The following is a 72,089-nucleotide window of genomic DNA, read 5'->3' on the forward strand; positions in this document are numbered from 1 at the left end:
GCAAAGCATTTCACACAATGAATTATGTGTAGTCACTGTTGTTATGGGGACAAGCATGGCAGCAATGTGAAGAATGATCAGTTAATCTGCTTTAATGCCACTGGTTAGTCTTTCTCTACAATGTACTGCTACATAGGCATGATGGGCTGAATGGCCTGTTCCTAGGCTGTAACCTTCTACAGTTCTCTGGGGTCCCCTAGATGGAGAGGGAGAAGATAAAGGCAATCAGAGGGCTGAATGGTACTAGCCCTTTGGTGATGGCTGGAAGGTAGGAGGTCTGGCAAAATGACGTGGGAGGCGTCGGATGGTGCAGCCAATATCTTTGCTCCACCATTCCACTTTGCCAGTGGTGGGAAAGCTGGCAGATGGCAGGCTGTCCGAAGCCCAATTGAGCCATTTATGTGTCCAATTAAGGGCCTCTTCCTGCCTCCACTGGCATTTTACCAGCAGTGGAGGGCCTGCTGCTGCGTAGGGAGCCCACCAGGTAAACCCTGGCGGCATCCCAGTGGTGTCAGGGATTGGGGGGGGCTCCTTTTTGGGAACTCTTTGGTCCACAGACAAACCCCCCTAATGGCAATGACAACCCCCACAGCAATGGCACTGCCTGCCCTCAGCAACCAACCCCTTCCCCTCACCGGGGCCTGCCTGACTGGCCATGACACACCAGACCCCAGTTACCTGACTTTGAGGGTGTGGGCCATTGATGCGCCCTCAACCTTCAGGTGCAGCCCCAACTGTGACCACCGCTCGCAGTGGCGCTGCTGAGCTGCCAGCTCTCTGATTGGGCAGGCAGCTCTTGGGGCCGGCTGCTGTCCTTGATAGGGAAGGCAGCTCCGGCAGCAAGCACTTAATTGGCTGCCACCGGCAAAATGTGGTCTTGGGTCCTGCTGCCCACCGAAGTGGGGTTCCCCACCCCCACCCCGTCCCACACAACATCCCGCTTTCAACCCCTGCAGCAGGACCCCTGCCACCTACTTAAAATCCAGCCCATAGATTCTCATAGCACAGTAGGTGGCCATTGAGCCCATTCTTCCTGTGCTGGAATAAATGGCAGAAAAGGGGATTATGCCCTTGAAGTGTAGTTCATTTTTGAAATGAATTGAAAATTGTGCTTTAAGAAAAGTCCAAATTGTTTCCTCAGGGAGAAATCTTTTGTCATCTGCACTTAAGCCTCCTTAATAGAATAAGGATCAATTTAAGTTGCTTCTTTTTACATAAAGAAAGACTTTTCGTCTCTGTTGCTCATTTCCTTTGATGAAGATACAGTTTCAAAGGCTGCAAGCCATGCATAACTGCTGACAGAAAATTTCTGATATGCAAAGGATAACAGGTCCAGCACTGCACAGACTTCCAGCCTACCTTGTATTTAAAAATAAACTGCTGACTATATCATCCTGTCAGCATTAAGCAAGATTCTAGTCACAGCATACAGAAAAATGAGCTAACTGGGCACAATAAACTTAAAAAGAAGCACTTGAATCTCCTTCTGTCTCTCAGAAATGTATCAATGTAATTGATTTTGAAGGTGCTGTGGCTGCAGTAGCTGTCCAGGTAAAGACAGAAGCCATTTAGTTCCCTGCAAGCACTTGCAAACTGTGAGGAACTGAATGGCCAGCGTCTGCGAGGCTGAGGGAAAAACATTTTCCCCACAATGTTTCAACAGCAAATTTACTTTTTTTTTGAATTTCAGGCCCACAACCATTCTGCATTTTCCAGTTCTCCCATCGTCTCTCCTTTTCCTTAATACCTGCCTTAGACGTTCACCATCCATTGGTTTCTCTGTTTTGTTTAAAGCTTCATTCCCTCGCCCGATTGAAGTGATTTTTTTAGTTTCCACCCAGCATTTGCTGGAGCAGTGAGTGACCTCATCCTTCAGCTCCAATTATCCTTGCACCATAACATACTGGAAGAATGAGGGTAATGGGGTGTTTGGGACCTACCTGAATAAGGAGAGCAAGGGAATGAAATTTAAGAGTAGAGAAAGAAATGGAGGGTATGTCGAAGCAGGAAATAAGATGAACGAGAGCCAAATTAGATACAGAAAGAGAAATAAAGGTGCATCTTTAACCCCCAGAAATGCTGGGCATGGGCCAGGTGGAATGTTAAAAATCTCAAAACCAACCCCAACCTGGTTCAAACCCACCAACCTCCATAGGGGCTGTGGCCCCACTGCCCAGGCTTATCTACAAACCACTCTCAGAATCCACTGACACCCACTTCCCCGCAATTGGCCCCCACCTTGAGCTGCGATGTCCTCTCAGAGCCATCTCCCACCGACCTGGACTTTCCGATCCCTCCTCTGAGCTCTGTGGCTGTGCCCAGTTCCTTCCGATCTCTCCCCACTGGCCTTTCTGATCTCCTCCCGACTGTTCCATTTACCCTGACCTTTCCAACCTCCCCACCCTGACCTTTCTGATCTCCCCAAAAATGTTAATCAGGTCCTGCATTAAATTCAGCAGGACCTGAGTAAAACCCATTTTCCAGATTTCGCAAACACTAAACAGCCCCCACCTCCTGCTCCCTCCTGGCCTCTCCATAAATATCGAGCTAAGGAGAGAGAAAGGAAATCTGGATCGTGACAGACCGAAGAAGAAGCAGTAAGAAAAATGAAACATTCAAAGGATTGAGATTCTACACTTTCAATTGTTCCCTTTCTGGACCTTCGAGGTTAAGTTTCATGTCTGGATTATTAATTACCCCTTTAACATGTTCCGTATGAAATAAAATAGCAGCTTTAAATGCCTCCCACAAAAATTTGTTTGTAGTTATTGCTTATATGCAATAACTCCTCGAAACTCACACTGAGCTCCAGTACTGCCGAGGTTAACAATGGAGTGGTGCATGTTGTCCAGCAATTTGTGACGGTTTGCAACTCAAGGCATTTTCTTTCCTCATCACAAACTGCTGTTATTTTTACGCTCGATAACTGTGTGTGCAGTAAACTCAGCATTATTTTCCCAACAATTTCTGGCCTGTCATCGAACAATGAGGCCTCCAATCCTTCCTCAGTGTGTAAAGAACGCAACAGCAATACCGGAAACGTGAACCATGAGGAGACACTGGAAACACCCAGCAGGTGAGACAATGTCCACGGAGAGACCAGACAGGTCAACAATGGTCTTCCAGAGCCCAGGAGACGAGGGGAGAAATAGATTGGAGGACCAACCTTCTCTGAGCCAGGTGGAAGTCACCATCCAGAGGTCCAGCATGCTTAAAATTGAGAGGAGATGGTCCTCTGAAAGTCCTGTCCCTCTCCTGAGTTGTCATGTGTGCCCTTGAGATCCTAGAGCAGGATCACGTCCCCACCGGTTCACTTTAAACCTTTCATGACCAGCGGGCATCACTGGACATGCTGCTTTACGTTAGCTGTCAGAAGAGAGTAACATTCTAAATTCTCCCACATTTTTAGTCTTTGGGGAGCCAGTTGTCAGAAATTGAACAGGTCATTGGGCCATATTTCAGTGCAGTGAGCCATCTTGCTCCATTAGTTCAACTTTTTCCTGCCTCCTTCAGCTACAAAAGCGTTTTGCACTGTAATTTGCTGGGAGTGCGTGCTGATAATGACACTGCAAAGGCAACGGGGCATCTGGGACCCCAGTGAACAACGGGACCAACAGTTTATCTCCTTAACCAATTAGATTTAAACATTCAGAAAGAAACAGAGGAACCACAGATAAGGATATGGGGTGAATGAGAATCAAATCAGGCACAGAAAGCAAAATAGAGAGGGAAGAAATATTGGATTGAGAAAGAGTGGAAAAAGGAAAGACAGAAAGAAAAGTAAGAAAACATTTAAGGAAAAATGAATTTGACCTTTTTAAAATCTCTACCAACAATTGATTGCATGCAAGAATGAGATTGAACAGTTTAAATTGCTCCCTTTCGGGGCCAGAGAAGTTGATTGGCATTGCACTAATAATTATTATGTAGTCAAAAAGGTACTTATAGAAACATAGAAAATAGGAGCAGGAGTAGGCCATTTGGCCCTTTGAGCCTGCTCCACCATTCATTATGATCATGGCTGATCATCCAAACTCAGTAACCTGTTCCTGCTTTCGCCCCATACCCTTTGATCCCTTTAGACCCAAGAGCTATATCTAATTCCTTCTTGAAAACATACAATGTTTTAGCCTCAACTGCTTTCTGTGGTAGTGAATTCCACAGGCTCACCACTCTCTGGGTGAAGAAATTTCTCCTCAACTCAGTCCTGAAATGTTTACCGTGTGTCTGTAGACTATAACCCCTGGCTCTGGACTCCCCCACCATTGGGAACATCCTTCCTGCATCTACCCTGTCAAGTCCTGTTAGAATTTTATAGGTTTCTATGAGATCCCCCCTTACTCTTCTGAGCTCCAGCGAATATAATCCTAACCGACTCAATCTCTCCTCATTCGTCAGTCCCGCCATCCCAGGAATCTGTCTGGTAAACCTTCGCTGCACTGCTTCCTCAGATAAAGAGACCAAAACTGCACACAATATTCCAGGTGTGGCCTCACCAAGGCCCTGTATAATTGCAGCAAGACATCCCTGCTCCTGTACTCGAATCCTCTCGCTATGAAGGCCAACATACCATTTGCCTTTTTTACCGCCTGTTGGACCTGCATGCTTACCTTCAGTGACTGGTGTACAAGAACACCCAGGTCTCGTTGCATATTCCCCTCTCTCAGAATATAGCCATTCAGATAGTAATCTGCCTTCCTGTTTTTGCCACCAAAGTGGATAGCCTCACATTTATCCACATTATACTACATCTGCCATGCATTTGCCCACTCACTCAACTTGTCCAAATCACCCTGAAGCCTCTCTGTATCCTCCTCACAACTCACCCTCCCACCCAGTTCTGTGTCATCTGCAAATTTGGAGATATTACATTTAGTTCCATCATCTAAATCATTAATATATATTGTGAATAGCTGGGGTCCTAGCACCAATCCTGCGGTACCACAATAGTCACTGCCTGCCATTCGGAAAAAGATCCATTTACCCCTACTCTTTGTTTCCTGTCTGCCAACCAATTTTCTATCCATCGCAATACACTATTCCCAATCCCATGCGCTTTAATTTTACATGCTAATCTCTTATGTGGGACTTTGTCAAAAGCCTTCTGAAAGTCCAAATAAACCACATCCACTGGCTCCCCCTCATCAACTTATGCTGTTGACTTCCAGCCCTAACTTTCTGCGGTGAGGTTAATGTGCCACTAATGTACAAATCCAGCAGGTTCTTAAAAGTAATGAGGCTAAGGGTGAGATGCCACTTGTGCAAAACAAACACTGGAGCAGGATAAATCAACCAGAAAGTTCTGGAGATTTGCAACACATGACGTATCTGTTGCAACCAGGTGAGAAAGGTGTCTAGGGGTCCCTTTCAGCCTTCACCTGGTCTTACTGTAACAGGGTTTAATCTTAAACACACACCGTGTTTTCAGCTCCCCCGTAGTGAATCCTTCTTCACTGCTTTCCAATTATAAGGCAAAGAAACCAGCACAAACAGGCTTACTTAGGTTTAAAGAAGAAAAGTTGAAATTTATTAAACTTAAACTCTAATTCGGTTAACGTCCACAGATACACGCCAAGCCTCACGCTAGCATGCATACACGCTACACACATGCAAATAAAGACAGAAAAGAGCAGAAGAAAAATAAAGTGGAAAGGTTTGAGGAAATATCTGAAGAGCTGTTGTTACAGTTCTTTGAGCTCACTGTAGAGTTCTTGATTGTAAATAGATCTTGCTTTTGGTTGGGGCCCAGTATTCTTCTTAAACCTTGTTTGCTGTAGGAGATTTTTCGCTCTTGGGGTTCATGTGTTTTCAGTGGATTCAGAGGCTTGTGAGAAAGAGATGGGAGCAGACAGGAGAGATCTTCTCAGTCCAGGAGCAAACAACTTTCTGCCCAAACTGTTCATTCAAATTCAAAAAATTCAGGTTGCCCAGCAGGTTAGTCATGTGACTAGCTGGTTTGACCATGTCCGTTTGTGTATTCGGCTATCTTAGCAGTCAACCTGGAATGTGAGCTCCCCCACCTTCAACATCTGGTGATCAAAAGTCCATTGTGGGTTGAATGTCAGGGAGAGACTGTTTTGTCCTTCCAAACACTGTCTGTTAATATGCAAATGTCTCTTTTCCAGCCAATGTCTGGCAATCCTTGTAAAAGGCCTTCTCTTCTTCCCAGCAACAAATTGAAATTTAATATCCATGTGGCAAAATTAATATGCCTCATTCTTGGCAGGTGGGGGCCTGCATGACTTATCTTTTAATCTCCTGAACTTGCTGGCTGACTTGTAGGCAGTCACCAGTAAATGCAGGGCTGGCATCTCTTTAAGCATGGTGCCATCACTTGCTGCGGCGTCATCTGACACTTCCTCCATTGCCTTGTATCCCACCTCTGTCGTCTCACAGGACAGCCCCAGCTAATTGGCAGGCTGACGGAAGATCGTGTGCGGCCGGCTGCTCCCTGCCCAAATGGAAGCTGTATCCGCTTTGGGTCCCAACGTTCAGATCTCCAGCCTAGCCACAAAATTCAGACCGAGGTCTCAACAAAGATTAGGGGGAAAAAAACAATTAATTAATCTTTTTTTTACTTTACTTTGTTCATTTTTTTTTTAAAACATGGTGAACTGGAAAAAAATTACACTGCTCAAAATTGCAAATGATCGGAAGTAGTTTTTTTAAAAAGGAATTCCTACCTCCACAGAATCCTTTAATCAAGTATGCTTGCTGCAGAAGACCTGGAGATGGTTTTCCACAACAGGAAATGACTGATTGCTGCAATTACAATTTCTTTCCTATTCGGCTGAACTTGGTGGATGTGTTTGGTTCTTTAACATGAATGAGCTCAACCATTACCTGACACAGCACCTTCTTGCAGCCAAAGGAATTGTCTGTAAACTGTACTCAATGAACTGGAAAAAAATAGCTGCAATCGTCTAAGTGAATGTGATTGTGCTGATGTCAAACATTTAGAATTGGTTCCTAAGGAAATGACAGGGCCATTTCTGTACCTAGGAACAGGAGGAGGTCATTTAGCCCACTGAGCCTGCTCCCCCCTTCCATTAGATGATGGCCGATCTGTATCTCAACTCCACCTTACCTGCCTTTGTTCCATAACCCATAAAATCCCTGCTTAACAAAAATCCATCAATCTCAGTTTTGAAATTTTCAATTGACCCTTAGCCTCAACAGCTTTTTGGGAGAGAGAATTTCACTAGGCTTCATGTGAAGAAATATTTCCTGACATCACCCCTGATGAATGGCCTAGTCTATAATTTTAAGGTTATGTCCCCTTGTTTCTGGACTCCCCCACCAGAAGAAATAGTTTCTCTCTATCAACTCCTTAAATCATCTTAAACACCTCAATTTGATCACTTCTTCATCTTCTATACTCAAGGGAACGCAAATCTAGTCTTTGTAAGAACAGGAAATAAGGATGTTTTACAAAGTTAACTGGAACTGCAGGTTGGATGATCTAAAAATTATAATTATATTGAGCAATGATACATAAAATGAAAAATTATTTTGTGCTCGTGTTTAATTAAACTACTCAACTGCAGACTAGTTTATGCCTTCCTTTATAAAGGGCAATGATTCAGGTTAGGGTTATAAACTATTCTACTTCCAATCAGAGCTTCAGGGTATCAGGACTTCTCACATCCCTTTTGATACTGTGAACAACACTACATCCCATCAGAAAATGCAGTATAATACATCAATAATTTACCTTTATATTGCAGCTTACGACCCAAGGCACTTCACAGGAGTTAATTGGACAAAAATTGACCGAGCTAAAGAAGGAGGTATTAGGATAGGAGGTAGGTTTTAAGGAGTGTATTTCGGAAGGAGAGAGGCAGAGCTTCGAGCCTAAATGGTAAAAGGCATGGCCACCAATGGTGGGGCGAAGGGAGAGGGGGATGCACAAGAGGCTAGAGTTGGAGGAGTGCGGAGATCTTGGAGGCTTGCAGAGCTGATGTAGATGACAGAGATAGGAAGGGGTGAGGATATGGAGGATTTGAAATCAAGAAAGAGGTATAGGTGGACCAGGAGCCAATGTAGACCAGCGAGCACAGGGCTGATGGGTGAATGGGCCTTGATGAATTAGGATATGGGTAGTAGAGTTTTGGATGAGCTCAAGTTTAGGAAGTGTGCAAGGTTGGCGGCTGGTCAGGAGAGCATCGGATTAGTCGCATCTAGAGGTATCAAAGGTATGGGAGTTTAGGAGCAGATTAGCAGAGAAGGGCAATGTTACAGAGGTGGAAATAGAAGGTCTTGGTAATGGAGAGGATATGTGGTTAGAAGGGCAATTAGGGATGGGCAATAAATGCTGGCCTTGCCAGCGACGCTCACATCCCAAGAATGAATAAAAAAAACTCAGCTCAAGATCGAATGGGATGCCAAAATTGCAAACATTCTGTTTCAGCCTCAGACATTAGCTGGAGAGGGATGTAGTCATTGGCTAGGGAACAGAATTTGTAGTGGGGACCGAAGACAATGGCTTTGGTCTTCCCAATATATAATTTGCAGAAAGTTCTGCTCGTCCAATAGTAGATGTCAGACAAGCAGCGTGACAAATAGCATACTGAATATTATATGTTGTTTTAAATCTTCATACAGTTATCCCTTTTTCAATTAATCATGGATTAAAATGAACACTAAAACAAGTTCTTAATAAGACAACAAGCTTTAACTTTTCATAATCTATTTCCTTCTCAAGATGAATGAATGTACCTTAATTTGCTTTTATAAGAATAAAAATCTCTATTACAAGATATTGCTGGGATTGGGAGAAATTCTTCTGATCTCTGATTTTGCTTGAGGTTTGTCCTCATGCCTATTTGTTCCCCAGTCATGGTTTAAGTTCAATAACTTTGCTTAGGTAATGGGGATGCTTTGTGACCCCTGCAGTCCACCTCTTCCATGGCAAACACCAACCCTTGTGTAACCAGCTTCCAACAAAGCACTGGAACCGCTGGATAGAACAGAAATTGCTTATTAGGATGCAGAAAGCCAGCAGCAGAGCAAAGTAACATGGACTGTTGGGATCAATCTCAGTTTCATCAAAGCTGCTGGCTGTGTACAGCGAGGAAAAAAGAAATTGACTCAAAAAGTTATGGAATGAAAGAAGTGACTCGCATCTATATTGTGCCCTTCACATTCTCAAAGTCCCAAAGTGCTTCACAGCCAATTACATACTTTGGAATGAAGGCAAATATGGCAATATGGCAACCAGTTTGCACACAGCACGGCTCCAGAAACAGATGAATGTGTTTTTAGTGATGTTGGTCGAGGGATAAATGTTGCCCAGGTCATCCATTCATTGCGTGATGATGTGGAGATGCTTGTTATTAAGACTTTCAGTGAAGTTTCATCAGAACTCAACCTATGATCCCACTTCTTGTCCTGTTTACTGGTTTGCAAAAGGTGGCATGAGTAGGGTTAGAATCTGGTTTGCAAGCCAAGAAATCTGGTGAGGTTTGTCCTTTCAGTAGGAATGAAAGGAATCAGGTTAATAAAACAGAACAAACAAAATGACAGCAATACGAATGCCCACAGGTTACTATCATTCAATCACTAGAATGTAGCTGATTGATGAAGAGTGGAATATTTATCCTTATAACTGATGGAAAGCTCATTAAGAATCCCAAAGGATAACATGCATTATTCTGTTTAGTTCTGTAGCTTTTAGGTAGATGCATAGCTTTATGGTAATTTGGTTCCATTTAGAAGCCAGTACATGCACATATACATTTAACGTTATTGTGTAACAAAAGCTCTTACCCACTCCCTGCAGTGCAGCAATGAATATACCATTAACACACACCTACATTGAGAATTTCTTCATGCAGGCTGCAAAACTGATTAAATATTTCTTTCGGAACGACCATTCCTCATTTTGTAAACTGTGCTCAGACGTCTCACCAGCTCGCTTGTATTTCTGTTGTTGCAGGAATCTCATTAGCCAGGGAGGTTGCAATGAAATGCCACACATCTGCCACTATTTGCAAAGTTTCAAATTACCAAACAATCCCTGAATGCTTTGATTGATAAGAATGTATTTCAGATCTCCCAAAGCTGGTTGTCAACATGCCAATCATTCGAGGGAAATATTTTCACAGCAATTAACACAGGAACAGTGCAGTTATCATTTTCAATTTGCTCATCTTCTCTTTTGTAGGAGCTGAGAAGTCTTCAGGTTTGAGTCTTGACAAGGTCATTGGGCTATTCAGACATGAGTGGATATCACAGCTTGGTGCATCTCCCCCCACAACCCCCACCCCCCCATCCCCCTCTCACACACACACACACTTTCCAGTAAAGGATCACTGCAATGGGATTTCAGGTGTGAGAATATTGGCCGATGATGATGGGGATAGTGCAGGAAGGTGGGGTTGAAGTAGAAGATCAGCCACAATCTTACTGAATAGCAGGGCAGGCTCGAGGAGTTGAATAGCCTACTCCTGCTTGTATTCCTGTTCTTGGCCGGAATTTCACATTAGATGGTAGGCCCTGCCCACCAGCCAAGAAGCCAGGGGTGAGCCTGTCTCTGCTGGGCCTGGGGACCTACACCAGGATTTTACGCTCCTCAAGCCCTTAATTGGCCTTGGACGGAACTTCCGCCCCTCTGAGACAGAAATTCCCACTTCCATGAGCTGCCGGCCAATCAGTGGGCTGGCAGCAACAAAAACAAGAAATGCTGGAATCACTCAGCAGGTCTGGCAGCATCTGTGGAAAGAGAAGCAGAGTTAACGTTTCGGGTCAGTGACCCTTCTTCGGAACTGGCAGCTCTCAGTCCCAGCAGCTCCACTGGGAGTGGTGGCCACTGCTGGGACTGCAAGCCAGCTTCAAAAGCAAGAGGCCCCGGAAACAAAGTAAGTGTCTGGGGCCTCACTGGGGACAATCGGCTGGGCCCCCTGGGCAAGAGGGGTCAGTTGTGGGCGGGGCAGGTGGAGTGTTGTGTAGTGGGGACATAGTAGTTTGTGGGAGATTGCTTTGTGCAAATTGGCATCCATGTTTCCTACATTAAAACAGCAACGAAATTTCAAAAAGCACTTAATTGGCTGTAAATGTTTCAGAATGTGCTGAGGTTGTGAAAGGCACTATGTAAATGAAAGTTCTTTGCTTGCCAAACACATCTTTTGTCAACACTGCAAACCATTAAGTAAATCCCTGTCAAAACAAGAACATTTTCATGGTGGAAGGAATTGGCGTTCTGCTGCAAAATTAATCACACTTCTTGGTTGCAGTTCAATGGTGCATCTGAGAGATTATTTGCAAAAAAACGATTGGGCTCCCTCTGGAATATGAAGAGGTGAAGGAGAAGCAAACATGAGATCATTTGAAAAACAATCAACTGGTGTATGCGTATTTATTGGGAAGTTCTTTATGTTTGAAAATACAAAATGATATATGGACCAAATTCTGTTGTGCTATTAGCATATAGATTGGTATGATGTTGCTATGTAATTTTAACACATGATTCACCCAGTGGTTAACTGCTTCATTACTACAGCAGACAAGGGGATTTGCTAATTTATTCTTTGCTAATGTTAGGGTTAGGGTTACCAACCCTCCAGGATTGCGCTGGAGTCTCCAAGAATTACAGACTCATCTCTCAAAACTACAGAAAGGTCATTGACCTGAAATGTTAACTCTGTTTTTCTCGTCACAGCTGCAGCCTGACCGATTGAGTATTTTCAGCATTTCCTATTTTCATTGACGGTAAAGTGTTTTGGGACATCCTGAGATCGTGAATAGGTGCGATATAAACGCAAGTCTTTCCTTCTTTGCTTCTTGTTTGCTTATTGGGGGGAGTTCAGGACGATATTCAGGAGGCAGAAAAATATAGTGTTGCTGGACATCAGGTTCAGTGTTGAACAGCAAGCTAATGTTGCATATCGCTTGGTTTAGTCTAACTGGATATGAAGGGAGGTTGATGAATTCCTTCGGTACAGGATCTGACTAGTATCGTAAATCCCAGTGAGTCTATTACATAGATTTTTTGCCTAGATAGAAGCCTATTACATAGATTACATGGAATTTTTCAGCACAGAGAAGGTCATTTGACCTCACAGGTGTTTATGCTCCACACAGACCTCCTCCCACCTTACTTGACACCACCCTGCTGACATATAGAATCTCACAGAAGAGAAGGAAGTCATTTGGCCATCATGCCTGTGCCAGCTCTTTGAAAGAGGAATCCAATTAGTCCCACTCCCCTTCTGTGTCCCATAGCTCTGCAATTTCCTCCCACATATTTATCCAATTCTCTTTTGAAAGTTATGATTGAATCTGTTTCCACCACCCTTCAGGCAATGCATTCCAGATCATCATGACTCACTGTGTAAAGAAAATTCTCCTTGTCTTGCCTCTGGCTCTTTGCAGTCTGAAGTTTGTGGATTCAAGCCCCACTTGAGTCTTGAGCCCATAATTGAGGCTGACACTCCCAGTGCAGTACTGAGGGAGTGCTGCATTATAAATTTGTTTCCTCTGGTTACTGACATTCTGGTCAGTGGAAGCAGTCCCAATATCATTATATTCCTTTCTCAATCACTCCTTCAATGATTCTAAATTAGCAGGCAGTTTGCATTCTCTCTATGAACTCATGACAGCAAAGAACACTATTTCCCCTCAGCGCATACTCACAAAATTAACAATGACTGAATTTTTACACTACCCATAGCTCCCATGCCAACCTCCCTCGGAATAAGTAAGAGTCCAATTTGGCAATATTTCCCTTTACCCTCTGCCCACTTAGCCATAGTTAAGCAAGGTTATTAATTCTAATAATTGGCCCTACTGCCTCACAACTGCCCCAGGAACTCCCAACACTACCAATCACCTGAGCCAATATAGCTTGGTGACTTTGACCTTTGTTAGTTTGTGACAGTACAGTCATGCACAGGGTGAAAATATTTAAAGCCACGTTCAAAAATCCATAAGCCTCACTGAGCAGGTGGTGTTTGATCGCCAATCTGTGCCATGGGGAGCTGAACTCAGCTGAGATGGCTGTTGACTTGTTACAGTTCACCTCACCAGCCTTGAGTTTGAGAAAATTGGCTTTGGTTCCCTTGGCTGATGTCAGTCAACTTCTGTGAACTCTGTTGTGATTTCCCCTAAGGTCAAATAGCCTGATGGCACACACTACCAAAAGTCACTTTACGTTACAGTTGCAACTTAAGTGATGTGCACAGTGTCTCCATATGGTTGCCAAGCCTCCAGGTTTGGCCCTGGAGTCTCCAAAAATTGAAGATTAATCTCCAGGACACTATAGCGAGAAACACCCAGGAGACAAATCATAGGGGCAATAATAAAGGAGCATTTTTTTTTCATTTTTTGCACACTTTTATTTATTAGTAATAAAAAAGATATAGCAAAGAAAGGCTCTTTGAGAAAGGTGGGTGGTTGGAGGCCAGAGGCCAGAGTTGATATCCCTTTGTCTCCAATCAGCAAAACATGGAGAATGGCTCCAGAGATTTAGATTTTACTGGCTGAATTCTTATGTAGCCATAATAGATGAGAACCCTGCACAAAGGTTGTCAGAGTATTTTCCCATGACATGATAAAGCAATGGAAAAATTTCATTTCATTTGGTTCATTTTTAGAATAGATTTTCTTTTTTATGTATAAATATTTATATCGCATCATGTGAGAGATTGTACTCCACTAAGCTGAACTGTAACAACTATAATTGTGACTAAACTAGTAATCTGGCAGCATGGATAATAATCCAGAGAAGGCAAGTTTGAAAATTTAAATTCAGCTAATAAATAATTTTGAAATAAAAAGCAGGTATCAGTAAAAAGTGATCATGAAAATCACGATCATGTTGGATTGTCATAAAATCCCAATTGGTTCATTCATGCCCTTTCGGGAAGGAACCTCCTGCTGTCCTTACCTGGTCCGACACCAGCATTGAAAATTGGCCCCACTGTGCGTATCATCTGATAAGAGAAAAACAATCAGATTCAATTGCAACTTGTAAGATCTTCTTCATTTTAACGCTTCACACAACCCTTCCAGAATCGAGGACAGAATTGCCATCTCACCATTATCATTTCTCTTTATCCTTAATCAGATCAGGATCTTTCTACTCCTTCATAAATATCTAACTCATCAAAATAGGAACATTAAAAGATCATGAGCAGTGCTATATAACTTTGTCTGCAAAAATATCTTAAATGAGAGCAGTTACATACAAGGGGGACTGATTCATAACAGATGAGACGGACATAAATCGCCAATCAGCTGTAGCTTTGAGCAATAGGTAGAAATCCTTCCATTTCTGGGCATCAGCTATTCACAATTATCCATTTAATAGTGGTTTAGAATTTCTTATTAGACTTGCATTAATAATAATTACATTTATGAGGGAGAAGCCTTTAATGCCCTGAAAATGTTTATGTTAATGAGGAATGAGCATAGTACATAATGGTAATGTGAAATATCTAATAATATGGATTGAGACATGTTATAATTGAAGTGTTTAAGATGATTACAGGATTTGGTAGGGAAGGTGGAGAGAAATTGATTCCTCTGGTGGTGAGAATCCAGAACAGGTTGGGGGGTGGTGTGGGCAGGGTGGGTGGTGGTGGGTTCAACTTTAAAATTTGAGACAAGCCATTCGGGGTGATGTCAGGAAGCACTTCTTCAGGGGGGCTGAATGACCTACTCATGTTCCTCTATGTGGTACGTATACTGATAACGGGGATGAGATATGATTGGTGTGTATATGTGGAAAATATGCTGATGAGGACCATATATAAAACATTTAATCCCTATTCATTCTTTTCCCTCTGAAAATACTTGTATGTATGTTCACTGCAGCTAAGTCCAGTCCAAACTGCATACGGGGGGCATGTTGCTGTTAACTTACCCACTTTACATGATAGATCGGTCACAGGGGTAGCGTTGGCATTCTTCAATTTCAGAGTCAGATTGCTGCCAAATTACTACTGAACAAAGTAATTAGTTCTACATTGCAAAGACAATAATTGTACAGACATTTACAGTGCAGCAGTGTTGGACAGCACAATCTTTCATCCCACACTACTTAGAAGGGATTCAATAACAACTTGCACTTGTACAATGCCTTTAACATAGTAAAATGACCCAAGGCACATGACCAAATTGGGTCAAAGAGGTGTGTTTTAAGGAGCAACTAAAGGAAAAGCAAGATATAGAGAGGCGGAGAGATTCAGGGTGGGCTCAGCCTGCTTGAATTGGGGATGAGCAAGAGACCATAATTGGAGGAATGCTGAGTTCTGTATGGCTGGAGGAGGTTACATGGACAGAGAGGGATGAGGCCATGGAGGGATTTGAAAGCAAGGATGAGAATTTTAAAATCAAGTGTTCCTGGACCAGGAGCCAATGTGGGTCAGCAAGCACAGGGGTGACGCATGAACAAGACTCGGTGTGAGTTAGCCGACAAGCAGCAGAGTTTTCAATGAGTTCAAGATTATGTAGAGTGGAAGATGAGAGGTCAGTCAACAGAGCATTGGCATAGTCGAGTCTGGAGATATCAAAAGCAGGAATGAGGGTTTCAACAGCAAATGGGCTGAAGCAGGGACTGAAAGAGGCAAAGTTATGGAAGTGAAAGTAGGTTGCCTTAATGATCGAAATGATAGAGGACTCAGAAGAATCCAAGTAATTGCACCTAAACAAGAGACAAATTACTTATCGAACACCTGCCTCTGCCCAAAATAGCTTCCAGTAGCTGTCAATGGTGATTTCCTAATTGACACTAAAATAGTGATGAAAATTGGTTAACGTGATTTGCTTGATTTAGCATGGCAGCTTAAAGGATGGTGACTGTATATCGAAGTAGAAATTGCTGAGGGCTTTGTGAGCTGAAACCATGTTTATCAGTACAATTATGTCAAAGGTCAACCTTAGTTTCTGCTTTTCAACTCTGGTTGGGCATATTCCAGGAGGTGTCATCACATGACCTCCCACCTGCGACCTCTCTGCCTCCACACTCCCACCATTGGTTATTCAACTTGTCCATCCTTCTGAGTTTCGCCTTCCCATGCCCATTGGAAAGTGAACATGCTCTTCTTTACCCGATAGGTTATTTGAATGAAGTCAAGAAATATCCAATTTCCTCATCTCCAATATTTTTTCTAAATAATAAGTGAAAGTGTACAAAGAAAAGGCTAAAAACACACAATCTTTTTCAATGGCCCAATGATTTATCTCCCTGGGGTTAACAGGCATCAGTGTCCTGCAGGTTGTCCTTTGATTCCTGTAGACTCCAGGGCACTCCTGGAGGGTTGGCAACATGACCTAGCACAAAAACATTAACATCAATACCAACAACTTGCTTCACAGAGCAGAATAGAAAATTGATGCAGAGCCAAGAAGGAGAGATTAGGAGGCATGACCAAAAGCTTGGCTAAGCTAGGCCCAACCACCTTCAGCTGCTTCATCAATGATCTTCCTTTAAGCATAAGATCAGAAGTGGGGATGTTTGCTGATGATTGCACTTTATTCAGCACCATTCGCGACTCCTCAGATACTGAAGCAGTCTGTATAGAAATGCAGCAAGACCTGGACGATATCCAGGCTTGGGCTGATAAGTGGCAAGTAACATTCATGCCACACAAGTTCCAGACAATGATCATCTCCAATAAGAGAGAATCTAACCATCTCCCCTTGACATTCAATGGCATTACCATCGCTGAATCTCCCACTATCAACATCCTGGGCATTGCCATTGACCAGAAACTGAACTGGAGTAGCCATAAAAATACTATGGCTACAAGAAGGTCAGAGGCTAGGAATCCTTTGGCGAGTAACTCAACTCCTGACTCCCCAAAGCCTATCCACCATCTTTAAGGCACAAGTCAGTAGTGTGATGGAATACTCTCCACTTGCCAGGATGGATTCAGCTCCAACAACACTCAAGTAACTCAACACCATCCAGGACAAAGCAGCCCGCTTGATTGGCACCCCATTCACAAACATTTACGCCCTCCACTACCAATGCACAGTGACAGCAGTGTGTACCATCTACAAGATACTCTGCAGCAACACACCAAGGCTCCTTATGCAGCACCTTCCAAACCCGTGGCCTCTACCACCTAGAACGACAGCAGCAAATACATGGGAACACCACCACCTGCAAGTTTCCGTCCAAGTCACACACCATCCTGACTTGGAACTATTTCGCCATACCTTCACTGTCATTGGATCAAAATCCTGGAACTCCCTTCCTAATAGCACTGTGGGTGTATCTAGCCCACATGGACTGCAGCGTTCAAGAAGGCACCTCACCACCACCTTCACAAGGGCAATTAGGGATGGACAATAAATGCTGGTCTAGCCAGCGACGCCCACATCCCATGAACAAATAACAAAAAAGTGCATGTGTCAGATATTAAAGGAGAGACGGGCTTGAGGGTTTAGCACTTTACCAGGCTGCTCTATTGAAAATAAAAACCAAAATGCTGGAAATACTCAACAGGTCTGGCAGCATCTGTGGAGAGAGAAATAGTGTTGACTTTTCAGGTCTGTGACCTTTCATCAGTTTTTCAGCATTCACAGGATTTTGCTTTTGCTGTTTTGTTAAGTTTGTTTTGTGAGAGAGGAAGCTTCTGCCATACAGTTCTTCTTAAGCACATATCCTCCCTTGTCTTGGTTCTAAGAAAGGAACTTGCATTTATATAATGCCTGCGACAATGTCCACCAGTATTACACTGGAGCATCAGCCTGAATTAGGTGCTTACTTCGTTGGAGTGAGACTTGAACCTGCAACCTTTTGACACAAAGGTAAGGATGCTATTCACTGAGACATAATTAATTTGCTTGGTGGTTCTAGACTGTTTGGCCTGGTGATATTGACATTAATGCATTGTAGTGACTCTTCGTTGGCACCTTCTCACACATCCAAACACAAGGCATTTCTGGAAACTGAAACAAACTCAAAGTTTCTGCTAAGCTTCCAAAGGATTATAATATTGAGTTTGTATGACTCATTGAAATGGATGCTCACTGTTTCATATGTATGGAGTCTGACCTTATTCTAACCCAGTCAGGCTAATGCAAATTTGCTTGCTATCTGAATATGTCAAGTAGAAATTATATATCAAAGGTAAAGTGGGACTTCGCTCAGGTGAGTGGGTCAATAACAGGGTGTCATGGGTTGAAAATCATTGGCAAAAGATCTAGAAAGGAGATGAGGAGAAAGGTTTTCACTCAGAGTTATAAGGATCTGCAATGCTCTCTCTGAAAAAAATGGGAAGCTGCTTCCATAAATAACTTGAAAAGGGAATTGGAGAGATACTCAAGGGTAACGTCCAAAAAGCAGAGGGATGGTTGGACAAAGTATGACTGTTCTTTCAAAGAGCCAGCATTGACATAACTGGCCAAATGGCCACCTTCTTTGTTTCTATGTTCCATTGGACATAACGGTCTGGAAGAGTGGTGACCTTCAATATAGGAGTGACAGGTTCTGTTGTGGAAAGGAGCACCATAAAAGGATTTTTTTGAACTTTTCTGTGGGAAGGATGCAGATGTGAGTTGTTTTAATGTGCACTTTAAGTTAAAGCTTACGTAGGGCAGTGGATGGGGGAAAGTCAGCCTTGAAATTATAGAATGTGTTGTGGAGAACAACAGCAGATAGAACTCCTGGAGTAGAGTTTGAACCAACAATAATCTGAATGCAGAGATAAGATGGTACCACCACAGTGGCGCAGTGGTTAGCACTGCAGCCTCACAGCTCCAGCAACCTGGGTTTGGTTCTGGGTACAGCCTGTGCAGAGTTTGCAAGTTCTCTCTGTGACTGTGTGGGCTTCCTCTGAGTGCTCTGGTTTCCTCTGACATGCCAAAGACTTGCCAGTTGATAGGTAAATTGGCCATTGTAAAAATTGCTTCTAGTGTAGGTAGGTGGTAGGAGAATTGAGGGAAGGTGGGGATGTGAGAGGGAAAATGGGATTAATGTAGGATTGGTATAAATGGGTGGTTGATGGTCAGCATGGGCCGAAGGGCCTGTTTCAGTGCTGTATCTCTCTATGACTAGGTCAAGCTGACAACCAAGGTCAACTAACACAGCGCAAATCAAGGACTGAATCTTGGACTTTCTGCTCAGCAAAAACAACAATAACCTGCATTTATATAGTGTATTTAACATAGTAAAACACCAGATGGCCCTTTGCAGGAATATTTGACAAAATTTGACATCGAGCCACGTAAGGAGATATTAGGGCAGGTGACCAAAATCGGTCAAAGATGTAGGTTTTAAAGTGTGCCTTAAAGGAGGGGAGAGAGGTTTAGGGAGGGAATTGCAGAACTTGGGGCTGAGGCAGATGAAGGCATGGCTGCCAGTGGTGGAGTGAAGAAAATCAGTGATGTACAGAAGGTCAGAATTGGAGGAGCGCAGAGATCTTAGAGGATTGTCGGCCTAGAGCCGGACGCTGTTACAGAGAAAGGGAAGGGGAGGCCTTGAAGGCATTGCCATATTGGGAGCCAATGTAGGTCAGCGAGAACAGGGGTAATGGGTGAATGGGACTTGGTGTGAGTTAAGATATGGGCAGCAGAGTTTTGGATGAGCTTAGGTTTATGAAGGTTGGAAAATGGGAGGTCAGTCAGGAGAGCATTGGAATTGTCAAATCTGTGGCTAACAAAGGCATGGATGAGGATTTCAGCAGCAGATAAGCTGAGACAGGGTCAGTGACTGTATTATAATGCAGGTGGAAGTAGGCAGTCTAAGTGATGGAGAAGCTAGGGGGTCGGAAGCTGTACTTAGGACCAAATTGGACACCAATGTTTCGAATGAACTGGTTCAGCCTCAGACAGTGCCCAGAGAAAGGAAGGGAGTCAGTGCCAAGGGAATGGAGTTTGTGATGGGGACTGAAGACAATGGTTTTGGTCTTCCTAATATTTAATTGGAGGAAATTTCTAACCATCCAATACTGGATATCGGAAAAGCAGCATGATAAGTGAGACAGTGGAGGGATCGAGAGAAATGCTGGCGAGAAAGAGCTGGGTTATTTTTACCATCAACTCTGCCGACTGGGTCCTAACTCGCACCAATTCCCACAAACCCATCTCTCCTGTGTTTGCTGATCTACATTGGTTTCCAGTCAAGCAATTTTTTGCCTCATTTTTAAAATTCTCACCCTTGTTTTCAAATCCTTCCATGGTTTTGCCCCTCCCAATCACTATAATTTCCTTTAGCCCTACAACCCCTACTACCCCACCCCAAGATATCTGCACTCTGCCAGTTCTGGCCTCTTGAACATTCCCAATTTTAATCACTCTACCATTGGGAGCCATGCCATCAGCTGCCCAGGTCCTAACCTCTGGAATTCCCTCCCTATATCTGTCCTCCTCTCTTCCTCTCTTTTCTCCTATAAGATGCTCCTTAAAACCTACCTCTTCAATCAAACATTTGGTCATCTGACCTAATATCTCCCTCTGTGGCTCAATATTTAATTTTGTTTCATAACGCTCCTGAAAAACAGCTTGAGATATTTTATAACGTTGACGATGCTATATACATGCAAGTTGTTGTTATATGCAGAACTCAATGTGTTCTCAGATGAATCACCAATGGGCAGAATGTAGATAAGAAATAGGAGGCCAAGGATAGAAAGATGTTCTCTTGCATTTTTAGCAATTAGTGATTTATATCAATCACAATGCTATTCTTACTTCTCTTTTTAAAGAATAACAAATATTTCCTTTGTGTGGAAAACCACACCTGCCAAGAATAATGCATATTAATTTCATCATACGGAACATTACTTTTAAACTCTTACTGGACTGAAAAGATGGCTGCACCTGCATTCTGAAAGGACAGTGGCTGGAAACATTTACATTCTAAAAGACTGTTGCCTGGAGAAGACAATGGAACCGCTCCCTGATTCAATTAACCAAATGGATTTTGATCAAAAGACATTGAATGTTTGAAAGTCAACTTTCCAGCCCCCTACTGAGGATGTCTACCAAGATTGAAAGAATCCACAAAACCTCTCCAGGCAGGTTGTTCCAAAAAAGGAACTAGTCACAATACTGGCCTGTTGGCCCAGGTTTGGTTTGAATTGTGCCACAGTGAATAAAATAGACTGCAACTGAATTTGAAGAGAGAGCATCTCTCTCCGTCTCTCTCTCTCTCTCTCTCTCTCTCTCTCTCACGAAAAGAAGTGACTGCAACTGGATTTCAACAAGACAGCATCTCCCAGTCCCTCTCTGTCCCTCTCATGCAAAGACAGGGACCCACGGAAGAAACTAAGCATCAAGACAGAAAACCATCAAAACCAATTTGAAAGTGTGCACAGGGCCCCAACGAGACAGCAAGATTTAACTGCAAAGACTTTACATCGAACTCATAAGTAAATGAACTCCAGCTATTGCTTCAAACCTTTCCCCTTGATTCTTTCTCCTTTTCAGTCTCTATCTGCGTGTGTGTTCATTGTGTATGCATGCTAGCATGGTCGCGTCATGTATTCGTAATAGTTTTAACTGAGTTAGAGTTTTAATATTAATAAACGTACGCCTTTCTTGTTTAAATCTAAGAAAACCTGTCTGGTTGATTTCTTTGCCGATACAATTGGAGAGCAGTGAACAAGGATTCATTGAGGGGAAACTAAAACACATATTTTTAAATATTAAAACCTGTTACGGCCAAACCAGGAAAAGACTGAGAGGGAACCCCTATACCCCTTTCTCACCTGGTCGTAACACCTGTGAAATTTTGTTGTTGTGTTTCGCCGGTTTTTTCAATGCACGGTACCATCCAGGCTGCCATGCGGCCGCACACACGTGCAACTTAGTGGAAATATTGCTGATGACTGTGGCTGCTTTTTCAGGAAGCCAAGAGGCTTAGCCTTAAAGATGCATCCAAAACTTGAATCATTGTTCTGGACTCAATACAGCACTTTAAATCATCCTAGTATTATACAACTAATTTAAATAATCTTCTTTATGCCTGTCTAGCATTCTCATCAATTCCAAATCCTACTGCATTTAAATGAATACAGCATTTTTCTTTTATCCTAGTTATTAGATTATTTTTATATCTTGCTTGGGGATTGCTTTATGGCTCTGTTGATTTTGCATAATCGAAATATATTTCATGTCTTCCCACTTTAACACTGTTAATATCACAGCACCTCCAAGAAATATTTTCTCCTAACAAACAAAATGATCTTGGGTAATGAAGCAAGCTGGCTATTACGATATCAGAGCATCATTTGCATTCCCGTGCTATTACTCTCTCATAAGCCGTCATAAAACGCACACTTGCAATTTTATGGAGTAACCAAGATCCATTGTGTACGACACCAATATTACTGAAGCAACTAGGGAGAGAGTTCAAGGCAATTCATTAATTCGCGGTTAGGTTAGAGTGAGTTTTTCTGAAAAGCCCTTGTAGATTGTAGGAGGAAGGGGGTTACCTGAGGGAGAGAAGCTGTTCCACAGATTTGAGGCCCGGTGGAAAAATGACTGCGAATAGGAAATGGGGATGATGAGTCTTGCTTTCAATGCAGTGAGTGAGGATGCAGGGAGGAGGAGGGATGGGGAGAATGCAGAGCAGGGACAAGAGAAGAAAAAACAGAAAAGTAATAACTGTACGGATAAAACTGTGATGGAGGAAGAATTGGAGGCCGGAGGTCACATTTTAAATGAAAAAATAACAGCCATAATTTTGTTTTCATCAGAAGTGTCAGCTTGCTGCTATTGGTAATGTTTTGGACTCTGGGCCAAAACGTTGTTGGATCAAGTAAATGAGATGAGTGATGAGATAGTCTATTTTTGGTAAGGGTGGCTGAGTGAGGGATGACAGCCACGAGATCTTTTACAGACACAGACCAGGACTTGAATAGATAACCTGGCCTTTATACTTGCGTTCAGTACTAGGGAGCACTGCACTGTTGGAGAGGCAGTACTGAGGGAGCGCTGCACTGTTGGAGAGGCAGTACTGAGGGAGCGCTGCACTGTTGGAGAGGCAGTACTGAGGGAGCGCTGCACTGTTGGAGGGGCAGTACTGAAAGAGTCCTGTACTGTGGGAGGGGCATTTTGATTTTACTGGGCATGTGCTGCATTGTCAGAGGGGCAGTACTGAAGGAGCTTTTCTTTCTCAGCATAGTCTGTCAAATGTCATGCTCAAAAGGAACTGTGATGAAATAAACAATGAATTGGAGGAATTATTAAAATAAAAAGTCAACTGTTAAACTGAACTACGAGAACATGGACACTTGTACCACAGGCAAATTGAGTAGTGGTCAGGTGACTCCTCCTGTTTTGACAATACGCATCTCTAACTGTTGAGGATGAAACTCGCTAGCATCATCTGAAATAGCTCTGGGGAGAACCCATTGAAACCGAAAAGAGCACCATTGCATATTGATGATTCCTATCTACACGAATGAACTAACGAAGGGTACTGGAGACAGACTAACTCAAAGCACAAAACAAAATGAATAGATGTGAAGTAGCACCATTATAACAGAATGGTCCCCATTCAGGCATCAATAGCTAGCCTTGGTTTCCATATCCTGGGCTATTGTGTGGTCACGCCAGGGACGAGGGCCGTGTAACATCTGACAGACTCAAATATGATGGATTTTTACCTTAAAACGAGAGAGAGTGAGGATGATCAAGTCACGACCACAGAAAGGCAGTTTCCAGCCAGAGACTGTGAAAGAGATCCATGTAAAAAGAAGAACCCTGCTGAACAAGAACTGAACAACCACTACAGCAGAGAAATTACAAAGTCACTTTGGGAATCTCCATCCGTGAACGTAAAGCAAATTCAGACCACCAACTTTGAGCTGAGTTTTAACCACTCGAAGTCTACAACACCTCAGAATGTTCAAGACTGCAAACATCCAGGACTGCACCTTATAAAAAGAAAAGCTTTCCTCCTGAGAAGATTCAACAGTATTCTGCAAACCACAAACTCTTATATCACCTTGGACTCTAATTGCATCTTACCCTTTTCTCTCTATCTATCTATTCTTGTGTATGCATTTGTGCGAGAATGCATGAGTGAGTGCAGGTTGCGACCATTTCGGCAATTGTTTAAAATAAGTAGTTCTATTTTTTAAACCTACAAGAAAACTTGTCATTTGTCTGATTATTTGACCCTAAAAACACTCAGGGGCTAACGCACCATTTTTAACAAAACACGATTGCAGTCAGTTGGGAGGTGGAAAGTAGAAGCCACCCACATCACTTCCCACCTGTCCGTAACACAAGCAATACTGACTGTAAGTCCACTGACTCCCATAGCTACTTTAATTACACTTCTTCCCACCTTGTTTCAAAAAGAACAAGATACCATTCTCCCAATTTTTCCATCTCTGTCGCATCTGTTCTAATATCACCTTCCACACCAGTGCTTCCCATATGTCTTCCTTCATTGCGCTTAACAGGGCTCTTACTGTGTGCGTCCCATCTCCTGCATTTCTGCTCTCACCCTATCCTTTCCCTGCCGGAAACCTGAAATGGTTCCCCTTCCATCTCAGCAGCCTCCGCATTCAACAGACAATCCTCTGCAGTTTCCACCAGCCCCAGCACAATGCCATCACCAAACACATCTTGTACTCCTCTCCCCTGTCAGTATTCTGAAGAAACCATTCCCTCAATGACACCTTGGCCTATTCTTGCATCACCCATAACACCCGTTCCCCTTCCCACAGTATCTTCCCATGCAAGAGCAAGAAATAAAACCCCTGCCCTTTCACCTCCTCTTGTCTCACCATCCAAGGACCTAAATACTTTATCCAGGCGAATCAACAATTTTCTTGTACTTCATTGAATTCAGTACACTATATTTGCTGCTCACGATACAGTCTCCTCTATATCAGGGAGACCAAATGCAGATTGGGAGATCGCTTTGCTGAACTCCTCTGTTCAGTCTGCAAGTGTAACCCTGAGCTTCCAGTCATTTGTCACTTTCATTCTGCTCCCATTCCCAATCTGGCCTCTCTGTCCTCGGCCTCCTACATTGTTTTAATGAAGCTCAACAGAAGCTTGAGGAACAGCATCTTTTCTTTTGGTTAGGCACTTTACAGCCTTCTGGACACATCATTGAGTTTAACAATTTTAGATCATAACCAATTCTCCCATTTTTTCGGACGGCAGGTGCTGGTAATGGTTCTGCTATTACCATTTACACCGACCCGAGACACATCTCTTGTTTCTTTATTTGTCCTATTACCATGTTGTTTTGCCTTGCACCATCATCACTTTTGTCATTTAATCTCTTCTGCCTTTCACTCTATCACAGACCTTCCCTTTGTTCTTTCCTCCCTTTCCCTTTCCCCTGCCCCAATTCTAGCTTAAAACCTGTTACATCTCTAATTTCCTCCACTTTTGATGAAAGGTCATTGACCTGATACATTAACTCTGTTTTTTTTTTCACTTATGTACCTGACCTGCTGAGTATTTCCAGCATTTTCTGCTTTTATTTCAGATTTCCATCATCCGCAGTATGTTACTTTTATCGAAAGTAATTAATTGGTTAGAGTCATAGAGTCATAGAGTTATACAGCACAGAAACAGGCCCTTCGGCCCATCGTGTCTGTGCCAGCCATCAAGCACCTACCTATTCTAATCCCATTTTCCAGCACTTGGCCCGTAGCCTTGCTATGGCATTTCACATGCTCATCTAAATACTTCTTAAATGTTGTGAGGGTTCCTGCCTCCACCACACCTTCAGGTAGTGTGTTCCAGATTCCAACCACCCTCTGGGTGAAAAAATTCTACCTCAAATCCCCTCTAATCCTCCTGCCCCTTACCTTAAATCTATGCCCCCTGGTTATTGATCCTTCCACTGAGGTAAAAAGTTTCTACCTATCTATCCTATCAACGCCCCTCATAATTTTGTATGCCTCAATCAGGTCACCCCTCAGCCTTCTCTGCTCCAAGGGGGTTGCGAAGGCACATGGGACACCCTGAGGACACAACCAGGTTCTATAGAAATGCATATTCTTTAGCTCTGATAGGGATTGTGTAGCCAAGTCGTACCTTAGTATATTTGGCCAATCAGATACTGTATTGTTTTTTAAGATGTGCGGTCTGAATTGACAAATAAGCAATAGTGAATGGTTAAAAAAAATTAGAGGCCAGGTGTATCCCCGACTGATTGACTTCAGGATGCTGATGCATTCATTGTCAGATTTGGATTGTGTATATTCATGGGATTGATTCAGAAGATCTGATTCCAGGTGTCTTCTCAGATTGTGGATGAGCATGGGTTCATTGTTGTCCCTTTTGCATCACCCAGGGAAAATGGAAACAAACCAACTTTTAAATCATCAGCGTTTGGCTGCTTATGCCAGTTAAACTGGACTAATATTTCGACAAACATAATGGAATGAATGGGGACACAGAGGATGGGGTTGAGGGTGTCGTTTTCAACTTTGGTGCCTGGGCAGTGGATTGTCTAACTGGTATAGATCCAGCCTGATTTTCAATGTATTGAAACCAACAAGATGGTGAAGCATAAGATTAACTTCTGTTATGACCATGTGAGAAAAGTGTCTAGGGGTCTTTTACCATCTTCACCTGGTCTTATTGTAACAGGGTTTAATTTTAAACACACTGTGTCTTGAGCTCCCCTTTGTGAATCATTGTTCACACTTTCCAATTATAAGGCAACAAAATGAACACAAACAGGCTTTCTTTAGGTTTAAAGAAGAAAAGTGAAATTTATTAAACCTTAAACTTAAGCTCTAATATGGTTAATGCCTACAGATATACAACACACCCACACTAGCCTTCACACGCGATAGACACATGCAAATAGGGACAGAAAAGAGCAGAAGAAAAATAAAATGGAGAGGTTTGAGGCAGTCTCTCAAAGGGGGTTTCTTGTTACTGTTTCTGTGTTTACAGATCACTGTAGAGATCTTGATTGTAGACAGCTGTTACTTTTCGTTGGGGCCCAGCATTCCCCTTAAACCTTGTTCACTGTAGGAGACTTTTCTCTCTTGGCGTTCATATGTCTTCAATGGTTTCCAATGCTGGTGAGAGCGAGATGAGAGCAGACAGGAGAGAAGTGTTCTCAGTTCAGGAGAAAAGTGTTTTCTGATTTCAAACACTGTTTTCTCCAATTTAAAACTGTCAGTTCAAAACTCTGCAACAGCCAGTTAGTCATGTGACTAAACACTGGTCTGACCACGTCTGTGTTTGTGGATTCTGCTATATTAGCAGTCAACCTGGAATGCTAGCTCCCCCCCACCTTCAACGTCTGGTAATCAAAAGTCCATTGTTGGTTGAATGTGTCAGGGCATGGTCCTTTTTCCCTTGTTCCAACACTGTCTGTTACTATGCAAATGTCTTTCCAGTCAGGGGCTTGCAATTTTAAGTTTTAATGTTCATGTGGCAAAATAATGTGTGCCTCAGTTTTGTCAGGTGGGGGGCTTGCCTGAAACCTCCCTGAGGCTAAATCAGCAGGAATTGCTGGATGGACAGGGTACAACTAAAATGTCATAATAAAGCCAGATCATACAGACATCTTGTTACAGGAAATTGACATCAGAATTGCAAGAATAGTGGAAATTCTAACATGTTTACAACAATAGTAACTTGTATTTACATAGCACCCTTAATGTAGCAAACTGTCCAAAGACTTTTCACAGGAGCATTATCAAACATAATTTGACACTGAGCCACATGAGATATTAGGACAGATGACCAAGAGCTCAGTCAAAGACGTAGGTTTTAAGGGGCATTTTAAAGGAGCAAAAAGAGAGCGAGAGAGAGACAAAGCGGTTTAGGAAGGGAATGCCAGAACGTTTGACCCAAGTGGATGAAGGCTAGGCTACCAATGATGGAGCGATGGAAATCGGGGATGTGCAAGAGGCCAGAATTGGAGGAATGCTGGTATCTTGCAGAATTATGGGGCTGAAGGAACTGTGAGATAGGGAGGTTTGAAGCCATGGAGGAATTTGAAAACAAGAATGAGAATTTTAAAATCAAAGGCATTGTCAGACTGGGAGCCAATGCATGGGGAGAACTTTTGGTTGTTTCTGCCTACTGGTCGTAATTCATTCAAGCAATGAAACTCCTCTTATGTTCATCTACCTTAGTGTTAAATTCATCTAAATTCAAACCATTTTGTTGTATAAGTGCTGTCAATTTCAGTTCATGGAAAGGGTGTAATTGGAGAGATAGCTAATGATGCCAAGTGTTATTTGGAGCCTAAAGGTCATGCATCAATCTGGTATGTGCCTTGAGATAACTTGTAGAAAGATCAATTGAATTCCATATCAAAGTGGTATTTAAACTCAATGAATTTTCTAAAGGAGATTAGAATCAAATGCATTGAAAAGCTTAGCATTTTGCAGTAGCAAAATTCATCACATCAATCAGATAAGGATTTTTGCAGATTAACCTGCCAGCTGATGTTTGATATCAATGTTTGTGAGTTAATGGTAAACTGCAGATTTTCTTTATGTTACCTATATACTATATTAGTTACCCTAATCAGGAGATCAGTCATTGGAAACCAATGAATGGATTTAATGAATGGAAATTCTTCCTTGTCTGAAAATGATCTAATCCATCTTTATCATTACATTCTGATGTGTTACAGTCTCACAAATTGACTTTAATTTCTTCACAAATTATAGGTCTTTAACTAAAAAGGGTGCCTGATTGTCTGCACCAATGTTTCATGAAAGCAGTTTAGGATGCAGTTATAATTTGGTTGTGAATCAACATAAAAAGCTTCCTGTGTACTTACCTGGCAGGGGAGAGACCTTGATCCAGAAGGAGGTTCTCCTTGGCCTTGATGGCCCCCCTCAGGGTGAGTATGAGTTGTGGTTCTTTGGTTTTTGGTTTATTTTTGGGGGGTGTTTCAGTGCCGGCTTCGGCTCTTCGCCCTGTTGGTGTAGGAGCTCTCCTGTGGTGGTTGTTTTCATGCTGGTTCATGCAGGCCTTGGTGCTAGGCTGGGAAGACTTTAAGCGAATGGCTACAACCAACACCAGAGCTCCAGGTCAGGGGGTACGTAACACCATTAGGGTGGCAGTGAAAAACAACGAAGGAGGTGCACCCAGGGACTGGACCTTCTTAATTAAGTGAGTCCTTTTCAATGCTATGGATTTGAAGTTGCAGACTTCTTCTGCCTCCAGGACTTCCACAGCAGCGGCTACTTTGAGGTGACCTTTAAGAACGTAGCGGGATGCATGAAATTCCTAGAGGTCTTCAAGGAGAAAGGAAACCAGGTGCTACTGTCAATCCTCATAACGAAGCCTCTGTTTACGCTGCCATCACAACAGAACTTGGTGGTGACCATCCACCTCTACAACCCCCGTACTCCTGTCATGATTGTGCTCGCTTTGCTCGCCAGGTATGCCAAGGTGGCCAGGAACAGCACTGAGGTCAAGGACCTCTTTGGGCTTTGGACCAGCAAACTGCAGGTCAAGGAGACCTTGAAGGTAGATGACAATGGAGCCATCATTAACCCTCTCCCCAGCTTTGCTACTGGGGGAAGTTGGCGCTCCTTGGTCAACACAGGGCAGCCCAGAGTTTGTTGCACCTGCAGCAAATCTGGTCATGTGGTGGCCAACTGCAGCACAGTCTTTTGAAAGCAGGAAGGCCATCAGATAAAGGACTGCAAGCAGAGTAAATGCTGCAGCTTGAGTGGTGGGGCAGGCCATCTTTACGAGACCTTCCCAAAACACTACCTCAGTTACGCACAGGCGGCGAGAATCAAGGAGGGGTTCGTGGAAGGAGTGGTGAACATGGCTGCTGTTGCGAAGGAGACGAGTAACCCTCCCTCCACAAGCCCATCTCTCTCTCTCGCTCTCGCTCTCTCGCTCTCTCTCTCCAGACAAAGCTGTAAGTTCGAACCCTGCCTGCTGGTTGCAAAACATCCAAATCTATCATTGCTGCAGGCAGAAATCCAGGGAGAAAACCATCTACATCACTGTCTCCAAGAAAATCCTGAACCAGGTGGCCACCTCTACCAGCCAGCAACTTCAGGTCCGCGGGTTCAGCCGGAAGACAACCAGACTCCACAAACTGTATATCTTTTATTTGTTCTGGACTCTAATCCAACCAATCTATTCTTCTTCACTCTGTAACCTATTTGTATGTGTATGTGTGAGTGTGTGAAAGTTTGAGCATAATTTATTATTTTACTTAGATTGGGTTTTGATTTTTAAGTACAAAAAACAAACCTCTTTCTCGTTTAAACTGAAGAAAACCTATCCGATTGGTTCTTTTATGATCATAGCACCTAAAAGGGAAAAACATTCACTGAATTGGTAAGCACATCCACTGTTTTAAAAGAAATAAACCATGTTGTGGTCATACAAGGAGAGGGACAACAGCCTTTCGACCCCTCCTCACCTGATCGTAACAATAGTATATTTTTGGGAGAAAAAAGCTTCTTGTGTATTCCTTTTCAGGTTGAGGGCATAATTGGTGAGGCTTGTCCATCCCTATTTGCCCTGAGAAGCTGATGGTGGATCGTCTTCTTGAACCACTGGGAGCAATTTGATACAACCGAGTGGCTTGTTGGCCACTCCCTAGGGCAGTTAAGAGGCAATTATGTTGGAATGTTGGGATTGGCATCACAAATATGGCAGACAGGGGAAGGTAGGTACATTTCCTTCCTGAAAACCTTGGCTCAGCAGTAGCACCCTTGCTTCAACCTGCAGCAGCAAAACAGGTTATCTGGTCTTTATCTGATTGCTGTTTGTGGGATCTTGCTGAACAGAACTTGGCTACTGTGTTTCCTACATTGCAATAGTCATTATACTTCTGGCTGAGTTCATGCAAAGTGTCATATAAATGCAAGTTCTTTCTTTCTTTAACTTGAACCTGTAGTTATGTTGTGTTTGGATCCTTCCATTCAGGAAAGTTTCTTGGTATGGTTTCTTGGTAAAAATGAAGCAAGAGTTCGGGTGGGCACCAAGTATAAGGGCAGGGCAATGGATAGGCTAGAATGGAGGACTGTTGCATAGTGAAAGAGGAGGGCTTTGGGGAGACCATTGAAAGCAGAGAGGAAGGTGGCAAGGTGGAGGAAACTAGGTAGAGTGTTCCGGAAAGCAGGGGTCAAGTGGCTGATTGAGCAGCTACCAGCACAGGAGTAGAAGGGGCAAGGGTTGAGGAAAAGTGCATGTATTATGTGCTCTGCATACTTCCCAGTCCATTGAAGGAAAGGAATAAACGACTGCAGCTTTCAAATTGCCTTGTTGACTTCACATTGGGAGGTGGTTATTGATTGTGGAGAAAGCAAAAACTAATCCATCGCACAGCAGTGGTATACACTGTAATATTGTGATTCATGGCCAGAAATACACCTTTACCAATAACAAGTGTGAAAATGAGACACCACTGGTCATTATACTGACATGCACAAAAGACTCATAATTGCATCACAGGAATCTCACTTCTCAGCTTGGGGCTGGTAGTTCTGCAATGGCTGGCACTCAAAACCAACAGCTGTGCTAGTAGTTTGTGGACTCTAAGCTACCTACTGCCTGAAGGGGAAGCAAAACCAACTGTCCCTCTTCAACCACAAGAAGAATCTGTCAAGATTGAGAATGTATAAAATAGTTGCTGAAGAACTTGTTAGAATTCAAATTTCTTTCAATTTTAAATTCATGTTTTGAAGACAAAAAATGCTGAACTATGAATTGAATTGCAATCTCCTGCAAGTTTGAACTGAACTGAATGCACTTACTACAACAACGACATGTAGTGGGCTGGATTTTAAAGGCCCTCCACGGCCGGGAACGTGGCGGGTGGGGGGGGGGTGCAATGATGATTGGTACAGCGGACGCCCGCCACCGTCCCCGACGCCGGCAGGCCACGTACCGATCTCGGCGGCGAGGCCTCGTTGCAGCTGCCCTGCCGCTCAGCGATGGGGCCCGCATTAAAATATGTTAATCCCTACTTACCATGCAGGCCACAGCGATTCTTCCAGCACATTGCCATCTTTATTCTGGCGGCCGACAATGCCACGCCTTCAAATTCCCATTTGGGGAAACATGGCGTGACACCTGTGGGGAGGGGGGGAAGAGGTTTTTTTTAATCTGTGCGGGGGTTGAGGGGGAAGTGGGATTAGAATGACTCGGGTTGGTCGGGGTGGGGGGCGATGGGAAGGGGTAAAGGGCAAAGGCAACGAACGTTGTGGGGGGGGGAAAGATCAAATTTTCAATATAGGTATTCTGGGGGGGGGAATAGGGCAGGAATGATGTGATGTGGCATTGGGGGGGTGCGTGGGAGAAGTCTTGGGAAGACTTGTCCATTCATTTTTTACACTGTAAAGTTACTGGCCCTTTAAAAATTGAAATGCTCATTTCAGGCTGCAAACCCTTTAAAAATGGCACCGGTGGTTGCGCATTGGCGCCGGACACTGTTGCCAGCAACGGCTCGCCCGCTCCCTCCAAGTGATCATGGGGGGCGGACAACGCAGCCATGCAAATGAGCCACCGCTTTTGAAATTTGCAGTGGCTCCATGACGTGGTCCCCATGTGTGAGGGCTGCACTTTTTTTATGCCTGCTACTGGCGGCAGAGTCTTAAAATCCAGCTCAGTGCCTTTAACATAATAAAACAACCCAAAATGGGTGAGCTATCTTATGAGGAAAGGTTGAACAGGCTAGGCTTGTATCCATTGGAATTTAAAAGAGTAAGAGGCGACTTGACTGAAACATATAAGACCCTGAGAGGTCTTGACAGGGTGGATGTGGAAAGGATGTTTCCCCTTGTGGGAGAATCTAGAACCAGGGGTCACTGTTTAAAAATAAGGGGTCACCCATTTAAGACAGAGATGAGGAGAAATCTTTTCTCTGAGGGCTGAGAGTCTTCGGAGCTCTCTCCCTCAAAAGGCAGTGGAAGCAGAGTCTTTGAATATGTTTAAGGCAGAGGTAGATAGATTCTTGATAAGCAAGGGGGTGAAAGGTTAACGGGGGTAGGTGGTAATATGGAGAAATCAGTTCAGCCATGAATTTATTGAATGGTGGAGCAGATTCGTGGGGCTGAGTGGCCTACTCCTGCTCCTAATCCGTATGTTCATAAGTTGCTTTGCAGGAGTGTTATAAAACAAAATTTAACACCCAGCCACGTAAGAAAGTATTGGAACAGGTGACCAAAAGCTTTGTCAAAGTGGTAGGTTTTAAGAAGTGTCTTAAAGGAGGTGGATAGATTTAGGAAGGGAATTCTAGAGCTTCGAGCCAAGGCAGCTGAAGACACGGCTGCCAATGGTGGAGTGATGAAAATAGCGATGCACAAGTGATCAGAATTGGAGACGCTCAGAGATCTCGGAGGGTTGTCCTCCAATGAGACCAGATAATGAAATCACCCCAGCAGATTATCAGAATGTGCTGCTACAAAAGTCACCTACTAACCTAATAGACAACCAGGGATAAGATGCATTGGGGGGAAAATTGGTCTTCTCCAATAATGTAAAACATGCTCAGTGAGCTGGCAGCCCATTGGACACCATGCCTGACTTTCTTTTGATTGCGCTCAATCAACAGCAGTACATTAGCCTTGTGGTTGTTCGACTGAGTAGTTATCTAAAAGATTGCACTACTAATCCTGAGAACATGAGTTTAAATCCCAAAGTGGCAGTTTGAGAATTTGAATTCACTTTTTCAAGAAACATCTAGAAATAGAAAAAACTGCCATCAGTAAAGTGGCAATGAAGCGGTTGGATTGTTAATAAAAAACCCAACTAGTTAATTCATGTGAGGGATAGATTGAGGGGAGATTGGTCTATGAAGCTAAACTGACACTGATTAAAAATGCTTATTTTGTGTGATAAACCCATTTTAAGCTGTATTAATAAACCTGCACCAGGTTACTGCTCATAAATATATCAATTATGGCAGATCTTCCTTTTGATGATGTGTAAATGAGGTTGAGTGGAAATTTCAGCAAAACAAAAACAGTTCTTTAAAATTAGTGTAATTTTGAGGGCAATTTGTAACCGGACGTTTGTGTCCAATGTGTCCAGTGCAAAAACTCCTGACTCTACTCGCCAGCCAGTTTAGCCCAATCCAGCTTGTTCTCTCCCTGTCAAATGCCAAGGTGCTTCTCTGAAGTGGTATAAATGGTGTGGGGCCATTTAAAATAATGACCACTGGGCTTTGGGAAGGGGTTGGCACCTCACCTCTGGAATTGTGATGGCCATCCTGTAGTTTCCCTTCTCTGAATTGCAGATGAGAATGGAGAGACCTCAAGGGTTAATGGAAGTGGGAACTGAGACAAAATAAAGAATTGATGACCAGGGTTAATTTCCTCTGTGTGCTAAAATATTTTTTAAAAATTCATTCATGGGACGTGGGCGTCGCTGGCCAGGCCAGCATTTATTGCCCATCCCTAATTGCTCTTGAGAAGGTGGTGGTGAGCTGCCTTCTTGAACCGCTGTAGTCCATTTGGGGTAGGTATACCCACAGTGCTGTTAGGAAGGGAGTTCCAGGATTTTGACCCAGTGACAGTGAAGGAACAGCGATATAGTTCCAAGTCAGGATGGTGTGTGATTTGGAGGGGAACTTACAGGTGGTGGTGTTCCCATGTATTTGCTGCCCTTGTCCTTCTAAGTGGTAGAGGTTGCGGGTTGGAAGGTGCTGTCTAAGGAGCCTTGGTGCATTGCTGCAGTGCATCTTGTAGATGGTATACACTGCTGCCACTGTGCGTCGGTGGTGGAGGGAGTGAATATTTGTAGATGGGTTGCCAATCAAGTGGGCTGCTTTGTCTTGGATGGTGTTGAGCTTCTTGAGTAGTGTTGGAGCTGCACCCATCCAGGCAAGTGGAGAGTATTCCATCACACTCCTGACTTGTGCCTTGTAGATGGTGGACAGGCTTTGGGGAGTCAGGAGGTGAGTTACTCGCCTCAGGATTCCTAGCCTCTGACCTGCTCTTGTAGCCACGGTATTTATATGGCTACTCCAGTTCAGTTTCTGGTCAATGGTAACCCCTAGGATGTTGATAGTGGGGGATTCAGCGATGGTAATGCTGTTGAATGTCAAGGGGAGATGGTTAGATTCTCTCTTGTTGGAGATGGTCATTGCCTGGTACTTGTGTGGCGCGAATGTTACTTGCCACTTATCAGCCCAAGCCTGGATATTGTCCAGGTCTTGCTGCATTTCTACACGGACTGCTTCAGTATCTGAGGAGTCACGAATGGTGCTGAACATTGTGCAATCATCCGCGAACATTCCCACTTCTGACCTTATGATTGAAGGAAGGTCATTGATGAAGCAGCTGAAGATGGTTGGGCCCAGGACACTACCCTGAGGAACTCCTGCAGTGATGTCCTGGAGCTCAGATGATTGACCTCCAACAACCACAACCATCTTCCTTTGCGCTTGGTATGAATCCAGCCAGCGAAGGGTTTTCCCCCTAATTCCCATTGACCTCAGTTTTGCTAGGGCTCCTTGATGCCATACACAGTCAAATGCTGCCTTGATGTCAAGGGCAGTCACTCTCACCTCACCTCTTGAGTTCAGCCCTTTTGTCCATGTTTGAACCAAGGCTGTAATGAGGTCAGGAGCTGAGTGGCCCTGGCGGAACCCAAACTGAGCGTCAGTGAGCAGGTTATTGCTACTCAAGTGCTGCTTGATGGCACTGTTGATGGCACCTTCCATCACTTTACTGATGATAGAGAGTAGACCGATGGAGCGGTAATTGGCCGGGTTTGATTTGTCCTGCTTTTTGTGTACAGGACATACCTGGGCAATTTTCCACATTGCAGGGTAGATGCCAGTGTTGTAGCTGTAATGGAACAGCTTGGCTAGGGGAGCGGCAAGTTCTGGAGCACAGGTCTTCAGTACTATTGTTGGAATATTGTCAGGGCCCATAGCTTTTGCAGTATCCAGTGCCTTCAGTCATTTTTTGATATCCCACGGAGTGAATCGAATTGGCTGAAATCTGGCATCTGTGATGCTGGGGACTTCAGGAGGAGGCCGAGATGGATCATCAACTCGGCACTTCTGGCTGACGATTGTTGCAAATGCTTCAGCCTTATCTTTTGCACTGATGTGCTGGGCTCCCCCATCATTGAGGATGGGGATATTTGTGGAGCCACCTCCTCCAGTTAGTTGTTTATTGTCCACCACCATTCATGGCTGGATGTGGCAGGACTGCAGAGCTTAGATCTGATCCGTTGGTTAAGGGATCGCTTAGCTCTGTCTACCGCATGCTGCTTACGCAGTTTGGCATGCAGATAGTCCTGTGTTGTAGTTTCACCAGGTTGACACCTCATTTTGAGGTATGCCTGTTGCTGCTCCTGGCATGCTGTCCTTCACTCTTCATTGAACCAGGGTTGGTCGCCTGGCTTGATGGTAATGGTAGAGTGGGGGATATGCCGGCCATGAGGTTACAGATTGTGGTTGAGTCCAATTCTGCTGCTGCTGATGGCCCACAGCGCCTCATGGATGCCCAGTTTTGCATTGCTAGATCTGCTCGAAATCTATCCCATTTAGCACGGTGATAGTGCCACACAACACGATGGAGGGTGTCCTCATTGTGAAGGCGGGACTTCGTCTCCACAAAGACTGTGTGGTGGTCACTCCTACCAATACAGTCGTGGACAGAAGCATCTGCAGCAGGCAGATTGGTGAGGACGAGGTCAAGTATGTTTTTCCCTCGTGTTGGTTCCCCCACTACCTGCCGTAGACCCAGTCTCGCAGCTATGTCCTTTAGGACTCAGCCAGCTCGGTCAGTAGTGGTGCTACCGAGCCATTCTTGATGATGGACATTGAAGTTCCCCACCCAGAGTACATTTTGTGCCCTTGCCACCCTCAGTGCTTCCTCCAATTGGTGTTCAACATGGTGGAGTACTGAGTAATCAGCTGAGGGAGGGCGGTAGATGGTAATCAGTAGGAGGTTACCTTGCTCATGTTTGACCTGATGCCATGAGACGTCATGGGGTCCGGAGTCGATGTTGAGGACTCCCAGGGCAACTCCCTCCCTACTGTATACCACTGTGCCACCAGCCCTGCTGGGTCTGTCCTGCCGGTGGGACAGGACATACCCAGGGATAGTGATTGCAGTATCTGGGACATTGTCTATAAGGTATGATTCCTTGAGTATGACTATGTCAGGCTGTTGCTTGAATAGTCTGTGGGACAGCTCTCCCAACTTTGGCACAAGTCCCCAGATGTTAGTAAGGAGGACTTTGCAGGGTCGACAGGGCTGGGTTTGCCGTTGTCGTTTCCGGTGCCTAGGTCGATGCCTGGTGGTCCGTCCGGTTTCATTCCTTTTTATTAACTTCGTAGCGGTTAGGTACAACTGAGTGGCTTGCTAGGCCATTTCAGAGGGCATGTAAGAGTTAACCACATTGCTGTGGGTCTGGAGTCACATGTAGGCCAGACCAGGTAAGGACAGCAGATTTCCTTCCCTAAAGGACATTAGTGAACCAGATAGGTTTTTACAACAATCAACAATGGTTTCATGGCCATCATTCGACTAGCTTTTAATTCCAGATTTATTAATTAAATTCAAATTCCACCTTCTGCTGTGGTGGGATTCGAACCCATGTCCCCAGAGAAATACCCTGGGTCTCTGGGTTACTAGTCCAGTGATAACAGCACTACGCCACCGCCTCCCCCTAAAATAGTTCACGAGTTCCTGTCAAGTTCCTTCTCGTGCTATTAATACACTTTTATTTTAAGCAAACCAAAAATCCGAGATAGTGTTGGAAAATTAACACGGAGAAAACTGAACTCCAAAGAGCAGAACGATTGTTAATACAGCAAATGAATGAAAACCTGTTTGACAAGAGAAATGTTCCTAGCTTCAAGATGTGGCTGTATACACATTGTGAAGACTGCAAGGAACTCTATGGACTGAATTTTACCAACCCCTCGACGTCAGGGGTTGTGGTGGTGGGGCTCGTAAAATATTTGTGGGAGCGGCCCGCCCTGACTCCCGATGCCGAGAAGGCCCCGTCGCATTTTACCGGTGGCAGCGAGACCTCGGTGCGGCCTCCCCACTGCCTGGTGGCAGGGCCTTCATTTAAATACTAAAATTAATTAAAAACAAATGCTAATTAACTTACCTGGTCCCGGTGGCTGTCCCACGCCAATTTTATGGGCAACTCGTGCAACGAGACAATGGTGGGGAGGGGGGAGGAGTGAAATTATCAGGTCGGGTGTGGGGGGGGGGCGTTGGTGGTGAGTACGGAAAACCTTTTCTATTGGTTGTGGGGATGATGGGAAGGGGTTGTGTGTCAAGTGTTATTAAGTTTGGGGCGGAAGTTCAGAAGCAGAATAAAACTTTTTTCGGGGGGAGAGAGCCATTTACACATTTATTACTCATTGTGGGTGTGGGACAGGGAATTGAAAGTGTGAGTAAATGTATATCTGCATTTTTAACCATTCTGTCACATTAAAAGTTTTCATGAGGCCGAAGGACCTGGCGCCGCACGCCATTGCTGAGGATGCAGCAGCTGCTCCCTTTGCATCATCGGGGGCGGCTGCTCCGCCCCCGCAAGAAATATCGCGGGGCTCAGCGGCGGCGACTCTGGGTCTGAAGGTCGGCGACTTAAATACGCGCCAGCGCGATGTGCAGCGCGCCTACAACACTAGGCCTATAGGTGTGTGTGGCTAAATGGAGTTAAGATACAGATCAGCCATGAACTGATCAAATGGTGCAGCAGGCTCGATGAGCTGAATGGCTTACTCCTGTTCCTCTGAGTGCGTGTTCTCCAGTTATTATATTAGAAAAAAAGTCTAATGTCATCCAGTTTCTTCAAGAAATTTGTAATTGTGCTGTTTGCCCACACAGTCATGAGATGTTTTGATAATCATTCCCTGCAATATGAGAAATCAGCTCAGTGATGACTTATCTGGATCATCTGGCGGAGGCAATGTTTCAGAATAGACAAATTAAAATGCATTAAAAGAAGCAAGGTTGCATATCAAAATTGCTCTGTTCACCAAAATTGCTCTTTAATGAAATAAAAACATGAGGAGATCTTTTGATTTGAAATTATATTTTATGACAAAGAAAATCCTTCTTTATAGAATCTTACAGTGCAGAAAGAGGCCCGTTAGACCATTGGGTTATTGAAAGAACTAACTAAATGCTCCCACTCCCTCCACTGCTTTCCCACAGCCCTGCAATTTTCTCCCCTTCAAATATTTATCCAATCCTCTTTTGAAAGAAGTTACTATTGAATCTGCTTCCACCATCCTTTCAGGCAATGCATTCCAGATCACAACAACTTTCTCCATTTAACAAAAAAAAACTCCTCGTCTCTCCTCTGGTCCTTTTGCAATTATCTTCACAGTGTCCTGTTAAATCTGTTACCGATCCTTCTGTCAATGGAAACAGTAGCTAGGCAAGATTTTGACCCACTCAAAACCCTTGCACTGAGTTAAAATTGGGCCCAGTTTCTCCGTTATTTATTCTTTCAAAAGCCTTCACAATTTTATGCATGTTTAGTGCAACCAGTACTTTGAACATCCAACCCTTCATCTGAAAATAGTGAATTCAAACACAAATTAGGCTTCAGAACTCTTTCCCCAATTTACTGACCCTGATTGTGGATCTACATGACGGGTTGCACTGTGTCTAAAAATATATAGGCCCGGATTTTGTGGTCAGCAGCACAGTGATTTTTGTATATCGCTGTCTGATATTGTATATTGGTAGTGTAGTTGCAGTAATATTCCTAAAGGTCTGAGTCTCTGGGTGGCTGAACATTAACTCTATTTATATTTACTTTCTATTTACACTGTCAGTTAGGATCTCTTGCTAGCACTTCTCATGGAGTTTCTAGCTCCTTCCAACCCCACTGCCCATGTCACTATTACCACGTCATCATTACAGTGGGAGGGGCTACTCTCACTGTCTCAACCATTAAACCTTTCAGACCCTTATACCACAGTGGTGGCGTTCACCACTGACTGCACAAAAAAATCTGAACTTACCTGGTTGGTAGCCTGCAGCGGGAGCTTGCTCTTCCTGCTGCAGCATGGCTCCAGCGGTGAAACCATCAATGAGGCCTAGCAGTGAGGCTCGTTGTCAGTGAAGCCATGCTCCCTATCGATGCCACTAGATGACAACATGCCCTTTGAGATCAAGGAATCAGTCATTCAGCCAGTGTTCAAGTAGGTGCTTTATAATGGTTTTAAGCAGCTATGAACTTTTTAAAACTTTTAAATTTGGGATTATGATACATTTTAAAAAATAATTGTAAGATTAGAAAGTTTGCTATGGAAGCCAACCCAGTGAGTGATAACCAAACTTTAACATAAAAGCAAAATACTGCAGGTGCTGGAAATCTGAAATAAAAACAAGAAATGCTGGAAATACTCAGCAGGTCTGGCAGCATCTGTGGAAAGAGAAGCAGAGTTAACGTTTCAGGTCAGTGACCCTTCTTCGGAACTGACAAATATTAGAAAGTGAGACGGGGATGGGGCAAGAGATAACAAAGGAGAAGGTGTAGATTGGACAAGGCCACATAGCTGACCAAAAGGTCATGGAGCAAAGGCAAACAATATGTTAACGGTGTGTTGAAAGACAAAGCATTAGTACAGATAGGGTGTTAACGGACTGAAGATTGAACAGCAGCAAGTGCAAACATGAAAAAAAAACAGTGGGTAAGCAAACTGAACAAACTAAGATGAAATGAAATAAACATACAAAAAAAATTGTAAAAAATGTAAAAAAGAAAAAATTACTGAAAATAAAAGTAAAATGGGGAGCCCGTCATGCTCTGAAATTATTGAACTCAATGTTCAGTCCGGCAGGCTGTAGTGTGCCTAATCCTCGAGCTTGTGTTGATGTTCACTGGAACACTGCAGCAAGCCCAGGATAGAGATGTGAGCATGAGAGCAGGGGTGTGTGTTGAAATGGCAAGCAACCGGAAGCTCAGTGTCCTGCTTGCGGACTGAGCGGAGGTGTTCCGCAAAGCGGTCACCCAGTCTGTGTTTGATCTCCCCAATGTAGAGGAGACCACATTGTGAGCAGCGAATACAGTATACTACATTGAAAGAAGTACAAGTAAATCATTGCTTCACCTGAAAAGAGTGTTTGGGGCCTGGGATAGTGAGGAGAGAGGAGGTAAATGGGCAGGTATTATACCTCCTGCGATTGCAGGGGAAGGTGCCATGGGAAGGGGACGAGGTAGTGGGGGTAATGGAGGAGTGGACCAGGGTGTCGCGGAGGGAATGATCCCTTCGGAATGCTGACAGGGGAAGGGAGGGGAAGATGCGTTTGGTAGCGGCATCACGCTGGAGGTGACGGAAATGGCGGAGGATGATCCTTTGGATTTGGAGGCTGATGGGATGGAAAGTGAGGACAAGGGGAACCCTGTCACGGTTCTGGGAGGGAGGGGAAGGGGTGAGGGTAGAGGTGCGGGAAATGTGCCGGACACGGTTGAGGGCCCTGTCAACAACAAGGGGGGGAATCCTCAGTTGAGGAAAAAGGAGGTCATATCAGAAGCACCGTCATGGAAGGTAGCATCATCAGAGCAGATGCGTCGGAGACAGAGAAACTGGGAGAATGGAATGGAGTCCTTACAGGAGGTAGGGTGTGAAGAAGTGTAGTCGAGGTAGCTGTGGGAGTCGGTGGGCTTATAATGGATATTGGTAGACAACCTATCCCCAGAGATGGAGACAGAGAAGTCGAGGAAGGGAAGGGAAGTGTCAGAGATGGACCATGTAAAGGTGAGAGAAGGGTGGAAATTGGAAGCAAAGTTGATAAAGTTTTCCAGTTCCGGGCAGGAGCAGGAAACGGCACCAATACAGTCATCAAAGTACCGGAAAAAGAGTTGGGGGAGGGGGCCTGAGTAGGACTGGAACAAAGAATGCTGGACATATCCCACAAAAAGACAGACATAACTAGGACCCATGCGGGTACCCATAGCAACACCTTTGACTTGAAGGAAGTGAATGGAGTTGAAGGAGAAGTTATTCAATTTGAGAACAAGTTCAGCCAGGCGGAGGAGGGTGGTGGTGGATGGGGACTAGTTGGGCCTCTGTTCAAGGAAGAAGCGAAACTGAACATTGAGTTCAATAATTTCAGAGCATGATGGGCCCCCCATTTTACTTTTATTTTCAGTTATTTTTTCTTTTTTACATTTTTTACAATTTTTTTTGTATGTTTATTTCATTTCATCTTAGTTTGTTCAGTTTGCTTACCCACTGTTTTTTTTTTCAGGTTTGTACTTGGTGCTGTTCAATCTTCAGTCCGTTAACACCCCATCTGTACTAATGCTTTGTCTTTCAACACACCGTTAACATATTGTTTGCCTTTGCTCCATGATCTTTTGGTCAGCTATGTGGCCTTGTCCAATCTACACCTTCTCCTTTGTTATCTCTTGCCCCACCCCCGCCTCACTTGCTTATAACCTTTGACATTTCTAATATTTGTCAGTTCTGAAGAAGGGTCACCGACCCGAAACGTTAACTCTGCTTCTCTTTCCACAGATGCTGCCAGCCTGCTGAGTATTTTCAACCAAACTTTAACCATGTGTCAAGGAGATTAATGCTGGTCTATGGTGACCAATATACAACCCTGCCCACATCTAATTCAATTTGTTTTTGTGCCACTTACAGTTTATCTATAACTCTGAAGATCAATTACAAAAACGCTTGATTGAGCCCGGTTATAGATTCAGACTCTTCCAAAAGCTGGCACAGAGCCAAATTCCAGATGTCCTGACAGTTCAGTGAATTAACTGCATGGCCTTATGTTTACTGGTGGAAACATTTCTCCTTTCAACTTCTGCTGCAGGTCACCTTCAGTGCACGCTTACCACATCACTTGAAGATTGAACACAACTGATGTGTGCTGCTACGCCTCCTCTTTCATTCCTTTATTCATCTTGCTTAATTCTAAAGGTAGTGTACAGTGACAAGTCTGATCTAGCTCTATCGCCATTATCCATATACTGTTCGCCAAATGCTTGGATGTCTGTCACTCAGTCAATTACATTCCATTATTCACTGAATGTTCTTAAACTTATGTAGCAATTCAAACATTTTTATGATAGCACTCTCCTGACCCTGAATTGTCACGAGTGCTTTAAATGATTTTACCTTTTCAGTTTGTACTTCGCACTTGTTCATTTACAATGAGTCACTCAACTCAAATTAAATGTCACTTTAATGCAAATCAGCAGATTACTGTTTTGTTTATGCTGGGTTACTGGATGGTTATGAGGATACATTTCCTTTTCCTATGAATGATATTGATAATCTGCCTCATCAAGCTGATCAAATAGATCCATAACCTCAAATACGTAAATTTAGTTGAAGACCTAAGAGACCTTTTCATCTCAAAGACTATTTCTGTACTTTGAGAAAACAGACAAGTGAACACACATAAGTGGACAGACTGATACAATCAAACCCTGATCAATCAAATGCTACAATTACAGCTCCAAAATATAAAAGTTTCTTTTAAGGAAATCCAACATGACTGTCAAATTCATGCTGCAGGTGCTTTTCTAATGGTGGATGTGTCTCTGAGCAAGCTCTGTGCCTGCTAATATCAGCCCTAAAAAAAAAATCTCCGGCAATATGATCATAAATTCTGGACAATCATCCCAAGTTGTCGTATTAAAAGTCCCTGCCCATTCCAGCGGAACCAACAGCGTGTGTTCCTCTGGAGCTCATTACGACACACCGCAACTTCATGTTTTGGCGCAAATGCGATTGCAGAAAGTTGCGGTGCCATTGTGGCCCTTGACAACAGCAATCGTCTCAGCGTTCTTCACTGTTGGGACTGCAAAATCCAGGCCATTGTGTTACAAATTCGTCTCGGGCGGTGCCTGATATTTAGTACAATTGGCTGCAATGGGACTGGATAGCAGGAGCTGCATATAACAGGCGGCCAATCCGATAGCGCCCATTTAGCACCACTGCCCAAGATGAATTTTTAATTTTCTCTGGTCAGGCACTTACATAGTATTTACAGCACAGGAACTGGCCATTTGACCAATAGGTCCATTTGGTGTTTATGCTCCACATAAGCCTCCACCCAACCTTCTTCAACCCCATGAACATGCCTTTCTATTATTTTCAACCTCATGTGCTTGTCTAGATTCCTCTTAAATGTACTATGCTAGTTACCTCAACTACTCATTGTGGTGTTGAGTTCCACTTTCTAACCACTGTCTGGGTAAAGAGGTTTCACCTGAATTCCCTATTGGATTTATTAGTGACTGTCTTATACTTATGGCTGCTATTTTTGGTCTCATTCACAAGTGGAAACATTTTCCCTATGCCTACACTTTCAAAATCTTCATAATCTTAAAGACCTCTATCATGTCAACCCTCAGTCTTTTCTTTCTAAAGAAAGGCGTTCCAGCTTGTTCAGCCTTTTCTGATAGGTATAACCTTTCTGTTCTGGTTTGTTGTGTGATTGCCTTTAAGAGTGATGTTCCTTCAAGATCTTAGTATGCTAATGAGCCAAGTACCAGGCCACAGTCATGTGACTGCAAGCCAGTCTCACTCTGTAACTGTAACACCAAGAGGAAAGTCCTGTAAATAGTTAGCTCTGCACTGCACATACTTGTTAGCTGTTAATAAATCTGTTTTGAGATCTTCAACAACCTGGACTCCACATATCTCATTATGTTGCATCAGACAACATAAAAAGCTTCTCATTACATGGTGGCAGTGGTGGCAGCTGTGGTGAGAAGACAGAATCCAAGGTGAAGACCACAGAAAAACAGTTTTAAAAATTACCTACAGCTAAAAAAAGAGAATGTTAAAAGAAACACTGGCCCAAACAGTGTAAAGAAGAAAAGAAAAACACTTCCAGCTGTAGAAGACAAACCTCTGAACGAAAGGCTGCAAATCAATTGAATGGCTGTATAAACAAGCTGTAGCAGAGAAAAAAACACTTGAAATGCCTATTGGACAACTGTATAAACAAACAGACTAGAGGCTGGAAGTTAGATAAACATTTAAGCACAGCTAAACACCTGCTGTCAATCAAAGCAGCCAGTCTACAGAACAGGGAATTTTTAGAAAGGGAAGACAGTACAGAGTCACAGAATCAGGTCTTAAAGTAAGTTTTAAAGCAAAAGAACAGCAGAAAGATGGATACCAATTTTCCCAGCATAAACTGGAAAGCCTTGGATATACTATCTGTGTTCAAACTGTTCCAACAGCGAAGGCAATTATGTTTACAGACCAAGTAATTGTAAAAACCAGAAAAACAGCTGTAAAAATAATGATAGCAATTGGAAATGAGGGATTGCACAGAATCAATACCTCTGGATTATCTGAACAGGATCAGAAAGATCCCACAAAGATATGGAAAGTGCTAAAGTATCAGCTCCGATTGAGAGTGAATTTTTGAATTTACCATCTGGAATTGATGTCCTACAGGCAACAGGCACAGGAATCAATAGACCAGTTCATCAGTAGATGCCAAAGTAAGGGCAATGAATACAATTTCTCAGAAGCTCAGCTGTCAGACCGAATAATGGAGCTGGTGATAGTATCAATACCCATTGAAGGAATTCCATGTAAGAAATTGGGGGAAAAAAGGTCACAGCATCGATGCACTGCTGGAAGATGGCAGGAAATATGAAGCCTTTGTAGCTGGACAACAGTACCTGCAAGCACTAGCTGTGGCCAACAATATCAACACCATAACCAGGTCGAAAAGGGCAAGCAAGCTATGTGGTAAGTGTAGTTGGTCCCACTGACCGTAAAGTTGTCCTGCATTTCGTGACCTGTGCAAGGCTTGTGGTGCAAAATGACACTGGGCCCATGTATGCAGGAATTCTGCCTCCAAAGATGCAGCCAGAAGTCACGGTCAGATGCAAACGAACAGACAACAGGGCAACAGCAGCAACAAAAGCGCCAGAGACCTGCGTAAACGCAAGCCGATACACAAAGTCCACAACCAAATAGACCTGAGGCAAGACTCAGGTAGGAGCAGGTCTCAGTCAGAAGACGAGCAAGCATTCCACATTGTGAACCTGACACACCGTGTTGATGACGTCAAGCAAATGGAAGCTTTTGCCACCATTAACATCACATGCCCAAAGAAAGCTGGCAAACATGCTCTCAAGGTCAAGATTGACACTGGCACTAGTGCAAATATCCTACCAGTCGGATATATCCTACCAGTCAAAGATATGGACCGGAGTTGTTGGCGATCAATGATGCAACTGACAACTGCCAAACTATCTGCATATAATGGGTCATCCATCCCATGCAGTGGCACTTTAACAATGCAATGCAGCTATAGCAAGTCGGCATGGAAACCACAAACATTCTGCCTCGTAGACACAAGCGGACCAGCAGTGACAGGATTACCAGCGTGTAAAGACCTCAACATCATAACTATCCACGAGAGCACTGCCAAGGGAAAATCTCCAAGAACCGGAACCCGCTCGCAGACTCTGGTCAGAATCAAACGGTGCAGTCTGGAAACCCAGCAACAGCACAACTAAGCCGCGCCTTCACTTCTGCTCTCTAGAAAACTGCTAGGACCACAACGAGCCAGAATGGACAGATACCTCCATGAGACCAAGTACACTTCCCCCAACAAGTCCTCGACCTTGAGCCCCAAGCCTTCAGAAATGGAGGATGAGGAGAAGCGAAGAACACACAACATCCTGAAGAGGCAGAGGAGGAATGAGTTGAAGCATTGTCTAACGACTCTTCGAGATGAGGTGCTGGAACTTTCCAAGGATGACAAGGCCTTAAAGGTAGTCATCTTGAGAAAAGCAACAGAGTATGTTAGCAGGCTGAAGGCGGAGCAACAGAAACTGAATGCAGAGAGGGAGAAACTTCAGAAAGAACAGCAACAGATGAGACACAACCTCCCTGAGCAAGAGTTGTTAAACCACTGAGACAATTTATGGACTTTTGAGCCTCTATATCTGTAAACTTCACAATCTTTATCCATGTGTATATAATTTTGATGTTATCTAATTTTATATGTTCTTACTTTTAGCATACGAGACTTATCTTTGGTATGAAGGGGGATATTGTGTGATTGCCTTTAAGAGTGATGTCCCTTTAAGATCTTAGTATGCTAATGAGCCAAGTACCAGGTCGCAGTCATGTCACTGCAAGGCAGCTTCACTCTGTAACTGTAACATCAAGAGGCAGGTCCTGTAAATAGTTAGCTCTGCACTGTATAAACTTGTTAGCTGCAATAAACCTATTTTGAGATCTTCAGCCACCTGGACTCCACATATCTCATTTATATTGCATCAGGCAACATAAAAAGCTTCTTATTGCATCATCTTCATATATTTTTTTTCACCTTCTCCAGTTCCTCTATATCTTTTTGATAATGTGAGGACCAGAACTGTTCACAATACTCCAAGTATGGACTAAGCAAGATTCCATACAAGTTTAACATAGTTTCTCTGCTTCTCAATTCAATCCCTCTAGAAATGAAATCCAGGGTTTCATTGCTTTTCTTTTTAATGGTCTTATTAATCTGCATTGCTACTTTTTAAATCTGTGTATCTCTACCCCCAGGTCCTCTGATCCTCTACTCCATTTAGACACTTATTTTCCAATTATTGGAGTAAAAATTCCTTGTTGTATTCTTCTAACCTCTGTTTTAAAAATGTTCAGAATTACTTTGTGGAAAACTTTTATATCAGTATACTAACTACAGAGGAAACTCAAACCATGATTGCTTTCTAACACTGCAAATGGAGGACTGGGAGAAGATGTCAAATTGACTTAAAACCAAGCACATAAGGGTAGGCTGTGACTGAAAAAGTATATAATGAGCATATAATTAGCATTAATAAGTTGTAACTAGAATTGTATGCTTAATTACATATTCCAGCCTTTGCAAAGTAATCTTTAATAGCAATTACATATTCTGATGCCTTCTTGCCCAAGAATACCATTTGAATATGAATTTTGTAAATTAAATAGCTTCACCCTCCCTCTCCAGCACAACCTTTCTGGTCTGTATTTTATCTGTACTCATGTACTCCTCCAAACTTGCCTCTTTCGTTCTTCCCAAGCTCAAAATTGGCATTGTTCGTGCTCTTCATATTTCCTATATTCTTACAGTGTGGAAATCAAAACTGATGAGGCTCCCTATGTTAACTCAAAATTGAGGACTCATTGGGGGGAATTTTATGCTCTCCCTCATGTTGGGTTTGGAGGCGGGGAGAGCATAAAATCAGGTGGTATGGTGACTGGGGGGACCCCGCAACGTTCCTGCCTGAATCCAAATTAAGTCCGGGGTGGGAAGGCCAGTGAATATCCTTCCCGCCCCACTGCCAATTGAGGCCCTTAAGTGGGCAATTAATGCCCAATTAAGGGCCTCAGCCCACCGCTGCTGAAATTAACCCAGCAGTTGTCAGGACTATCACTGCACATGGAGCACAGCAAGAAAAGCCTTGCGGGTTGCTTGCCCGCTCCAGCGGGGGTGTCCATTGTTAAAAGGCACTTAGTGCCTCAACGAGGGACCCAACATCGGGAAGGGGGGGCATTGAGAGCCATCCCCCTGCCCTTGCTGCTGACACTCCTAAACCCCTCTCCCTCATAACCCCCACCCCATGAAACCCCTCTGGCCGAGACTTACCTGTGGCCTGGATTCAGGGCCTCGGGTATGTGCTCCACTGGCAGCAACCTCCGTGGTTGCGCTGCTCAGTTGCTGGCCTCAGATTGGCTGGCAGCTCTCAGCAGGCGGGACTTCCGCCGCCGGGGTCCTTGATCCCGGGGATGGCCTGTCGCTGTCCACTTAAGAGCCTAATTGGCACTTGATCCAATGGGCCTTCCCTAGAGTAGGCGATGCGGGGCTCATGCGGCTAGTAACTGAGGCCCCCATCGCCATGATAAAATCCCAGCCCTTGTCACCTTCAGCCTTTTCCTACCACCCTCCACCCACCCCTATGATCTTAAGCCTTTAAAACTCAAACTTGACATCAGTTTACCAAAACATCTTAATTTACTTCATCTGTCTTACTGATTTCGCCCATTGAGGTGCCCAGTACGACTGATATCTGCCTAATGCCTCAGTTTCTCAATGTAAGAAAAATATTTTTTAATTCAGTTTTGCTTGTGGGGGGATTAATCATGGCTCGAGTGATCTCCTGGACTAGAAGAGGAATTTTCTGGATATTTTTTCACAATTGACCTGAATTTAGATTTGGTTTTATACTTCTCCCAGGAGATCATGTGGCTTTTGGGTGGGATGGGAAGTTCTTCATATTGGGCTGAAATTTATGCTCTCACCGCTGAAATCCACGGTGGCTGAAAACAATGGAGACCCGCCCGCATGGGCCGCAATTCACCAAGCAGCCGCGATATTAAACGCAGTGGTTCATTTAAATAGCCGGGGCAGACCTCCCCCACCCTCCCCTGCCCTCCCCCACCGATGATGGGGAGGGGGCAGGCTGTCCGTCCCCAGCAATGGCGTCAACTGCCTGAGCGCAGGCGCTGATGCCATTTTTAAGGGCTTTGAGCCCTACCGATAAATTTAAATATTTAAAGAAACATGTAATAAATAAAATTAAATACAGTTATTCTGCCCCTCTCCCACTCCCCCATAACAATTAAATTAATTACTTGTCCTCTCCCCCCAAATCACTTAGGTTGTCCACATAACCTTCCCCCTCCCCACAGTGCATAAACTTTACACTATAACCCTTCGCACAAAACCCTACACCAATGATATTACTTGGACCCCCCACTCCCACACTGAGAAACTTAGCTCCTCCCCCCTCCCAACCGGTGTTCCGCCTCGGTTCCCGGACGGAGATCGGTAGGCGTGAGAGTGCCAGCCAGTAGCATGAAGATCGCACCGGGACAGACGGCGGGAGCGTATTGGTAATTAATGCATTGATTTTAATTAATTTAAATATTTAAATGGGGCTCCCATCGCCGAGCGGCGGGGGAGCTGCCACGAGGCTTTGCTGCCACCGGCAATATCGGGCTGGGTCTTTCCAGCGTCAGGGTGTGTAGCAGCCACTCCCGGAGGCATTTTTAGGCACCAGCCGCCCCTCCCCCCTTGCCACGACCCCCGAAGTCCAGGGGTCAGTAAAATACAGGCCATTGTAATGCTCAAGGCACCATAGTTGTGTGGGACAGGCAGGATAGACCAGAGAGTCTTTTCCTGTCTATCATTATTCAAGTGTCCATAATTATTCATTTGAAAAATTCTCTTATATTATCCATAATGTGGTTCTTTTTCCAACTTGGAATGTGCTTTGATTCCTTTATAGGGGGGCGCCTCATCTTTGTACTCATCATTGCATTGGCAATCACAAATACCCTAACACAGGATATCTTGGCCAGATGGTGAGAGTCAAATGGCTTCCCTGAATTCCGGGTGGAGGAGGATAAGAGAAGAGATCTATCATTCTAATGATCGTGCTACTTTGAGATGCAATTGTAATGCACAACTTGTGTGCAATTCAATTAACTGGCACTGAATTATAATTATGCATCCAAAAACAAACCCATGGCACCTGCAATTATCATAATATATCAATTTATATGCAAGTAGGAATGTACATTGTAGCAAATGGGCCACCAGAGCAGCAATGAAATGAAGCTGAGTTTATGTGGCAGTTTATGTTGCAAATTAACATAATATCAGCTGGAGTGATTCATATCACCTCAATAAAAATTCAAAGAGAAATTAAACATTCTTGTTACAATCTACCTCTTACTTGCCATTCTGACTTTCTGTATACGTGCTGAAATCATGGCTGGAATTTTCCGAGCCCTCTGGCGATGGGCTGGGAGGCAGGAAGGCTGGCAAAATAATATGGCAGCGGGAAAGTTGGCGAGATCAGCTGCCCACTAGGAGGCCAATTGAGACACTTACGTGGCCTATTAAGGACTACTTCCCGCCTCTGCAGGTATTTTGCCTACGTTGGGAGGGCCCACTGCTGCGTGGGGAGACCATCCAGTAAAACCTGGGGCCGGATTTTGTGCTCATCCCAACAGTGGGTTTCATGGCACAGGGGGTTAGGGAATCAAGGCAGAATTGCTCGCCATGGAACCCAATGCCGGGAATCCCATTTCCGATTCTCCCGGGGACAGGATAGGCCCTGTGATTGGCTGGCAGGTCTTGGGGGCGGGATCCTTGTCCCTATTAAGTATTCAGAAAAAAATGTTGAGGCAGGGTTTTCCCTGATTTCTCGGCCCGTCGCCACGATCCCAGCCTCCTGCACAAAATCCAGCCTCTCTGTAGGTTCCGGGCTGGGGGGGGGCGTCGGGGCCTCGTTTTTGGGCACTCCATGGCCAACAGAGGAGGCCCCTAGCGGCAATGGCGACATGGTGGCGCTGCTTAACTGCTGGCCCTCTGATTAGCCTGGAAACTCTTGGGAGTGGGCTGCCATCCTTAATTGGCTGCTGCCAGTAATATTCCTCCCTGGTCCCGCCCACTGGTGTTGCCTCCCGCTTTCGGCTCTGGTGGCGTGACCTCTGCTGCCTCCACAATATCTGGCCCCATGACTCCTCGCACAATCTGATGAAGGGCCATTTGGTTGTGCTGACAGATCTGAATTTTCTTTTTTTTTTGCTTCAGATTTCCAACATTTTTCCTTTTTATCTATCACCATTTGCTTCTCTAACTTGGGTTGCCAACCCTCCAGGATTGACCTGGAAATTGCAGGCATTAAAAAAATAATCTCCAGCAGACCCAGGGGGAAAAAAAAGGGGAAGCAAATAAAAGTTAATTTCCTTCCAACACTTTAGTTTTTAGTTTAAAAAATATCAGATAGGGCTAAAAGGCTGTTGACGTATTGTGAAGAATCATCCAATTGAGTAGCAAAGAGCAGGAATGTCCCAGCCCTGGGGTGGTGGGCTGGGAGGTGAGGGGCTGGGGAAATATTGGGGAGTATATGACAGCTGACCGCGCAGTTCTGCTACTGGCGAAGTTTCCCAGTGGCGTGACCAGATGCGTAGCAGTCGCCCACCAAACAGAGGCGGGCAGCCAAGTTAAATAATCAAGGACCCACTTAGCCTACAGTCCTTAGGCCTGCTGGCATTTTGCCAGTGGTGGTGCGTGGTGAGGCCGCCAGCTTCATGGCAGTGGCTTCCCTGCAGCAGCCCAGGCTTCCACCAAAGCTCCATGACCCAGAGAGGTAGAGGAGGCTGCCTCAACCTGCAATGGACCATCTGGAGGCACCTCCCAACTTGACCCCTCCGATTTGTAATTTTCTACTTACTTCTCTGAGGCCTCTCTACCTCCAAGCTGCCACAGCAGTGCCCACCTCTCCCAGTGGCAGGGGTGGGAGGTTGCTGAGGCTCTACAGCTGCCAGCTGAACATCTTGGACAGCGAGCCCAGAGGCAGCCAATTTGGAGACCGCCTCCAGGAAATGAACTGAGCCGTTCCCACTGACCAAAATGATTTCCTCCCAACATCGAGGTCCTGACGTCCGCAGTAAAATCCGACCTAAAATATTCTTAAAGAGTCTGTTCACTTTCCCATTGACTGTGGGAAGGTCACGAAGATGGACACATCAAGCAATCAGTCATGGGAGTGTGGGGGCAGGTCAATAGAGGTAGCAGGTCATGTGATTGAAATTATGTTCCACTAGATTTGGCAACCCAGCTTTAACTTATTCTTTCCCATGGCCTTGCTTCATGGTGAAACCAATCAATGTGATGCACAGGAATTTCACAGTTGCCTCCAACATAGCACACAGAATTTACAGCACAGCAGACACAATGAATAATCAGCATCAGATGTGGTCTCCCAGTTAGTGTAGTGGGGGGGGGGGGCATGGGGGGGGGGAGAAAATGGCTGTTACATTAGCTTTGAAGTGTGTTCATGATCAAGGCTCCTGACATGTGGGTCGCCCATGCCCACTACGACCTGACAAAAAAATTCCTCAATTCCATAAAAATAAAGGCTTGTATTTATACAGCACCTCAGGACATCCTAAGGTGCTTTACAGGCAATTAAGTACTTTTGAAGTGAGGCTACTGTTGTAATGTAGGAAATGTGGCATCCAATTTGCACACAGCAAACTCCCACAACTGGATAATCTGTTTTTTTTGTGAAGGATATAGATTGGGCAGAACACTAGAGAGTACGCCAATGCTCTTCTTTTCAAAAGTGTCATGGGATCTTCTTTAGTTACCTGACAGGGCACATGGACCTTGATCTCTCATCTGAAAAATGGCCTCTCTGACAGTGCAGGGCAGTCTCTGTACTGCATTGGAGTGTCATCCTTGATTTTGTGCTTAAGTCTCTGTCATGGGACTTGAATTCACGACTTACTGACTCAGGCAAGGATACTAACCACTAAAGTCACAGCAACTACGTCGTCCTTCAATTAACTGCTCAATGATTGTGCAATGTGGTGCCATTTTCAAGATGATAGGCTGAATTTTACAGACCGACCCCCCCACCCCCCCCCCAACCCACCGACGTTGGGGTTCATGGCGGGAAGGGGTGAGGCCGGAAAATGCCTCTGGGAGAGGGCCGCCATGCACCCCGAGGCCGGCGGTGGCGAGGCTTTGTGGCGGCCCCCCACCACTCGGCGACGGGACCACCATTAACATATTTAAGTAAATTAAAATTACTGAATTAATCATACCTATGCCACCACCTTCCACCTCGCTCCAATCTTCCTGCCGCTGGCCAGCACTCCTGCACCTTTGGAGCCCCGTCCAGGGAAACAACGCGGAACACTTGTGGGGAGGGGGGAGGAGGTAAATTTATTAGTGCGGGGGGAGGGGGGATTGGGGCCCAAGTAATATCATTGGTCTCAGGAATGGTCGGAAGGGTTTGAGGTGTATGTTTATGCACTTTAGGGAGAGGGGAGAAGGTCAGGTGGATAAGGTAAGTGTTTTGGTGGGGAGAGAAGGCAAGTAATTAATTTTATGGTTATTTGTGGGGGGGAGAGGAGCAAAGTAAAAGTATTTTTTTTTACACACTGCATCTTTAAATAATTAAATGTCCCTTTAAGGCTCAAAGCCCTTTAAACATGCCAACAGTAACTGTGCACAGACAGCTGACGCTATTTCCAGGGACGGACAACCCTCAACCATCACCCTCTGCCTCCTGCCACGAAGCCAATTTTGGATTCAATTGGCCAAATTGTCCTGGATCCCATGGGCTCTTACCTTCTTGATGAATCTCCCACGCTGGACCTTATCAAAAGCCTTACTGAAGTCCATGTTCGACCTCATCAACAGCTTTACCCTCATCTACACACCCAGTCCCCTCCTCGAAAAATTCAATCAAATTTGCAAGACAAGATCTCCCCCTGACAAAGCCATGCTGACTATCCTTGATTAATCCCTGCCTCTCCAAGTGGAGATTAATCCTGTCCCTCAGAATTTATTCCGATAGTTTCCCTACCACTGATGTTAGACTCACTGGCCTGTAATTACCTGGTTTATCCCTACTACTCTTCTTGAATAATGATACTACATTCGCTGTCCTCCAGTTCTCTGGCACCTCTCCTATAAAGAACAAAGAACAGTACAGCACAGGAACAGGCCATTCGGCCCTCCAAGCCTGCACCAATCTTGATGCCTGCCTAAACTAAAACCTTCTGCACTTCCGGGGACCGTATCCCTCTATTGCCATCCTATTCATGTATTTGTCAAGATGCCTCTTAAACGTCGCTATCGTACCTGCTTCCACCACCTCCCCCGGCAGCAAGTTCCAGGCACTCACCACCCTCTGTATAAAGAACTTGCCTCGCTCATCCCCTCTAAACTTTGCCCCTCGCACCTTAAACCTATGTCCCCTAGTAACTGACTCTTCCACCCTGGGAAAAAGCTTCTGACTATCCACTCTGTCCATGCCGCTCATAACTTTGTAAACCCCTATCATGTCGCCCCTCCACCTCCGTCGTTCCAGTGAAAACAATCCGAGTTTATCCAACCTCTCCTCATAGCTAATGCCTTCCAGACCAGGCAACTTCCTGATAAACCTCTTCTGTGCCCTCTCCAAAGCCTCCACGTCCTTCTGGTAGTGTGGCGACCAGAATTGCACGCAATATTCTAAGTGTGGCCTAACTAAAGTTCTGTACAGCTGCAGCATGACTAGCCAATTTTTATACTCTATGCCCCGACCGATGAAGGCAAGCATGCCATATACCTTCTTGACTACCTTATCCACCTGCGTTGCCACTTTCAGTGCCCTGTGGACCTGTATGCCCAGGTCTCTCTGCCTATCAATACTCCGAAGAGTTCTGCCATTTACTGTATACTTCCCACCTGCATTAGACCTTCCAAAATGCATTAGCTCACATTTGTCCGGATTAAACTCCATCTGCCATTTCTCCGCCCAAGTCTCCAACCGATCTATATCCTGCTGTATCCTTTGACAATCCTCATCACTATCCGCAACTCCACCAACCTTTGTGTCGTCCCAAACTTAGTAATCAGACCAGCTACATTTTCCTCCAAATCATTTATATATACTACAAACAGCAAAGGTCCCAGCACTGATCCCTGCGTAACACCACTAGTCACAGCCCTCCATTCAGTAAAACACCCATCCACCAGAGCTAGTTCTGTATCCATCTTGCCAGCTCACCTCTGATCCCGTGTGACTTCACCTTTTGTACCAGTCTGCCATGAGGGACCTTGTCAAAGGCTTTACTGAAGTCCATATAGACAACATCCACTGCCCTTCCTTCGTCAATCATCTTCGTCACTTCCTCAAAAAACTCTATCAAATTAGTGAGACACGACCTCCCCTTCACAAATCCATGCTGCCTCTCGCTAATAAGTTTGTTTGTTTCCAAATGGGAGTAAATCCTGTCCCGAAGAATCCTCTCTAATAATTTCCCTACCACTGACGTAAGGCTCACCGGCCTATAATTTCCTGGATTATCCTTGCTACCCTTCTTAAACAAAGGAACAACATTGGCTATTCTCCAGTCCTCTGGGACCTCACCTGTAGCCAATGAGGATGCAAAGATTTCGGTCAAGGCCCCAGCAATTTCTTCCCTTGCCTCCCTCAGTATTCTGGGGTAGATCCCATCAGGCCCTGGGGACTTATCTACCTTAATGCTTTGCAAGACACCCAACACCTCCTCGTTTTTGATAATGAGATGACTGAGACTATCTACACTCGCTTCCCAAGGTTCATCATCCACCAAGTCCTTCTCTTTGGTGAATACTGATGCAAAGTACTCATTTAGTACCTCACCCATTTCCTCTGGCTCCACACATAGATTCCCTTCTCTGTCCTTGAATGGGCCAACCCTTTCCCTGGTTACCCTCTTGCTCTTTATGTACATATAAAAAGCCTTGGGATTTTCCTTAATCCTGTTTGCCAATGACTTTTCATGACCCTTTTTAGCCCTCCTGACTCCTTGCTTAAGTTCCTTCCTACTGTCTTTAAATTCCTCAAGGGATTCGTCTGTTCATAGCCTTCCAGCCCTTACGAATGCTTCCTTTTTCTTTTTGACTAGGCTCACAATATCCTGCGTTACCCAAGGTTCCCGAAACTTGCCAAACTTATCCTTCTTCCTCACAGGAACATGCTGGTCCTGGATTCTAATCAACTGACGTTTGAAAGACTCCCACATGTCAGATGTTGATTTACCCTCAAACAGCCGCCCTCCAATCTAAATTCTTCAGTTCCTGCCTAATATTGTTAGAATTAGCCTTCCCCCAATTTAGCACCTTCACCCGAGGACTACTCTTATCCTTATCCACAAGTACCTTAAAACTTATGGAATTATGGTCACTGTTCCTGAAATGCTCCCCTACTGAGTCTTCGACTACCTGGCCTGGCTCATTCCCCAATACCAGGTCCAGTATGGCCCCATCACTCGTTGGACTATCTACATATTGTTTCAAGAAGCCTTCCTGGATGCTCCTTACAAATTCTGTCCCATCCAAGCCCCTAGCACTAAGTGAGTCCCAGTCAATATAGGGGAAGTTAAAATCACCCACCACTAAACCCTGTTACCTTTACATCTTTCCAAAATCTGTCTACATATCTGCTCCTGTACCTCCCGCTGGCTGTTGGGAGGCTTATAGAAAACCCCCAACATCGTGACTGCACCCTTCCTATTCCTGAGTTCCACCCATATTGCCTAGCTGCAGGACTCCTCCGAGGTGTCTTCCCGCAGTGCAGTATGATATTCTCCTTAACCAGTAATGCAACTCCCCCACTCCTTTTACATCACCCTCTATCCCGCCTGAAGCTTCTAAATCCTGGAACATTTAGCTGCCAATCCTGTCCTTCCCTCAACCAAGTCTCTGTAACAGCAACAACATCACAGTTCCAAGTACTAATCCAAGCTCTAAGTTCATCTGCCTTACCTGTTATACTTCTCGCATTGAAACAAACGCACTTTAGACCACCAGTCCCGCTGTGCTCCGCAACATCTCCCTGCCTGCTCTTCCTCTTAGTCTTACTGGCCTTATTTACGAGTTCCCCCTCATTTATTTCACTTGCTGTCCTACTGCTCTGGTTCCCACCCCCCTGTCACACTAGTTTAAACCCTCCCGAGTGACTAGCAAACCTCGCAGCCAGGATATTTGTGCCCCTCCAGTTTAGATGCAACCAGTCCTTCTTGTAAGGTCCCATCTGTCCCTGAAGAGATCCCAATGGTCCAGATATCTGAAACCCTCCCTTCTGCACCAGCTGTTCAGCCACGTGTTTAGCTGCACTATCTTCCTATTTCTAGCCTCACTGGCACGTGGCACAGGGAGTAATCCCGAGATTACAACCCTAGAGGTCCTGTCTTTTAACTTTCTACCTAACTCCCTAAACTCCCCCTGCAGGGCCTCGTCACTCTTCCTGCCTATGTCGTTGGTACCGATGTGGACCACAACCTCTGGCTGTTCACTCTCCCCCTTCAGAATGCCCCCTGTCTGTTCAGAGACATCCTTGACCCTGGCACCAGGGAGGTAACATACCATCCTGGAGTCTCTTTCACGTCCACAGAAGCGCCTATCTGTGCCCCTGACTATAGAGTCCCCTATAACTATTGCTCTTCTGCGCTTTGTCCCTCCCTGCTGAACAACAGGGCCAGCCGTGGTGTCACTGCTCTGGCTGCTGCTGTTTTCCCCTGATAGGCCATCCCCCCACAACAGTATCCAAAATGGTACACTTGTTAGAGAGGGGGATAGCCACAGGGGATTCCTGCACTGACTGCCTGCCCCTTCTAGCGGTCACCCATCTATCTGCCTGCACCATGGGTGTAACTACATCTCTAAAACTCCTGCCTATGACACTTTTTGCCACCTGCATGCTCCTAAATGCATCCAGTTGCCGTTCCAACCGATCCATGCGGTCTGTGAGGAGATGCAACTGGGTACACTTCCGGCAGATGTAGTCGTCCGGAACGCTGGAAGCTTCACGGACCTCCCACATCTCACAGGTGAAGCACTTCACCCCTCTAACTGACATTTCTGGCACTAATTAATAAATTAATTTAAAATAAATAAATACTTATTAAATCCTTACTAAATTGTTATAATTAACTATATGGTCCCTAGTGCTAGATTCCGACTATAAATATTAAATGCTAACTAAATACAATAATCTCCTCCCTCTGGTTTAGTTACTCTACTTATTAATTAGTTAATTAGGGTTTTAATCAATTTTTATCAATGTTTTATTTTCAAATTCAGTCAAAATTCCCTACCAGCCAATCAGGTCACAGCTTTTCTGTGACGTCACTTTCAGTTTGTTTTACCAGAGGTAAGTTTTTTATACTTACCAGTCTGGAACTCCACCCTCCAAGTCTTCTCCCTGGATGCAGGCCACAAAACCCCAAGGTAAGTTTTTTATACTTACCGGTCCAGAACTCCGCCCTCCGATTCTTCTCCCAGTCAGCTGTGCTCTTTGGAAGCTCTTGGCTCCCCTCACTCTGAGGACAGGTAGGAAATTAAAGGAGCTCCTCACTCCCTCCTCACCGAACTTCCTCAGTTACCAAACTTCCACTATAGCACTCTAATGCAACCCAAGTCAGCACTACAGTGCAAACAAAGTCAGCACTGTAAGATGGCTCACTTTTATACTGACTGTCTCTAGCCCCTGAAAACTGGTCTTATATTAATATCACTTGCTCATATAATTCTCAATTATCTACAGTTTTGGTAGCGAGTAATTCCACTTGAGATGTGAAAGTAGCACATTGCATGATTTTTATAGCCTCAATAAATTAATGTGTCATTATAAGAAAATGAGCAAACTTTGTAACCTACTTCCTGTTTGTCTTGTTGGAAAATCTTTCCCCTGTAACTTCTGTGTGTCTTGATAGTGGTTGCTTAAAATGGATGAGAAGCCTCTGATCTCATGACTCTAAATTTTGATGACATTTCATTCCAGCGGAAGTGGGCCTTTGGTTTTCATCTGCGAATGTGAGCAGATGTCAGAAATAGGGCAAGTCCCAACTGGAGCTATCAGAAGTAATATAGATGCTGTTGCAGGGCAAATTCCCCAGCACAATTAAAATACATAGAAATAACCCTTTATTAAATGTTGCTTTGAGATGCCTCAAATTAGTATTTAATTCAGAGCTTAGAGTATTAAATACTACACAATGTCAATCAGGTCACCTTTATATCACTTCTAAATGCTGGCTTGCAAATTGACATTTTAGTAATTTCAGTGTTTCAGAATTAAGTGTTTGAATTTGTCAGTGTTCACTAAAAGGACGAATGCGACCAAATTTCGAAGCTTTGGTAATCTGATGGTTTATTTTGGGTTATACTTGGAAGTGTAGTAAACAGTGAGGAAGAAAGTAATAGACTTCAAGAGAACATAGAAAGAATGGTGGAATGGGTGTACAAATGGCAGATGAAATTCAAAGCAGCAAAGTCTGAGATGATCCATTTTGGTAGGAAGAATGAGGAGAGGCAAAACAAGCCAAATGGGACAATTTCAAAGGTGATGTAAAAGCAGAGAGACCTGGGTGTTTGTGCACAAATCTTTCAAGATGGTGGGTCAGGATAACAAAGCGGTTAATAAACCAGATGGGATCCTTCACTTTATAAATAGAAGCATAGAGTACAAAAGCCAGGACGTTATGCTAAATGTAAATGAAACACTAGTTTAGTCCCAGCTGGAGTATGGTGTCTAATTCTGGGCACCACACTTTAGGAAGGACGTGGAAGCTTTGGAAACAGTACAGAAGAGATTTACTAGAATGGTTCCAGAGAACCACCAGGGAACAAATCCATGCCAACTTTCCTTAATTACTTTCCAAGTGACTGTTAATTTTGTCTTGAATTATCGTTTCCAAAAGTTTTTCCACCACCGAGGTTAAACTGACTGTCCTGTAGTTGCTGGGCTTATCCTTACACCCTTTTTTGAAGAAGGTTGTAACTTTTGCAATTCTCTAGTCCTCTGGCGCCACCCCTGTATCTGAGGAGGATTGGAAGATTATGGCCAGTGCCTCTGCAATTTCCACATTTACGTCCCTCGGTATCCTTGGATGCATCTCATCCGGTCCTGGTGACTTATCAACTTTAAGTACAGCCAGCCTATCCCACACCTCCGCTTTATCCATTTTTAGTCCATCCAGTGTCTCAACTACCTCTTCTTTCACTATGACGAGCAGCATCTTCTTCCTTGGTAAAGACAGATGCAAAGTACTCATTTAATACCTCAGCCATGCCCCCTGCCTCCATGTGTAAATCCCCTTTTAGGTCCCTAATTGACCCCACTCCTCCTTTTACCACCCTTTTAATATTTATATGCCTGTAGAAGACTTGGATTCCCTTTTGCTGCCAATCTCTTCTCATACTCTGCTTCTTATTTGTTTTTACACTTTCGTTCTGAACCTTGTACATTCAGTCTGGTTCTCTATTGAATTATGCACTGGACGTCTGTCATATGCATTATTTTTTTGCTCCATCTTACTCTCTATCTCTTTCATCATCCAGAGAGCTCTGGATTTGTTGCTCTACAATATCGCCTTGTGGGAATGTACCTTGACTGTACCCAAACTATCCCCTCTTTAAAGGCAGCCCATTGTTCCATTACAGTTTTGCCTGCCAATCTTTGCTTCCAATTTATCTAGGCCAGATCTGTTCTCACCCCTTGATGTTGCTTGATCACTGTCCCCTTAAATGTTCCCCTGATGTCAATTGATTCACTTGACCCACCTCTAACAATGCCTCCTTTCTCATTGGACTGGAAACATACGAATGTAGCAAATTCACCAGAACATACTCTGGAACATAATTGTCCAATAGGTTTGTTAGGACGTTGCTCCCAAGCAACATGGCTGCACCCAGCGGAGAGGCCGCGTTCACAGCCTGCCTCTATTATGCACATTTATGGTGAGTGCGGGGAGTGGAGAGTAGAGGGAGTGGGGGAGAGAGAGACAGACAGAGAAGGGGGGAAAGAGAGAAATAGAGTGAGGGGGAGAGAGAGAGACAGAGAGAGACAGATAGAGAGACGGGGAGAGAGAGAAAGAAATGGGGGAGCGAGAGAGAGATGGAGAGAGAAGGAGAGTGAGGGAGACAGGGAGAGGGGGAGAGAGAGTGAGACAGAAAGAATGGGGGCGAGAGACAGACAGACAGAGAGAGGGGGGAAAGAGAGGGGGGAGAGAGGCAGACAGACAGAGAGAGGGGGGAGAGAGACAGACAGACAGACAGATACCAGCACCCTATGTAGTACAAAAATTGTAATGTGGCCCCCCACATGAAAAGGTGGACACCCCTGCTCTAGAAACTCTTGCCTCTCTCTGCCCTTTACAATGTTACCATCCCAGTCTATATTAGGATAATTAAAGTCTCCCATTATAACTACTCTATAATTCTTGCATCTCTCTGCAATTTCCTTGCAAATTTGTTCCTCAATATCTTTCCCACTGGTAAGCCTATAGAATACTCTCAGTAGTGTAATGGTACCTCTATTGTTTCTTAGCTCTAACCAAATTGACCCCTCTAGGACATCCTCTTTCTCCAGCACTGTGAGGTTCTCCTTAATCAATGCTGCTACCCCTCCTCCTTTCTTCCCTTCCCTATCTTTTCTGAACACCTTGTATCCTGGAATATTTAGTACCCAGTCCTGAGCCAGATCTCCATTCTCACCACTACATCATATTCCCATGTGGCTATCTGTACCTGCAGCTCACCAACCTTATTTACCACGTTCCGTGCATTCATATACATGCACTGTAAACTTAATTTAGACATTACATTCCTTCTTACTCTGACCCCACCTAATACCTTACTATTTACTACTCTAGTGCTATCTGTTTTCCCCAGTTCTCTGTGCACCTTGTTTTCCTCTTTAATATTACTTCCTGGTTCTCACATCCCTGCCAACTTAGTTTAAACCAGCGTGCTACTTTTAGTGCTACTATCCCCTGTTATTTAACTTTAACTTTATCGGCTAGATCTGATTCATTAATTGAGCACTGATTTTAATTATATGATAAATTATCACATTGGCTTAAGTTTTTAATTTTTATACTGATTAATTGATCAAGCCTTACTTTATAGTTTCTATTAAATTAACAGCTTACCAGAAAACTCACCCCACATAACTTCTTGTCCTGTAATGTCACTTCGTGATTTTCTTTCCTCACATTCAGTCCAGATTCACAACCAGAGAAACAGTCTGCTTTATATTTCTCTGCTCCGATCTTGGCCTGCTGGAGTTTTTTTGATGAGGTACCAGAGAGAGTTGATAAGGGTAATGGGTAATTTGATAATAGCACTAGAAAATCACCAACAAGCACATTGTCCCAGCTCTGTTCGTGTGCAACCTGTCCAATCTGTACAGGTGCCATCTCCCCCAGAACTGGTCGCAATGTCTCAGGAATCTAAAGCCTTCCTTCCTGCACCATATTTCCAGCCACGTATTCATCTGCTGTAAACTCACATGCGCGTGGTATCAGGTGTAATCTGGAGATTACTATCTTTGAGGTCCTGCTTGCTAGTTTCTTTCTTAGCTCCTTAAACTCTGCCTGCAGGACCACATCCCTCTTTCTACCTATGTTGTTGTTGTTGGTTACTTCACTCTTATTATCTAAAAACATTAGAGTTTAATTTACTGAACAGCCACGACCACTGGCTGTTCACCTACCCCCCACAGAGTGCTCTGCAGCTACTCAGTGACATCCTTGACCCTGGCACCATGGAGGCAACATAACATCCTGGATTCACATCTGCGGATGCAGAAATGCCTGTCTGTTCTCCTAACTATCAAATCCCCTATCACTATTGCATTCCAAATCTTCCTCATGTCTATCCCACTCCCTGTACAGCTGAGCCAGCTGTGGTGCTGTGGATGAGGCTCCAGCTGCACTCCCCAGAGGAAACATCACTCTCACCAATATTCATAATGGAATACTGAGTTGGAGAGTGAGATGCACTCAGGGGACTCCTGCTCTACCTGACTAGTCCTTCTTGACTGCCTGGAGGTCACTCATTCCCTCTTTGCCTGCATACCCTTAAGCAGTGGGATGACCACATCTATAAACGTGCTATCCATGAAAATCTCAGCCTCACGGATGTATTACAGTGATGACAGCTGCTGCTCAAGCTCTGAAACCCGGAGCTCAAGCTGCTGCAGCTGACAACACTTCCTGCACATGTGGTTGTCCAGGACACGAGAAGGGTCCTGGAGTTCCCACATGGAACTGGACTCACACTCTATGGATCCCTGATGCCCTACCATGCCTTTATTTATTAGACTATTAGACTTACTACTTTACTAAAAAAGACTCACCAGCTACTCACAAATCAGCAATTTCTACTGTGCTGATGCCATTTTATTTTATGGGGAGGGTCACTGAAATATTTTTACTTCACTCTTATTATCTAAAAACATTAGAGTTTAATTTACTGAAAAATTCAGCACCTTTTAGTGCTACTATCCCCTGTCATTTAACTTTAACTTTATCGGCTAGATCTGATTCATTAATTGAGCACTGATTTTAATTATATGGTAAATTGTCACATTGGCTTAAGTTTTTAACTTTTATGCTGATTAATTGATCAAGCCTTACTTTTTACTTTCTATTAAATTAACAGCTTACCAGCAAACCCACCCCACATGACTTCTTGTCCTGTAACGTCACTTCATGATTATCTTTCCTCACATTCAGTCCAGATTCACAACCAGAGAAATAGTCTGCTTTATGTTTCTCCGCTCTGATCTTGGCCTGCTGGAGTTTTTTGATGAGGTACCAGAGAGAGTTGATAAGGGTAATGCGGTTGACGTGGTGTACATGGACTTCCAAAAGGCATTTGATTAGTGCCACATAACAGGCTTGTCAGCAAAGTTAGAGCCCATGGAATAAAAGGGACAGTAGCAGCATGGATACGATGTTGCCTGAGCAACAGTAGTGATGAATGGCTGTATATCGGACTGGGGGAAGATATATAATGGGGTTCCCCAGGGTTCAGTGTAAGGACCCCTGCTTTTCTTGATATATATATACACTTGGGGCAAAATTTCAAAATTTCAGATGACGCAAAACTTAGAAGTATTGTGAATTATGAGGAGGCTGGTGGAATGGGTAGACAAGTGGCAGATGAAATGTAATGCAGACAACTGTGAAGTAATTCATTTTGGCAGGAAGTATGAGCAGAGGGAATATAAAATAAATGGTACAATTCTAAAGGGGATGCAGGAGCAGAGGAACCTGGGGAAATATGTATACAAATCATTGAAGGGCAAGTTGAGAAAGCGGTTAATAAAGCAGATGAGATCCTGGGCTTTATAAATAGGGGCATAGTGTACAAAAGCAAGGATGTTATGATGAACCTGAGCAGATAGAGCAAAACTGTTCCCATTGGTGGAAGGGTTGAGAACCAGAGGACACTGATTAAGGTGATTTGATTTACAGAATGGCCTCCTTCTGTGCTGTACTATTCCATGATTCTGTAATTCTTTGCTGTCTGTGGGAACATGCTGTGCATTAATTAGCTGCCACATTTGTTGACCAATGAACACACAAACAATGCTGAACAGGAAAAGAATCTCTGGTTCACCCAGCCTGTCCCACACTGTTGATATCAATGTCTGCCTGCTTTGCATACTTCCAGCAAATGTTCATTGCACGTGTGCTAACGCCTGCACCAAAATGGCGCCTGGCATGATTTGTATCACAAACACTGCAAATGCCATTTTGGATCTCTAAAGGCACTCGTAGCACCAAACAAATGGGCGCTGATGAGCCCGATATCTTACCCATAGTGCTTAATATTCTAAAAATCCTGGGTCATTTTCCTTCCTTTCCTTTCAGTCAGGGTATTTACAGAGTAGTGTTGATAGATGCCTGGCATCTTAGTTAATAAATTAATTAATAAACTCTGCAATTGAAAGCTCGTCTCAGTAATGGTGCCATGAAGCTATATTTGATTGTCATAAAAACCCTTTGGAGAAGAAACTCTGCTATCCTTACCTGGTCTGGCCTACATGTGATTCCAGACTCACAGCAATGTGATTGACTCTTACCTGTCCTCTGAAATGGCCTAGCAAGCCACTCAGTTGTCAAAGGCAATTAGGGATGGGTAACAAATGCCAGCCTTGCCAGAGCCACACACAACCCATGAAAGAATAAAAAAACCCAGCCCCATTGGAGCATTTGTAGGCCGTTCAGTACCTGAAGCCTGTTCCACAATTCTATGGCTGATCGGTATCAACTACATTTACCAGCCTTGGTTCAATAACCCATAATACACTTGCCTAAAAAAAAACTATTAATTTTAGTTCTGACATTTTCAGTTGACCCCCAGCCTCATGCTGTCTGGGGGAGACAGTTCCAGAATTCCACTACACTTTGTGTGAAGAAGTGCTTCCTGATATCACCCCTGAACGGCCTAGCTCCAATGTTATGCCACCTTGTTCTGGTTTGCTCCACCAGAGGAAGTAGTTACTCTCTTTATCTATCCGATCAATTCTGTTAATCATCTTAAGGCACTTCAGTTAGATCATCCCTTAATCTTCTAAACTCAAGGGAATACAAGCCTAGTCTATGCAGCCTATCCTCGTAATTTAATCCTTTTAGGTTTCGGATTCTTTCCTGGTAATCTGCGTTGAACTCCCTCCAAGGCCCATATATCTTTCCCGAGGTGCTGTGCCCAGAACTGAACACAAGACTCCAGATGGGGTCTAACCAGAGCTTTATACATTTATAACTGCTTTCTCTCATTCCCAGGAATGAAGTGAGTATCTGCAGATGCCAAGAGTGAGAAGGAAAACAGCAAAAGTAAAATCATGCTTCAATGTTCTCCCTCCCTTCTCCTCACGCAGGATATTGCCTCTCACTTATTTCCTTCTCTACTCAGGAGGGGAGGACTGACAGGGGCCATCGCACCTTTCTCTAATCAATTGTCATGCCCTGTCATTTGGAAAGGCCTACTGTCCCTGCTGCCACACTGAATTCATTCCGACTGACACAGCACACCTATTGAAACCAGTCTGTGTGAATGACAGGCAGCCTTGAGCTTGAAATAAGAACAGAAAATGCTGGAACACTCAGTCTGTCAGGCAGTATGTGAAGAGAGGGGTGTGGGGGTGGGGGGAAGAGAGATCGCAGTTGGGTAGGAGAGAGATCACGGTGGGGAGGGAGAAAGAGATCGCACTGGGAGGAGCAAGAGATTATGGTGGGGAGGGAGAGAGATTTGGGAGGAGAGAGAGGTCATGAGGAAGGTGGGTGGGGGTCAGCGGATCATGGACACAGAGGGATTGTGGAGTGAGTGGACAAGAGAGAGGGTGGGGTGGGAATAAGGGGAGGAAGGATAGAAGGGAGGAATGAAGGAGAGGAAGGCTGGCAGGAGGAGAGGAAGAAGGGGAGGAGGGCAATCGCACAAGGTGGTCGTGAGCTTGTGGGAGGAGCAGAAGTCAGACAAATCTCGTGGGGAGTGGGATATCATGGAGATGGTGTGGAGGGGGATTGGTTACAGGGCTAGCTTGTTGGATCTGGGGAAGCACACCTGTGTTTCCTGACCCACAAGCAGTGCTATAAATGCATTTACCTGATGGATCAGCACCTTCTCACAATCCTTTACCTGCCAGGTTTCTTGAGGCCTGTGACACACAGTTGACACTGATTAAAAATAAAAATCTTGTTAAAATGGAATTATGCAGCCTCCTTAAAAGATTTTAATTGACTGGCCTGTGTCCTGAGAGCAGATTGGCTGCCACCCTGCCACTTATTCAGTGGCACTTCCTAAACCCTGACCTCCACGACTTTGAAAGACAAAGGCAGTAGGCGCATGGAAACACCATAATTTCCAAACTCCCAAAACATCCTGCCATGGAGATATATTGCCATTCCTTCATTAACACTGGGTCAGAATCCTGAGGCTCCCTCCCTAACCACACTGTGGGAGCACCTTCACCACAGGAACTGCGGCAGTGCAAGAAGTTGGCCCACTGCCACCTTCACAAGGGAATTAAGGAGGGGTAATAAATGCTGGCCATACTAGTGACACCCACATCTCGTGCTTGAATAAATTTTTTTAAAATGCCGAAGTGGGCAGGTTGGGGTCGGATTTGAAATTTTTAACATTTTAACTTCCCACCTAACCCAAACCCACGAAGTTTTGAGATAAAATTCCCCCAATGTTTCAGGTCAGTACATCACACCCTGTCTGATTTTGTATTTCATTGACAGTAACCAGGGCACTCAGATTTCAGGTAACTGGCAAAAGGCAATATGAAGAAACAAATTCTATTCAGCGAATTGTTTCGATCTGGAATGTACTGCCAGAAAGGCTGATTAAGCTCTGAAATTCCCTCCCTAAACCTCTCCGCCTCTCTAACTCTCTTTCCTCCTTTAAGATGCTCCTTACTCCTATGTCTTTGACCAAGCATTGGTCACCTGTCCTAATATCTCCTTAAGTAACTCAGTATCAGATTTTATCTGATAATGCCTTAGGACCTTTTTGTTATGCTAAAGTCACTATATAAATATAAGTTGTTGTTGGTGTTAGCAATCTGCATGGAAGCCGGCTGATTCCCCACCATCCTTGGTCAGCGAGCTGCTTTGTTGTGTTGCTGGCAATTGAGGCCTGGGCCTTAAAGATGGCTCAGCCTTGAAGTGGTTACAGGGGGCATGCTCTGTTCGACATCCATGCATCAAATGCCAATTCTGCCCCCGACCCCGACCCCGACCCCGCCCCCGTGTCCACCCCCACCTCCAGGAGTACATGCGAACTCGTAAAATCTAACCTAGGTATTTTGTGAATTCAGATTGGTGGAGTCCGTGGGAGCGCATTGGTTCCAATGCAATAGATGCTTATTCATTGGATTAATTTGTATCTGTCAATGGTGAGACGGGAAAATGTGTATTCCCCTCGGGGCTCTGTACTGGATCTAATGCTGACCTTCATAAAGTCGTCCAAAATACAAATGACTGCAGATGGTACCATCAGATATTATTCCTCTAAAGCAATCAAGCGATTCCCTACTCTTTTTCCAATAAATATAGTGTCTCTGGACAGCTAGTCATCTAACTCACTGACCACTAAATATCAAGGATACTGATACCAGGTTTCTCCCCTCAATGTCCACAGGTTATAATGAATTTGACATCTGCCATTGTAGAACTCAGAACGTTCTTCAAGTCCTAAATATTAGGGTGCTCGTTCTGCCATTCAAAGGTATTAAATGAAGAGATACCACATAGCACCTCATCTTTCCATTAGGCATGTTACAACTCTTCACACTTCACATCGAGTTCAACAATTTCAGATCATAACCACCGCTCCCATTTTTTCGGACAGTAGCTACTGGTAATGGTTCTACACTTGCCATTTACACCTCCTCTAGATCCATCTTTTGTTATTTCTCTTGTCCCATTACTACCCTCTTTTGCCTTGCAGCATCAAACCTTTTGACATTTAATCTCTTCTGCCTTCCACCCTATCATAGACTTTCCTTTTTGTTCTTTCTACCCTCCCCACCTTTCCCTACCTCTGTCCTTGCTTTAACTTTTGCCAGTTCTGATGAAAGGTCACTGACCCGAAACATTAACTCTGTTTCTCTCTCCACAGATGCTGTCTGACCTGCTGAGTATTTCTGTGATGGAATATAGGTATAATAGGCTTGATTAAGTATAATCTGGAAATAGTTAGTGTATTATGCCTTCAGAGTTAAAGGTTGAATAAATGGTTAGTTTTCAGAGTTCACTGAAGTTCCCCTTTAAGATGGTAGAGTTAAATATTTCAAGGTCCCTGTTCGAATAGAATCGCTGCTACCAGAGACTTGGGGGATAAAAACACACATTGAAATATCCTGTCAGTAAGAGGTAGCAACAAACTTAATTGGTTTGTTCAGACAGGTCGGCTCCAGAGGTTGCTGTGGGTGCCATGGAAAGGGCAATTAACAATAAATGAGAATGTACTCACAGGAACAAGTGGTCAAGTAAACACAATTATAAACATTTTGACCAGATAAAAGCTCACAACTTCAAATTCCAGTAAAACATTAAATTAAAGATATGGATTTTAAAAGGAACATAGGAAGGTCACATCTAATGCAAAATTCATATGACACCTTAGAACCAGTATAAAAATACAAGGTTTTGAAGCAAACATTTAGGGGTGTTGTATCTTCAAACAACACTTCTCATCCCATGCCTTATTCGGGGATTTAAGGTATAAGTTTACTTTAAATTTTGATGGATATTCTGGATATTCTAAGATAATTTTGCTGTAACATTAGCAAGGTTAAACTTTTGGATTCTATATTAGGAATAAGAATATGTGTTACATCTCTCAGTAATATTTGACATTGTGATCTACTTATCCACTTAAGAAGTTTATTGCATGTTAAATCCTTTAATATATAAAAGTTAAGAAATCGTCTCATGTAGTATTCTGTATACAACTACAAGAACCCCCTCTCTGTGTCTCTTTAAGTGGAGAGATAGGTATTGAACGGAGTTTCCCAGACCCTTATAAAATCTGGGATATTTATGACTTAGCCATAAAATCTTAGAAATAGGCTATCCGAAAGATGGTAAAATTCTCTGTTGTTTTCTTTCTCTGAGGGAAAGCTAGTGCAATTCTTTGGACCCAAATAAGTGTCTGGTTTGAACTTGATTAAAGAAGATTCGTGGGGATGTACTCCTGGTTTGGTTTGGTCCCTGTAAGGGGTTAAAGTCATAAATCACTTCATTTCCAGCATTTTCTGTATTTCTTTCAGATTTCCAGCATTCGTAGTATTTTGCTTTTGTGATACTGTTTCTTGGTTTGTTTTTTCGATGGTCTTTCTTTGGGCCTCCTTATCTCGAGAGACAATGGATACGCGCCTGGAGGTGGTCAGTGGTTTGTGAAGCAGCGCCTGGAGTGGCTATAAAGGCCAATTCTGGAGTGACAGGCTCTTCCACAGGTGCTGCAGAGAAATTTGTTTGTTGGGGCTGTTGCACAGTTGGCTCTCCCCTTGCGCCTCTGTCTTTTTTCCTGCCAACTACTAAGTCTCGTCGACTCGCCACAATTTAGCCCTGTCTTTATGGCTGCCCGCCAGCTAAGGTGCAGCAAATCATCGAATCATTATTCCCTTCCCTCCTAAAAGGTTTTTGGCACCTTCCGCAGATGTGGTTGCCATCTGCCATCTTATTTAAGTGACCATTATCAGTGGATCAGCCTTGACAATGAGTTTCATCAAACTATTTGACTCAGAGTGGGGGAGGGGGCTTGAACAACTGAGTCCATCTCGTGTTCCAAACATTTCCAGCAGCAGCTGCTTGATATCAATTAGTAGTAGAGGCCTCGGCCAATTTATCCCCTCTGCAATACAGGGACACAAAGGACAATTGCAGTGTTAGCATCAACTTTCAATCTCAGCACAGACCGATGATCACATTTGTAACCTTCTGAAACAGCAAAGATTCAGAAAGTCAACATCTGTTCACCAACTCCATCCTGCGGACTGACCTATTTTTCCCGGTCTAGAACAAACCTATCAGTCAATGCTTACTCATACTAAGGCTGCCTCAACATCAATGCAAATTGAAGGTGAATGTAAGAAATTTCCAGGTAGGTCGATTGGCTTTCTGGCATTTTATAAAATGATGCATGACAGTATATATGCAGAGTGGCTGTTTCCCCTAGCTACAAAGTTTAGAACTAGAGATCATAGTCTCAGGATAAGGGGTCGGCATGCACAACTGAGTTGAGGAGAAATTTTTTCATTGAGGGTTGCGAATCTTTGGAATTCTCTACCCCAGAGAACTGTGAATATTGAATATTCAAGACTGAGATCAATAGATTTTTGGACACTAAAGGAATATGCAGTGAGACAGAAGATCAGCCATAATCTTATTGAATGACAAAGCAGGCTTGAGGGGCTATTTGGCCAACTCCTGCTCCTGTTTGACTTGTTTTTATGAAGCAGAGGTTCAATTCCTGTTTCAGGAAAGCTAATGTTCCAATACTGCAAGTGGCCTTGTACAGGCTCCTTGCTTGGCACCTGGACTTTGATGGACAGGCAGGTCATGGCACACATGTGTTTGCAGCTGTGAACGTCACAACACAGACAGCTCTCAGACTTGTAGCACAGTGTAACTGCTGTCCTTGTCTGCTCATTAGTGATGTTGCTTCAAGGAGACTGTAAGAAATAATGTACGGACATACTGCACCTTGTCATATATTTTATTGCTGTTTGGGAGACTGTGGGTCTGATTTTAACTGTTCCCCATACCCAGTGGAAACTGGGCAAAGGGTGCAGTTAAAATAATGCGAGTCATTTACTTGCTCCCTCCGATCCTGATTCCTTCCTGCTGTGTCCCAATATTAACCTGCACTTTTGAACAGGCGAGTAGGACACCCGCAGGAAGGAAGCAGAGGTCATCACCAACCTGATCTGCAGTTTTAACCTGTGGCCATAGTGGGCACAGAAGAGTTCCTCCTGGCCTCACAAGAAAATTTTAGGCCTCCCTTGGACCAGAACCCCTTCCCCATTCCCCAATCACAGCAAGACTCCTCCAATTGCAGCAAGAACCCCCAATCCCGGTAAGAATCCCCGATCATGGCCAGAAAACCCCACTAATTCCTGGGGCCCGTCACATGTGTGCAGCTTCCCATCACAAATTCCTGCTCCCACCTGCCAGCCAGGCTTTCAATATAGTGGGTTGTTTGGTGGGAGTTCACTGCAGAGTATTTAAATTCCGGGTTTTCTCGCACTGCCCCTGCATTCTCCTGATCTCCCTGTTCGTATTGTGGGCCCAGAATTCAAAGAAATACCAGCCACTTACTGAGCAGCCTCCAGAAGCCCCTTTAAGGATCGCTGGTAAGGTCACTTAACACTGGTACGAATGAACAGGGTGCACGTGGCACGCAGTCCTCCCAGTTGTACCTCACAATTGCAATGTACAC

General features: G+C 44.2%; 1 long non-coding RNA gene across 1 annotated transcript; it reads right to left on the reverse strand.

Moving 5' to 3' along the window:
* Window positions 1-5,545: 5,545 nt before the first annotated feature.
* LOC137346996 (uncharacterized) lies at window positions 5,546-38,041 on the reverse strand. The gene is made up of 3 exons (XR_010968841.1): window positions 37,960-38,041; window positions 13,886-13,931; window positions 5,546-6,529 (listed from the first exon to the last, which is right to left on the reverse strand). It is a non-coding gene; the product is annotated as an uncharacterized lncRNA (long non-coding RNA).
* Window positions 38,042-72,089: the final 34,048 nt, after the last annotated feature.

Source organism: Heterodontus francisci, chromosome 31 (assembly GCF_036365525.1).
Source record: "Heterodontus francisci isolate sHetFra1 chromosome 31, sHetFra1.hap1, whole genome shotgun sequence".
Lineage (NCBI taxonomy): Eukaryota > Metazoa > Chordata > Chondrichthyes > Heterodontiformes > Heterodontidae > Heterodontus > Heterodontus francisci.